Source organism: Anomaloglossus baeobatrachus, chromosome 1 (assembly GCF_048569485.1).
Source record: "Anomaloglossus baeobatrachus isolate aAnoBae1 chromosome 1, aAnoBae1.hap1, whole genome shotgun sequence".
In the NCBI taxonomy this organism is placed as follows: domain Eukaryota; kingdom Metazoa; phylum Chordata; class Amphibia; order Anura; family Aromobatidae; genus Anomaloglossus; species Anomaloglossus baeobatrachus.
Window position 1 is genome coordinate 297,744,592 of NC_134353.1, and position 72,089 is coordinate 297,816,680.

The following is a 72,089-nucleotide window of genomic DNA, read 5'->3' on the forward strand; positions in this document are numbered from 1 at the left end:
TAACATTTTATGACTTCAATTACTAAAAAAAGAGAGCCGACATATATTTTGTATTAAATTCAACAGAATATTAGATATTGATGGAATTATCTCAAGCAATAAAGTTTCCATTGATACCTTTATGCAAGTTGCTAACATCTTTATATTGATACCAGATAGAGAAACTGTAATGTAATATTCTCCTGGTGGCATCCTAAAGTGTAATTCAACCATCCATGTCTGGTCTATTCAGAAGGCTCCAGTATTGTATTCATTATATTTTCTGAATTAGAAGGAAAGGAAATAAAGAGATTTTAGTAAAGATTTTATGTCTATTTTAAAAACATTTAATATAAGAATCAATCATAATACAGATGAAGTGAAGCAAAGGTCAGTCCATTAAATAGCATAGAGGCGTCTAAATAGAACAATAGGAAAAATATGATCTGGGAAGCAGAATAAGATTAAAATTATGCAGTGAACAAATGAATTATCTATTCTTTAGCAGCTATGATTACTTTCAAATTCAGATAAACTAGTCCAAACTTAAATTTTATTACAAAATACACATTTATGTAAGTTATTGCTGATAACAGTGTATCATATTTAACTTACCAATATACACTATATGAATAGATTTTTCTCCATATCAAAAAGTATGAATTCACATCTTAAGTTTGTATATATATATATATATATATATATATATATATATATAATGTTATTGCATATATTAACATTGTTATTAATTTACAGGAATAATGACAGCTTGTTGATATTATTCAAAATATTATTGTTGTCGGTGTCAGCAATTCTTCATGCCAAATGTATTGTATTACAGATGCAAGTGCATCTCAATAAATTGGAATATTCTAAAAAAGTTAATTTATTTTACCAATTTAATACAGAGAGGGAAACGCATATATTCTAAAAAGTCATTACAAACAGACTGATCTATTTCAAGTGTTTATTTCTGTTAATATTGATGATTATTACTTACAGCCAATGAAAACCCAAAAGTCATCATCTCAGAGAATTGTTATCTAATATATAAAGCTCAGTCTATGTGAATGTCCGCTAAAGGAATCCGCACCGTCGCATGTACAATCACGAAATTTTGCACAGACACTCCATGTGACTCAGGGAACCTCATAGACTATGTTTGGGCGGGAAAATTTAACCCCGTGCTTTCCAGTTACTCTACAAAAATCCTGCAGCCATTAAACTGAATGGAACTGGTAGCTATAGGCTATAAATAGCAACTGTCAGTGGTTGCTATAGGAACAAAATAAACTGTTAGTATAAGATAGGATAGACAGAAAGAGAGAGACAGAAAAAGACAGACAGACAGAGAGAGACAGACGGGGAAAGAGACAGCCAGGGAAAGAGACAGTTGGAGAAAGAGACAGCCATAGAAAGAGACAGCCCTGGAAACAGACAGCCCTGGAAAGAGACAGCAAGGCAAAGAGACAGACGCCCAAAGAGACAGACACCCAAAGAGACAGACCTGGAAAGAGATAGACGGGCAAAGAGACAGAGCTGGAAAGAGACAGAGCGAGAAAGAGACAGAGCGGGAAAGAGAAAGAGTGGGAAAGAGACAGACCTGGAGAGAGATAGACCTGGAGAGAGACAGCCCTGGAAAAAGACAGCCCTGGAAAGAGACAGCTGGGCAAAGAGACAGACAGGCAAAGAGACAGACAGGGAAAGAGACAGACCTGGAAAGAGACTGACCTGGAAGGAGACAGACCAGGAAAGAGACAGACCGGGAAAGAGACAGACCGGGAAAGAGACAGACCAGGAAAGAGACAGACCTAGAAACAGACAGCCGGGCAAAGAGACAGATGAGCAACGAGACAGAGAGAGAGAGACAGACAGATACAGAGATTGAGACAGACTGATGCAAATACAGAGAGATAGAAACAGACAGACAAGGAAAGAGACAGACAGCGAGACAGACAGACAGCGACACACAGACAGAGACTGGGAGAGAGACAGAGAGACAGTTACTATCCCGGGCAACGCCTGGGTATTACAGCCAGTATTATATAAGACCAACTTAAAAAATTATTTTAAACTCAGAAATGTTGGCCTACTGAAAATGATGTACAGTAAATGCACGCAATACTTTGTTGGGCTCCTTTTGCATGAATTATTGCATCAATTTTGCAAAACAAGGAGGGGATCAGACTGCGGCACTGCTAAGATGTTATGGAAGCCCAGGTTGTTTTGATAGTAGCCTTCAACTCATCTGCATTGTTGGGTCTGGTATCTTTCATCTTCCTCTTGACAATACCCCAGTGACTCTCTATAGGGCTTAGGTCAGGCGAGTTTGCTGGCCAATCAAGCACAGCGATACTGTGGTTATCAAACCAGGTATTGGTACTTTTAGCAGTGTGGACTGATACCAAGTCCTGCTGGAAAATGTAATTTCCATCTCCAAAAAGCTTGTCGGCAGAGGGAAGCATGAAGTGCTCTAAACTTTCCTGGTAGATGGCTGCACTGAGTTTGGTCTTGCTAAAACACAGTGGACCTAAACTGGCAGATGGCATGGCTCCCTAAACCATCAGTTATTGTGGAAACTTCACACTAGACCTCAAGCAGCTTGGATTGTGGCCTCTCCACTCTTCCTCCAGACTTTGGGATCTTGAGTTTCAAATGAAATGCAAAATTTACTTTTGTCTGAAAACAACATCTTGGACCACTGAGCAACAGTCCAGTTCTTTTTCTCCTTGGCCTAAGTAAGATGCTTTTGACATTGTCTATTGGTCATGAGTAACTTGACACAAGGAATGCAACAATTCTTGGATTCTTGGTCTTGGATACGTCTGTGTATGGTGGCTCTTGAAGCACTGACTCCAGCAGCAGTCCACGCCTTGTGAATCTCACCCAAATTTTTGAATGGCGTTTTCTTATCAATCCTATTAAAGCTGCTGTTATCCCAGTGGCTTTTTTACTTTTTTCTACCACACTTTGTCCTTCCATTCAACTTTCCATTAATATACTTGGATACAGCACTCTGTGAACAGTCAGCTTATTTAGCAGTGACCTTTTGTGGCTTACCCTCCTTGAGGGGTGTGTCAATGACTGCCTACTGGACATCTATCAAGTCAGCAGTCTTCCCCATGATTGTGTAGTCTAGTGAACCAAACTAAGGGACCATTTTAAATGCTTTGGAAGCCTTTGCAGGTGTTTTGTGGTAATTATCCTAATTTTCAGAGACTTTTGGGTTTTCATTGGCGATAAGCCTCATGATGAGTTTTTTTTTTTACTTCTTTTGAAGTTATGCAACCTTACATTGAACAAAGATTTTGTGACATTTTTGTTTTATTCCAAGAAATTGTCTTTAACACTTTGAAGAATCCTTTTTTTTTCTGGTTGGGATTGTGTCAAGTTCGGTTCTAAAATGTATTGATTCCATTTCACCTACTAAGTAAATATTTCAAAATATACTTACTTGACAACTTCTCCTTCATAGCAAAAGCAATGACATTTATTTTTTAACTCTTCTAAACTCAGTGTTTCTCTCCATGCCAGAAAACCATCATGTAGAGTCCAGACAGGTAGAAGGAAAAAATATTACATATATCAATTCTTGAAAAAGGACCTCTCTTGTTGGACTAAAAATCATTTTCTAACAAGTTATAAATCTTAGCTGCATTATGAAGTAATTTTCCTCTTTTCCTTTCTGGAAGTTTGTCAGATGTAAATACATTAAATAATAAAGTAACAAGGATATCTTGTCAGATTGAGGAAGAGAATTCTAGGTGTCTTCCTATTAAACGCTGTTCTACATTTGCACTAAAACAAAGGGTGATTTAAATGGTAATTTTAATATATCAATCTCCCCTGCCCACTAGATTAAATTTTGATATAGCGTGGTCTGCTGGTGAAGACTAGAGATTAGCCACCCCCCTAGTGTTCGAGTTCGGTTCGTCGAACAGAGGACAAGTTTCTCGAAAGGAGGACAAGTTCGTCGAACGTTCGACGAACGTTCGACGAACCAATTCGAACCCCATTGAAAACAATGGGAGGCAAACACAAACACATAAAAACACATTATACATGTAAACATACAGTTAATAAACATTGCCATTACACTTACAGGTCCCCACGACGCGTCCTGCACTCTGTCTCCCGCCACCTTTTCTTCCGATAATCGCTGCGTCTTCCCAGTATCCAGCACTGATGATGAGACCTTCCGTGACGTCGTCATAGCCATGTGATCAGTCACGTGTCTATTATCTCATTGGCTACAGACTGGTCACATGGCTAGACGTCATGCTAGGTCCTGTCAGTTCATCACTCCGGAACGCGGTGCTCATGCCAGCATCTACGTATACCGGTGAGATGCTCTGGCACATGGTCGGCTTCCCCGTTCCTGCATGTGGGCGCTCTTTACAGAGTCAGCCCACATGAAAGGACTGGCTGCCACATCCGGTGAATTGTGGCACCGGGAATCACGTGATCGGAGCACCATTGCTATAGTAATCCGCCTGTCAGTGGTGACGTCACCACTTACAGCCCGCAGCCTCTGCTCACCCTCACTGAGTGATTAGACTGCAGGGGAGCAGCAGCGTCTTCTTCCCATGCAGTGCTGTCTGATGTAGCAGAGCTGCATGGGTTGAAGGAGAAAGAAAACAGAAGACCAGGATCGTGGAGGGCTTACAGGGAGTAATTAACATGGAGTCTCTAATGTGTCTGTGTATTTATTTCTATTAAAGTATTTATTTTCTGTGTGGTGTCATTTTTTTAACCCTTTAATGGAGATTCTTAGTGTCCGGGTCAAACTTGCCTGACATTAAGAATCTCTGGCTTAATGCTAGCTAGTAAAACAAAGCTAGTATTAACTCATTATTACTCAGCAAGCCACCCGGCTTCAGGGCTGCTGGAAGAGTTGGATACAGAGCCAGATGATGGCGCTTCTGTGAAAGCGCCATTTTCTGGGGCGGCTGCGAACTGCAATTCGGAGCAGAGGGACCCAGAAACCTCGGGCCAACCTGTGCTGTGGATTCCAATGCCCAGTTGCCTAGTTATACCTGGCTAGACACAAAAATGGGGCGAAGCCCATGTGTTTTTTTTTTTTAAATTATTTCATGAAATTCATGAAATAATTAACAAAAAGGGCTTCCCTATATTTTTGGTTCCCAGCCGGGTACAAATAGGCAGATGGGGGTTGGGGGCAGCCGTACCTGCCTGCTTTACCTGGCTAGCATACAATAATATAGCGAAGCCCACCTCATTTTTTTTTTAGTTTCTTGGCAAAAAAATAAAAAATGCTTCCCTGGATTTTCCATTGCCAGTGAAGATAACACCAAGCAGTGGGGGTTAGCAGCCAGTAGCTGCTTGGACTACCCTTAGCTAGCAATACAAAAAATGCAGCGGGAGCCCACATTTTTTTTTTAATTATTTATTTAAATAACTAAAAAAAAATGGGCTTCCCTGTATTTTGATTGCCTGACATCACAGTACTGTAAAAATAAATCATTAAAAAAAAATGACGTAGTGCACCGCGGCATTTTTTATTCTCACCGCAGATAAAGCAGACAGCTACGGGTTGCCACCCCCATCTGCCTGGCGTTACCTTAGCTGGCAATCAAAATGCAGGGAAGTCCATTAATTTTTTTTATTTAAAAAAATAGTTAAAAAAAAAAAATGACGTGGGGTCCCCCAAATTTTTGATAGCCAGCTAGGGTAAAGCAGACGGCTGTAGCCTGGAAACCACAGCTGGCAGCTTTACCGTGGTTGGTGATCCAATGTGGAGGTCACCCCAGGCTCTTTTTTTATAATTATTTTACAAATAATAATAATTACAAAAAAAGTAGTGACCCCCCCAAATTGGATCACCAGCCAAGGTAAAGCGGACAGCTGTGGTCTGGTATTCTCAGGGTGGGAAGGTCCATAGTTATTGGCCCTTCACCGCCTAAAAATAGCAGCCAATCCTGACGCTTCACCCCAGCTCATCCCGTGCACTGGTGCGGTGGCAAATGGGGTAATAAATGGGGTTGATACTAGCTGTAAGGTCACCTGACATCAAGCCCAGCAGTTTGTGTTGTCACGGCGTCTACCAGATACCTGACATCACAAACTGTCAGTACTAACAAAAAAAGTAAACAAAAAAAAATATTTGAAAAAACACAAAACATTCCCTCTTTCACCAATTTATTGTAAGGAAAAAAAAATAAGGGGGTCCCACGACGACTCTGCACCGTCTAGACTATGGGGGTACATGCTCAGGGAATGTATACTCCATTATCTAGGAGTGCAAACCCTCCATGTGAGGAGTGTGGGTGCAATGAATCTGCACCCACTCTCCCCGGGTCCACAGCAGCAGAGTCCATGTCGTAACTGTTGCTACCAAAGCTGCAATTCCCTGCTCATGAAGATAGGGCATGCCTAATCAGGAGAACTATACTACATTTCCAAAAAAAGGTATTTACTAATATTATTGCTATTACACCTTCTATATATTGGGGATAAGATCTTGGAGATAGAATACTCCTTTAAGGCCAGTTATCCTGATAAATGAATACTAAACAACAGAGCTCCCTATTTAGACATGTTTTCTTGTGGCGTATAATGGACTGTCATGTTTGGTAGTCATTCAGCAGGACAACTATAAAAGCAAATACCTCCATTTTGAAATGCAGTATAGCTCTCCTGATCAACTATGGTCCTTACCTCATGAGCAGGGCATTGCAGTAGCTTACAGATGCATGGTTACCGCCACTCACTGTGTCTGAAGACAAGAAGCTAAGCTGACAAACGCTCTGTACATGCGGCAGCATCTATTGTGAAGCAGGGGGCCGCGGGGGATGAACGCTGCACAGGTACCGTGGGACACCGGGGAACACCGGTGGGGTTATAGGGGGTCACCTGTCAGGGCCTGGGGAGGAGTTTTCTGTCGCATGTGTCATGGCACATGTGATAGAAATCAGAGGAGTAGGGTGAATGCGGCTGGCGCGCTGCTGTGCGCGCGGCCATCTTGGATTTCTGGGAGGGGGTCAGGAGGGGCACTTTGGCGACACTGGGGGACTGGAGGGGACTGGGGAGGAGATTTATCTCCCATCTGAGATGTTTGTTCATGACAGATGGGAGAGAAATAGTTTTTTCCGGCGCTGTCATTTACTGTAACGTGATCATCAGTATACGGTGTATACCGGTGATCACGTGAGCGGGGACTGGAAAAAACGGCCTGAATCATGATCTCCAGGGTCTCAGCTACCCCCTGAAACCCTGGAGATTTTCTGACACTGGGGGGCGCTATTTACTTATTTCTGCCTGCTGTTTATAAACGGCAGATCAGAATAAGGCTACATTCCGACAACCGATCCCTTTTTGCGGTCCGCAAAAAACGGTCCATTTTTTTCACGGATGCATCCGTGTGGCATCCGTTTCCATTGCGTTCCGTATACCGTCCGTATGTCATCCATTTGTAATCCGTGTGCCATCCTTTTTTTTTGCATACCGCAAAAAAACTGAAGGAGGTAAAATACATAAATTTACCCAGGATCCATAGCTTCAATCTACATGAGCCGGTCACATGTTCACTCCAGTGCCATTTTCTACTGCTTTTCACAGCGTAGAGTGCTCTGGTGATTTTCCTGTGCTTGTACACTTCATATCAGTCTTTTCTGTCATTATGATGGCGGAAAGGCACATACTGTCCCACCCTCCTGAATTTTGTAATTTTGCACCCTTTGGTGCCTTTCATATGGCACTAAGGGGTGCTTAGCCTAGTATTTAGCCAAAAAAATAAATCAATTTAAAAAAAAAATGAAGTGGGATTCCCCCTATTTTTTATAGCCAGCTAGGGTAAAGCAGACGGCTGCAGCCTGCATACCACAGCTGGCAGCTTCACCTTGGCTGGTAATCCAAAACAGAGGGCACCCAACGCTGTTATTTTAAATTAAATAAATAATAAAAAAAAAAACACATGGGGGTCCCCCCAAAATTGGATCACCAGCCAAGGTAAAGCGGACAGCTGGGGTCTGATATTCTCAGACTAGGGAGGTCCATGGTTATTGGACTCTCCCCAGCCTAAAAATAACAGGTCGCAGCCACCCCAGAAGTGGCGCATCCATTAGATGCGCCAATCCTGGTGCTTCGCCCCAGCTAATCCCGTTGCACTGTGCGGTGGCAAACGGGGTGATATATAAGGTTACTACCAGATGTGTAATGTCACCTGGCATCAAACCCTGGGGTTCGTGATGTCAGGCGTCTAGAAGACACCCGACATCACCAACCCAGTCAGTAATAAAAAAAAATAGACGACAAACACATTTTTATTTGAAGAAACACTTCTCAACACAATGCCGCTTTCACCAATTTATTAGAAAGAAAAACAAATCCAGGTCTGGTGTAATTCGAGGGGGTCCCACGACGATCCATACCATAGTCAATGTCCCAGTCAATGAAGAACAGAATGTTCCATATTGGCTGGGAGAGTAGTGCAGTGACCTGAGCTAACATCAATAGGTCAGCCCAGGTCACTGCATGGGATGACGAGCGCTGCTGTCAGGAAGTTAGATGAGATAATTACCTGCTGTGATAATCTCCTGCACTCCTAACGTCAGTGCTATCACTGCAGGTCATGACGAGCGCTGCTGTCAGGAGGTTAGAGAGGTAAATTACCTGCAGTGATCGCGCTGTCACTGAGTTCAATGACCACCACCTTCACAAACCAAGTATCGCGAGCGGTCCGTGACATCACCGCTAGTCACAGTCTCGGGTCGGCAGCAAGACTTGCAGAACTACAAGACTCAGCATACTCCATCCAGGACTGTATGCAGGAGTTTTTTGCCCACCAAAAAAATGACATAAGCTTCGCCATATTTTTGTATGCTAGCCAAAACAAAAAAAAATAGGGAGGCCCTTTTTTTAATTATTTCATGAATTTTATGAAATAATTTAAAAAAAATTGACATGAGCTTCGCCCCATTTTTGTGTCCAGCCAGGTACAACTAGGCAGCTGGGGATAGGATCCGCAGCACAGGTTAGCCCGAACTTTCTGGGCACCTCTGCTGCGAATTGCAATCCGCAGCCGCCCCAGAAAATGGCACTTTCATAGAAGTGCCATCATCTGGCGCTGTATCCATCTCTTCCAACAGCCCTTGACCCGGGTGGCTTGCTGGGTAATTATGAGTTAATACTAGCTTTGTTATACTAGCTAGTATTAAGTCAGAGATTCTTAATGTCAGGCAAGTTTGACCCAGCCATTAAGAATCTCCAATAAAGGGTTAAAAATAGTGATGAGCGAGTATGCTTGTTACTACTCGGTACTCGCACGAGTATCACTGTACTCGGGCTACTCGGCGGGTACCGAGTAATTTTGCGATACTCGTGCTGTACTCGTGGTCTTCATCCCTGCATGTTGGCGCTCTTTTGAGAGCCAGCCCTCATGCAGGGATTAGCTGTCAGACCACTGCAATGCCACAGCCCTGTTAGTTGTGGAATTGCAGTGATTGGCCGGCCCGCACAGCGTGACCGAGCCTTTATACCGGCGGGCGCGCTGTGCTCTGCACACAGCCATCTCATATTCCCTGCTTTCCCCGCCCACAGGCGCCTATGATTGGTTGCAGTGAGACACGCCCCCACGCTGAGTGACAGGTGTCTCACTGCACCCAATCACAGCAGCCGGTGGGCGTTTCTATACTGTGCAGTAAAATAAATAATTAAAAAAAACGGCGTGCGGTCCCCCCAATTTTAATACCAGCCAGATAAAGCCATACAGCTGAAGTCTGGAATTCTCAGGATGGGGAGCCCCACGTTATGGGGAGCCCCCCAGCCTAACAATATCAGTCAGCAGCCGCCCAGAATTGCCGCATACATTAGATGCGACAGTTCTGGGACTGTACCCGGCTCTTCCCGATTTACCCTTGTTTCGTTGGCAAATCGGGGTAATAAGGAGTTAATGGCAGCCCATAGCTGCCACTAAATCCTAGATTAATCATGTCAGGCGTCTCCCCGAGATACCTTCCATGATTAATCTGTAAATTACAGTTAAAAAACACACACACCCGAAAAAACCTTTATTAGAAATAAAAAACAATAACAAAGTCCCTCATCACCAATTTATTAAACCCGACAAAGCCCTCCATGTCCGGCGTAATCCACGGACCTCCAGCGTCGCGTCCAGCTCTGCTGCATGCAGGTGACAGGAGCTGCAGAATACACCGCCGCTCCTGTCAGCTTCACACAGCAACTGAGGAGAGTAGCGCAATCAGCTGCTGTCAGTCAGGTAACTCACGGCCACCGCTGACAATGACAGCTCAGCTGATCGCGATACTCACCTCAGTTGCTGCGTGGAGCTGACTGGTGCGGCGGTGAGTAGCGCGATCAGCTGAGCTGTCACTGAGGTTACCCGCAGCCACCGCTGCATCCACCGCTGGATCCAGGTAACCTCAGTGACAGCTCAGCTGATCGCGCGGCTGTTTTCAGTTGCTGTGTGAAGCTGACAGGAGCGGCGGTGTATTCTGCAGCTCCTGTCACCTTCATGCAGCACAGCTGGATGCGACGCTGGAGGACTGTGGAGTACGCTGGACATGGAGGGTTTGTCGGGGTTAATAAATTGGTGATGAGGGACTTTGTTAGTGTTTTTTATTTCTAATAAAGGATTTTTTGGGTGTGTGTGTTTTTTAACTGTAATTTACAGATTAATCATGGAAGGAATCTCGGGGAGACGCCTGACATTATTAATCTGGGATTTAGTGGCAGCTATGGGCTGCCATTAACTCCTTATTACCCCAATTTGCCAACGCGCTAGGGTAAATCGGGAAGAGCCGGGTACAGTCCCAGAACTGTCGCATATAATGTATGCGGCAACTCTGGGCAGCTGCTGACTGATATTGTTAGGCTGGGGGGCTCCTCATAACGTGGAGCTCCCCATCCTGAGAATACCAGCCTTCAGCCTTATGGCTTTATCTGGCTGGTATTAAAATTGGGGGGACCGCACGCCGTTTTTTTTTAATTATTTAATTATTTATTTCACTGCACAGTATACACACACCCACCGGCTGCTGTGTTTGGGTGCAGTGAGACACCTGTCACTCAGCGTGGGGGCGTGTCTCACTGCAACCAATCATAGGCGCCGAAAAGCAGGAAAGCAGGGAATACGAGATTGATTAAAGAGCAACCGGCTTTTTCAAAAGAGGAAAAGCCGCCGGAGTTTAGTGAACAGCTGTGCAGCGCCGCGGCAGTGATCGGGGAATGGTAAGTATGAGAGGGGGGAAGACTGACCGACAGACTGTGAGAGGGGGACAGACAAGACAGAGAGAGACAGACAGAGCGAGACCGACCGACGGGAGATAGAATGAAAAAAAAAATGACCGACATCGCTAGTAAAAAGCACAAAACGTGCGTTTTGGACATCGGAGTGCCACACAATGTTTTACGTAAAATCTTTAATGTATTAATCTCAAAAAGTAACATACACCAGCTCTATCTCACTATTGGGTATGTGCCCTTAACATTTCCGCCATGAAAATTCATTTTGGTGTCATTTTGGAAGGTTTTCTGGTGAGTCCGTAAAAATTGCGTAAAACTCAGACAAAATTGTTCACAGCTGAGACTTTTGAGTGATAAATGCTTCAAGGGGTCTTCCCTATGCTGTTGCCATGTCATTTGAGCACTCTTCTGAGACTTTTGTGACATTTTTAGGGTTTCTACATGCTGCCGGGGGTCATTTCAGAAAAATACTCGGGTCTCCCATAGGATAACATTGGGCTCGGTGCTCGGGCCGAGTACACGAGTATCTTGGGATGCTCAGCCCGCAGCCTCGAGCACCCGAGCTTTTTGGTACTCGCTCATCACTAGTTAAAAACAAAGACACCACACAGAGAAAAAATACTTTAATAGAAATAAATACACAGACACACTTAGAGACTCCATGTTTATTACTCCCTCTTATCCCTCCATGATCCATGGTCTTCTGTCTTCTTTCTCCTTCAACCCATGCAGCTCTGCTACTTCAGCAGCGCTGCATGGGGGAATACACTGCTGTTTCCCGTGCAGGCTGTTCACTCTGTTAGTGACAAAAAGCTGCTGCCTGTAAGCGGTGACTTCACCGCTGACAGGCGCAGTGCTATAGCAACGGTGATCTCCATTATTGACCGGCTGTGGCAGCCGGTGAATAACGGAACGGGGAAGCAGAACTCGGAGTCGATCGTGTGCCAGAGCATGTTGCCGGTACACGAAAATACACAAACGATCACCGCGTACTGGAGAGATGCACTGACAGGTCCTAGCATGACGTCAAAGCCATGTGACTAGTCTGTAGCCAATGAGATAATAGATATTTGACTGGTCACATGGCTATTTTAACGTCACGATAGGTCCTATGCTGGTGCTGGTTACCGGGAGGACGCAGCAATTATCGGAAGGAAAAACGGCGGGAGACAGAGTGCAGGACGCATCGCGGGAACAAATAAGTGTTATGGCAATGTTTATTAACTAAGTACAAAAGGAGATCAAGATATACAGCCATACAAAACACCCAAGGGGAGCAAGGAACTAGCTTGACCAATGTGTGGTATAAAGGTGGATTGGGCTGAATGGATATAGTGAGACCCACGGCTGAAATATGAGGCACCAAACAAATAGAAATAAATTCTACAAAAAAACGATTAAAGGTCAAACAAAACTTCATTTATTAATTACATAGAGTAGAAATATAAAGCGTAAAGCCACAAGGCAGGAAGACCAAGCAAAAATGGTGTCACATGTAGATATAACCATAATGTGAGGGCAAGGACTCCATGTCAACTATACAGTATTATGTGAGCAGGAAAAGAGGAGAACAACATGGTTCAAACAAGAAGTACAGTGTGGGGAATGAGATGCCAGTGCCCAAGGTAAAGCATCAAGTGGCAGAAGCATATAGGCATCACATCACACCACCCACACTGTAACAAGGTTGTGCATGTAAGGAGAAATGGTTAAATAATTTACCTGATCACTGGAGAGACCTGGCCCATACATTTGACACCAAAAACCCCGACGCGCACGTTTCGGCGTCACCTTCGTCAGGGGGTGTGGCCATCATGGCAAAGACATGGTTTATATAGGGCATAGGATTTAGGAAACTAATTGAGGAAGTTATCCATCTGTGACAGTGTCTGACAACATCCGCCAACCACAAACCTCACGGCGCCAACCAAAGCCGGAAATGACGCCGAAAAGGAGGCGGGTAGCTACAGACGTGTCTAGTCACTGCTGTACAAAGAGCGTATGTATTAGACAGAAAGGGGAGGGGGGAGGAAGTGAATACCTGTAATGGTATAGATGTGTATATATAAATAACATATAACTTATCATCGGCGGATCGGAGCTGGATTCGCCTACCCATTACATGCAAAAACGTCACTTCCGAGGAAGATGACGTGTGCAGCCGAGGGCGAGGGGGGGCCCGGACCGGAATACCGCCAACAGAGGTGCAATGGTAGTGGCTACATCCGCCAACCAACACATCCACCCCACTGCGCCAACCACAAGCGGAAATGACACCGAGGAGGGGGCGGGCGGCCGCGGGTGTGTTTGAGCCACAATAATAAAAAAATATATAAAAAAGGGGAAAAAAACGTGTATTGGAGAAAGAATTATGAAGAACTATAATAAGTGAAATGTGTAAATAAGGTAATAGACCCAAAAAACGGCGTGTCCGGGCCGGATCCCCCCCACCTATCATCCACTGCAACGTCACCTCCAAAGAGGATGGCATATGCAGATGAGGGTGATAGGGCCCGGACCCGAGAAACACCACTCATGACATGTCAATAAGAAGTGTCACTGTTGAGATAGAGATAATGATTGTAAAAAGAAGGGAAAAAAAGGAGGAATAAAAAAGAGGGCAGAAAAAAACCACAAGCAAAAGTGCACCGGCTGGAACTGCTCTCATCATGGCTAATACATATGTAAATAAATAATGTAAATAATAAAGTATATGTTATGATGACAAATGTACAGGACAAATATTGCAATACATTGGGAAGCCATAGTCATCATAGGTATTACGTATATAAATAAATATGTGATATATATAATGTAGTATGTTATGACGACAAATGTGCAAGCCGAATAATATTGCAATACATTGGGAAGCCATCGTCATCTTAGATAATACGTATATAAATAATTATGTAATACATATAATGGAGTATGTCATGATGACAAATGTGCAAGCCGAATAATATAATGGGAAGCCATCGTCATCAGGGGGGCAGTGGGGGAGGGGTGGGGTGCTGGACAAGTGGGGAAGGGGGGAGGGGGGTGGAAAGGGGTGGAGTGTTACACCTCGTGGCTCTCCTGTGGCAAGGAATGAGACAGTCTCCTTGCCTGCCACGAGCGCTCCTGCTCTGCAGCGCCGAAGGTCTGCCAGACTGCGCAGAGTGCAGGAGAAACCTCCTCAGAGAGGCAGCACAAGGGTGACACCTAGTGGTACTCCTGTTGCAAGAAATGAGGCGGTCTCCCATTCCTTGCCTGCCACAGCTCCTCCTGCTCAGCAGCCTCGAAGGTCTGTGAGGTTGCGCAATGTGCAGAGATTTGCTGCTCAGGGAAGCAGTGAGACTCCCGTTATCTCTACACATTGTGAGACCGAGGATCCCGCCTCTATTTCCCAGAGGCAGGAGGGTGAGCATGTGCTATGCTTGGTGGATCCTGATTCGCCCACTGACGTCACACGGCTTGATGACAAGGCTGGTGACGTGGTGAATCCTGACTGGCCAGGCTGGGATGTCGTGGATCCTGATTGGGTCAAGTCCGTCATCTCCGCCTCGCGCCCGCCCTTGGCTGGAGCTACACCTCCTTAAAAGCTCCTCCTGCCATCATGGCGGCGCGCGACCGTCCTTCTATGTTTGGATGTCTGGCAGCGTGCTGCCACGCCACTGCTCAGGCATTATCTTCTTCTGTGGGCTTGGCCCTTGCTGCTTAGGCAGCACCTGGTTTGCAGGCCGTGTCCCTGCCTTGCTGCTCCGGCAGTAGCTCCTTCTACAGGCCGTGTTCCTGTCCCAGGTGAGCTCCTCGAGTCTCCACTGGACTCACCTGGTTATTGAAAGCACACGTGCGTGGGCACCTCTGTGCTACCCTCGTGCCATATTCTCGTGACTTCCACTGGCACACATGCGTGGGCACCTCTGTGCTTCCCCGTGCAACAGGTACACCGAGCCGTGTGATCCCTGCCATACAACCCACACGGGTTAGGGCAGACCGGTGTACATAGATCGTCTGTGACATTCCAGACGATCGCTAGCAGCAACCCGCTCACTCTTCACCCACCATAGCAGCGGTCCCTTACACCGCACAGTGGACCTTGACCGGCGGAAGCTGTCCATTCCCCATCTTGGCACGCTTCCCCGGGTCCCCCTCGTAACATTACGGTCGCGCCAAAGGTCTGGCTATGGCTGAAGAGCAGCAGCAGTTGCTGCATTATGTGCAGCAGTTGGAATCACGTTTGGCAGCAGTGGAGCAGTCTTCCTCCGACAAGACTGCTCTGACGACAGTCGCCACCCAGGCGGCTACCCAGGCTGTGCTATTGGGTGGAAGGTCTCCTCGCCTTGCGCTTCCAGAGCGCTTTAGCGGGGACAGCTCCGAGTGCCGTGGTTTTATAAACCAAGTTACCACCTACTTAGAGCTGTCCGCGACTCTTTACGCTACCGAGAAGGCGAAGGTAGCCTTCGTCCAGTCCCTGCTCACAGGGAGAGCGCTGAAGTGGTCCACGCCGTTGTGGGAGCGCGGAGATCGGGTGGTGAATAACTTAGCATCTTATCTTGGGGCCATGAGAATGGTGTTCCTCGGGCCTCAAGTCACCCACGACTCCGCGCTGCGCCTCCTACGACTTCGGCAAGGGTCCGCTTCAGTCGGGGACTTTGCCGTACACTTTAGGACACTTGCCGCAGAGCTGGACTGGCCCAATAAGGTCCTTGTCCCTGTGTTCTGGGAGGGCCTGGCAGGGTTCGTCAAAGACGCACTGGCCACGCGTGAGGTGCCTGCTACTTTAGAGTCCTTGATTGTGGTTGCCTCTCGCATAGACATCCGCCAGGCGGAGCGGAGGCTCGAGGTCTCTTCAGCACCCACGTCCTCACGGCCTAAAAAGCGTCTGGCTCCCGTATTCCACCAGACAGGTCTCCCAGCCAGGTCTGTAGGCGACTCCGTGGAGTCAATGGAGGTGTCCAAAGCGGTCTCCTCTACCCCAGGTTCTCGGTCTGGTGTCATCTGCTTTTCCTGTGGGCAGAGGGGACACATAGCTACCCGATGTCCCAAACCGTCGGGAAAAGACAGCGTCTAGTTTCCATCAGAGGGGGGTTACTGGACGCTGCTTCTCCCTCTAGGTTGACTATCAGCGCCCAGTTGCAGTTTGGCACTACTCTCTTCTCTGCTCTGGCCTGCCTGGACTCAGGCGCTGATGGCAATTTCATTTCGACCTCCCTGGCAACCCGATACTCAGTTCCCCTGGTTCTCTTACCCAAGCCACTCAGGGTTCGGGTAGTCAACAGGTCCTTACTAGTCGATCCCATCACCCAGATCACCATCCCTCTCAGGATGGAAGTACCACCAGGACACCATGAGCAGGTGTCCTTCCTGGTGCTTTCAGGGGGGACGGATGAGATCCTACTGGGCCTCCCCTGGTTGAGACAGCATGCTCCTATACTCAACTGGGCAACAGGGGAGATCTCATCATGGGCAGGATCCTGTAGGGAGCACCTCGTGACTACCGAACCACCCGCTACCATTAGGTCGGTTGGGCCCTCAGGGAATACAGGGGAGCCAGGTTTACCGACACCTTATGAGGTCTACAGGGACGTCATCTCCAAGAGGGCCGCAGATACCCTTCCTCCCCACCGGCCATACGATTGCCGAATAGACCTGAAGCCAGGCTCCGAGCCCCCTAGGGGCAGAGTGTATCCCCTCTCTGCTCCAGAGACGGAGGCTATGTCCAAATATATTCAGGACAGCCTGGCAAAAGGGTTCATTCGCAAGTCTATTTCACCGGCCGGTGCGGGGTTCTTCTTCGTGCAAAAGAAGGAAGGGGATCTACGCCCCTGTATCGATTACAGGGGATTAAATGCAATCACAATCAAAAACAAATACCCTTTGCCCCTCATTACGGAGTTATTTGATCGATTCCGCGGGGCAAAGATCTTCATGAAGCTGGATCTACGCGGGGCGTATAATCTCGTAATGCCCTTCGGACTCTGCAATGCCCCCGCCGTATTTCAAGACTTTGTGAATGATGTTTTCTGGGATTTGTATCTTTCCGTGGTTGCATACCTGGATGATATCCTTATCTTCTCCCCCGATCTTGCCACCCATCGGAGGGATGTCATCCGAGTACTTAAGAGGCTCCGCACTCATTCGTTATATGCTAAGCTAGAAAAGTGCGTTTTTGAACGTGAATCCTTGAATCCATAGATCGTCTGTGACATTCCAGACGATCGCTAGCAGCAACCCGCTCACTCTTCACCCACCATAGCAGCGGTCCCTTACACCGCACAGTGGACCTTGACCGGCGGAAGCTGTCCATTCCCCATCTTGGCACGCTTCCCCGGGTCCCCCTCGTAACAGTGGAGGGGTGTGGGGAGTGAAGTGATGGGAAAAAGATGGCGATGGGATCCCAAGAGAGAGAGAGATGTCCATTGTACAATTATGTTGTAGAAATGAAAAGGAGGAGATTGTAGATCAGAACAAAGGAAGAAGAAAAATTAAAATAAAAGTGTAAAAGTGTAAAAAATGCAAAAAACGCATTAAATGTATATAATGTATAAGAATATATAAGGAAATATATAAATTGAATGTGAATTATGATGGCAACAATAAGTGTACGTGACAACAATATATGTAAGGAATTCATTATAAATATTATACATGAATAAAAAACATACATAATAAGAGGTCTAAAAAAGACCAGTGTAAATACAATATAATATTGCAACATAGATATTCATCAAGAATAAAAGGAGATAGAACAAAAAAGACGTGAAAAAGAAAAAAAAAAAAAAAAAAAGAGGGTATTACTGGTAAAAACTCGATTGACGACAAAAATGCAAGGAATGGATCAAAAAATACGGCCGGAGGAGTCCAATGGTCCAGAAATTCAATGTCACAGAAGGGGTAAACAATCACATGTCCTTGCCCTATAAGACCCAGCCATTTTCCCCGTCGCCGCCATTATCTCAGTGCTGCAGGTGTGTCAGTAACCACTCTCACTACTGCTGATGTGGGCGCTATACACTTAAAAAGTGCAATCTACACATCGGTTTAGGGATTAGGGACTACTTGTAATTTCAGCCCTTTCCAGGGCTAGATTAGAGCAGTTCATAGCCATTTTTGCTAGGCAGGTCTGTGCCAGCGCTGTGCAAGGGGTTTTCACAGCGTCTTTCTAAATCAGCTCAGGCAATTCTTTGGGGCATAGTATCAGTGTCTGTGATAGTCAGTGACGTACCACTGCTGTCAAGTAAGCTACACCACATCTCCATTTCTACTAGCAAAATTGTAACTGCAGGTAGTCCAGGCAATTCTTTGGTCATAGTATCAGTGTCTGTGATAGTCAGTGACATACCACTGCTGTCAAGTAAGCTACACCACATCTCCATTTCTACTAGCCAAATTGTAACTGCAGGTAGTCCAGGCAATTCTTTGGGCATAGTATCAGTGTCTGTGATAGTCAGTGACGTACCACTGCTGTCAAGAAAGCTACACCACCTCTCCATTTCTGCTATACAATTTTTAACTGCAAAAAGTGCAGGCAATTATTTGGGGCATAGTATCAGTGTCTGTCATAGTCAGTGATCTACCACTGCTGTCAAGAAAGCAACACCACCTCTCCATTTCTACTATCCAATTTTTAACTGCAATAAACAGTGTCCAATTTGTTCACAAGCAAAATGAGTGGCAAAAGGCCAGATGCTGGTGGAAAGGGGAACAGGCGTGTTGGAAAGGGAAAAAAAGTTTCTGTCCGTGGGGTAGGTGGTACAGCAACAGTAACATCTTCTGAAGAAAGACCATCTTCCAGCCAAAGATGTTTACTACATTCCGTGGACAATCTGATATGATCCCTTTGTTACGGAAACGACCATTGCTACCAAAGGTAGATGAGGCACAAAAACAGCAGATGCTTGAATGGATCTCAAGTGCTCCATCAAGTGGCCTCTCCTCCACCTCAACTTCAACCGCACCTGCTTTCTACCAGCTCTCAAGTCTCCACCCGCCCTGCAGAGTATGGGGTAACAGAGATGGTTGAGTCTGCAGAGCTGTTCAGTCACTATAGCCTGGGAATCAGAGGTCTGCTCCAAAGCTGCAGTGAGTCCAGACAAGGAAATGATCTGCACTGATGCCCATAAGCTTTGTGAGTCAGATTCAGGCCCAGATGAAGAAGGTTCTGAGCATAATGTAGACCCTCATTAGCAAAATGTAACTTTTCTTGGTAGAGAAAATGAGGAACATGCTGATGTCGATGAGACTCAGATACCTGATTAGAATGACAACTTAAGTATTTGGTCAGGGCAGGAAAAGGTTGGCTCTGAGGACGAGGAGAGTGCAAACACACAGGGTGATGATGAGGTTGTAGATCCCACTTACTGTCAACCCACAGTCAGGCAGTCGATGAGGTCAGCAGAGGAGGTGGAGGAGGATGCTACTGATGACGAGGTTAGGTTGCGCCTTCCTGGACAGAGACAGAGTACTGGCAGCACGTCAACAACTGCATCCTCAGCTACAACTCTGCCTCTGAGCAGAATTTGGGGTGGCTCTGCAGGTCGCATGGGCTCTAAGCCTTGCTTAGACTGGTACTTTTTTGACATCGCAAAGGATCTCCCAACTCCTGTTATCTGAAAGATTTGTCGCCAATCTCTAAGTAGAGGTCTAACATTCACTAGTTTGAGTACTTCGTCCATGAACCGTCACATGGATATGAAGCATAAGTCGCAGTGGGAAGCTCACTGTGCTAAAATGCGGCCTAGCGGAGTGGGCCAACTACCATCTGCCCCTTCAAGTGCATCCGTGCGATCTTCATCCTTTGTGACTGTGGGGACAGCAGTCACACATAATTTTGGACGCAGACCTTCCACCTCTTTACCCACAACAGGCAGTGTGATTGGCAGGTCGTCAGTTGTTTTTGAATTGGAAACAGCTGCTGGTGTTTTGCTCTCTCAGACATCGAGAGCACCACCTTTGGATGAAGGCAACATTATGTCTCCGCCTGCACTTTCCTCACAGACCAGCAGTTTGCCAGGGACACCCTACTCAACGCCATCTCAGCACAGCAGCCAGCCCTCGGTCTCTCAGATGTGGATAAGTGAAAGAGCATTTCCTCCTAGCTATGACAAAGCTAAGAGGTTGACTTTCAGCATCTGCAACCTGTTGGATACAGAAATGCTGATTTTCTGCCTGGTGAACAGGATTTTCAAGACCTTATGTCCGTCGCAGTGCCCCAGTACCAGATGCCCAGTCGCCACTACTTCTCCAAGAAAGGTGTGCCTGCGCTACACCAGCATGTCGCACACAACATCACTGCTTCCTTGAGAAACTCTATCTGTGAAAGGGTGCATTTCACCACAGATACTTGGACCAGTAAGCAAGGACAAGGGCGTTAAATGTCGCTGACTGGGTACTGGGTAACTATGGTGAGAGATGGAGAAGAATCTGCTGTACAAGTCTTGCCGTCCCCACGAGTTGTGCGTCAATCCTCTGTATGTAGAACTTCCTCCACTGCTTCTGCCTTTTCCACCTCATCTGGGTCCTCCACATCCGCCCAAAGCCTGTCTGGTCAGGCCACCAGCATTGTAACTGCGCACAAGTAATCCCGCACACCTCCTTACTATGCTGGCAGCAGAGCTGAACAGCATCAGGCTGTTTTTATGTTGAATTGTCTGGGAAATATAAGTCACACAGCTGACGAGTTGTGGTCAGCTCTGGACACCGAGTTTCATCAGTTTGTCTCCACTCAACCTGCTACCAGGGAAGGCCGTTGGCGACAATGCTGCAAACCTGTGTGCGGCCCTTTGCCGGGGCAATGTGACACACGTGCCTTGTATGGCTCACGTGTTGAACCTTGTTGTCCAGCAATTTTTAACTCACTATCCCGGCCTACATGAGCTTCTGCACAGGGCACTGTTACTATGTGCTCACTTCCGCCGTTCACACCCCGCAGCTGAACAACTTGCATCGCTCCAGTCTTTCAGCCTGCCGGTTCACCGGCTGAAATGCGATGTGCCGACACGCTGGAATTCGACTCTACACATGTTGCAGCGAATGTGGCGGCACCACCGAGCCCTGGTGCAATACGTTATGACGTATAGCCTGGGCCAACGAGATCCAGAGGTGGGGCAGATCACGCTGCTTGAGTGGTCTCAGATCAAGGACCTATGCACGCTTCTGCTCAGTTTTAACATGGCGACGAAGATGTTTAGCGCTGACGATGCCATTATCAGCATGACAATTCCAGTCATTTACATGCTGTAGCACACGCTAAACAGTATTTGGAGTCAGGTGGTGGGACAAGAGTAAGGGGAGGAAGCACAGGAGGATTCATATTCGGAAGGGATACCAAGATCTACAAGGTCCAGACGGTCAGCAGCACCATGGCAGCAGGCATGGGACGGTGGGGGAGAGGGATTAACAAGGGCGCAAGGTAGCAGCTAAACTGTTGAGGAAGGTGCAGGAGCCCAGTAAGAAATGGAGGATGAACTGGCGATGGGCATGGAAGACTCAGCAGATGAGAGCGACCTTGCTCACATTTCTGTTGTGCGAGGTTGGGGGGAGAGGGTAGAGGAAGGAAGCATGATTCTCACCTCACCGCCACCAACACAGCAAGGACTTGGTCCTCCTGGATGCGCAAAACATGAGCGCCTTCTTGCTGCACTACTTACAACATTACCCTCGGATTGTCAGAATTAGAAGTAATGCTGACTACTGGGTTGCACACTCTTAGTTCCCGGTACAAGTGAAAATTTGGCAAAATAATTCCTGCCATAGAAAGGGACGCACGAATGCAGGAGTACCAGCAGAATCTTTTACACAATATGAGATTGGCTTTTCCACTAAACACCAGTGGTGCACAGAGTGAATCTCACAGTTCTAATTTGCCAACCATGGGACTGTCGAGTCATCATCTCTCAAACAGTACAAGCAACACCGTATTTGGTGCTGGTAACAGCAATTTTAGGTAATCGTTTCATGAATTTTTTAGACCATCCTTTGCAAGGCCACAAGACACAAGAAGTCTGACACATAGTCAACGCCTGGAGAGGATGATACAGGAGTACCTCAAAGTGAATATCGATGCCATGACTCTGCAACTGGAACCATGCTCATTTTGGGCTTCCAATCTGGAAAAATGGCCTGAGCTCGCCACTTACGCCTGTGAGATCTTGTTGTGTCCCGCAGCAATCGTTCTTTCGGAACGTGTCTTCAGTGCTGCTGGGTGTGTGCTGACAGATAAGCGCACGTGTCTGTCCAGTGAAAATGTGGACAGACTAACGTTCATCAAGATGAACAAGTCATGGATCTGCAAGGACTTTTCCACCCCTGTGTCATCCTGGAGAGAGTAAAGGCTTGTGTATTTTTTATTGTGCTTCATGCAAATCAAGATGTTAAGTTTGCAACTGGTATATCGAATAGACCTGGCTCACTAAATATATTAGGGTGCTCTGGAGAAAAAACAAACTGTAATCCAAAATAAATCTCCGGCACTCCAATGGAAGAAAGAAAACAATGTCTGGGTATGTTTGATGTTTTTTATTGTGAATAAAGTCTGTCTCTGTCTCAACGTTTCGGTCACACTTCGACCTTCATCGAGAGTATTTATCAGACTATGAGATAAGGGAATCAATGTATGAATAGCACCAAAAAGGAGCGATGTAGGTCACCACTTAAATGGGGAGAGAACGGTTGGTACGTGTGAGTACTGTGACTATATAGTGGGATATCAGAGTCAGCCAGTCAGTGTTGTAAAGGGATCATATAGTAGTATTTTGCCAGGGTAGGAGGCCACAAGTCACGGCTGCCAAATAGAGGTGAAAAGTTTCAGTGGCTACTGCATAGATAAGGTGCCTATCTCCTCCAGGAGGGGACAGCCTGTCAAGAGCCGTAGAGAGGTATGCAGATGCTATATGTATCAGGATACCGGTAGGATCAGTCTGGGATTGGCATGAATTACCTAGTTTGTAATGCCAGTCTCCTGTACTTGCTGTGAACTTATAGCGCCAGATAGTGAGGGTTAATGCTTATCTGTAAAGAGCAGTGGAGAGAACAACTGATCGTATAGGAGTCCTTGCTAGAGATAGTGTTAGGGTAGCAGGAATTATCTTGATTGGCAGTACCAGTGTCCTGTACCAATTGTGGACTCAGAGAAGAGTGACTTGTGTGAGGACATGCCCTGTGCGGTAGGCTATTCCCAAAGGGTTACTTGGAAATGAATCGGTCAAACGACCCATAGGAAGCATAGGGGACCTGCGTCCGGTAGGAATTGTGGCTGGCTGCTACCTAGCCACAATTCCTACCGGACGCAGGTCCCCTATGCTTCCTATGGGTCGTTTGACCGATTCATTTCCAAGTAACCCTTTGGGAATAGCCTACCGCACAGGGCATGTCCTCACACAAGTCACTCTTCTCTGAGTCCACAATTGGTACAGGACACTGGTACTGCCAATCAAGATAATTCCTGCTACCCTAACACTATCTCTAGCAAGGACTCCTATATGATCAGTTGTTCTCTCCACTGCTCTTTACAGATAAGCATTAACCCTCACTATCTGGCGCTATAAGTTCACAGCAAGTACAGGAGACTGGCATTACCAACTAGGTAATTCATGCCAATCCCAGACTGATCCTACCGGTATCCTGATACATATAGCATCTGCATACCTCTCTACGGCTCTTGACAGGCTGTCCCCTCCTGGAGGAGATAGGCACCTTATCTATGCAGTAGCCACTGAAACTTTTCACCTCTATTTGGCAGCCGTGACTTGTGGCCTCCTACCCTGGCAAAATACTACTATATGATCCCTTTACAACACTGACTGGCTGACTCTGATATCCCACTATATAGTCACAGTACTCACACGTACAAACTGTTCTCTCCCCATTTAAGTGGTGACCTACATCGCTCCTTTTTGGTGCTATTCATACATTGATTCCCTTATCTCATAGTCTGATAAATACTCTCGATGAAGGTCGAAGTGTGACCGAAACGTTGAGACAGAGACAGACTTTTTTCACAATAAAAAACATCAAAGATACCCAGACTTTGTTTTCTTTCTTCCATTGGAGTGCCGGAGATTTATTTTGGATTAAAGTTTGCAACTGGGGCACAAGTGATGCCACTTAAGTGGTGTCTGTGGCCCAATTTTGTTATAAAAGGGAGACTCTTGTTGGAGTCCCCTTGCTGTGTTTTTCATGATTTTAGAAGAGCATGACATGCATATCTGTGTCTTCTCCTCCTTTTACTCGTCCAGCTCTTTTCTTTCAGCATGAATATATGTACTTTTCACTTTTTCATGTGTTTGTGGTGTCTTCTGAGTTGTTTGTCGCCTTTTGGACACCTTAGAAGGTGTTTTCTAGTTGTTTGTATGTGTTTGTGTTTGCCTGCCATTGTTTTCAATGTGGTTCAAAGGTGTTCGTCGAATGTTCGTCGAACGTTCATCGAACGTTCGCCGAACACACCCGCCGTTTGACGAACTGAACCGAACTCAAACACTAGGGTGGTGGCTCATCTCTAGTGGGCACGTGTTCACAGAGCACATTGGGTTTGACACTAGAAGTCACAGAAATGTCGAGCTCCCCCTGAAGTCCCGAAAGAGGGTCAAATGATACTTAGTTAAACTGAATAGAACTAACTAGAAACTAAATGGCTAAACTCAATGGAAAACAACAACCTCCTGTGGTGCGACAGTAATGGCCTTAATTACAGTACAAAAGACAGTGATTATACGATGTTAGCTAAAATCCTTCAGGTCATTTGACCCGTCTTTGGGTTCCAAAGGTAGAAATGTTAAATGACCCCTCTCTGGGACTTCTAGTGTTAAACGGCTGGTTGCTGGCAAGGTGGCTGGTAACCTTGGCAATGAGCTTGGCAGCAAAACAACCTCAAAACATGTTTGAACCTCCACCATATTTGACTGTTGGTACTGTTTCTATACTTTATAGGCCTCATTCAGTTTTTGGTAAACAGTAGAATGATGTGCTTTACCAAAAAGCTCTAGATTGGTCTCAGTGTCCATAAGACGCTTTCCCAGAAGGATTTCGCCTTACTCAAGTACATTTTGTCAAACTTCATTCTCGCTTTATTATGTCTCTTTTTTAGCAGTGGGGTTCTCCTGCGTGTCCTGCCATGGTGTTTCATTTGATTTAAATGTTGACGGTATAGTTTGCTTGACACTGATGAACCTTGAGCCTGCAGGTCAGCTTAAATTGATTTGAAACTTGATTGGGGATGCTTATCCACTATCCAGACTATTCTGCAATCTGCATTACTAGCTTTCATATTTTTTTCTCTACTACAATGAGATTATCTACAGTGCTATGGGATGTAAACTTGATTATGTAGGCAACCTTGGTTATAGGAATATCAAGATTGATGGATATGTATTTATTAACCTTGAGATTTTTGATATTTTTTAACATATTTGGTCCTCAAGTCTTCACAGTGCTCTTCACCTCTTTCAGTTCTCTATGCTTAGTGTGGTACACACAGACACACATGCAAAGATTGAGATGTCTACTATTTTTATCTAGTTTCAAGTGTGATTTTTATATTGCCCAGAGCATTACTTGCCACAAGTGGGTTTGAACATTCATCACATGCTTGAAACAAAGTTGTCTATGAACAATTTTGGACACATGCCAACAATTTTGTCTGGATCAGTTTGGGAGTTTTATGTGAAATTATGTAAAATTTGCCTTTTTTCTGGGTTGTTTTTTTTTCTGGGTTTTTCCAATAGACACAAAGGAAATATGTGCAAATGTAATAATTTTCTGGGAGAAATTCTTAATTTTCTGAACAGTTTCAAGAGTACCAACACTTTCAGCCATCACTGTATATTGAAGATACAGAGGCTGACTAAATAAGTGTAATAAATTAATAACCAAACTAAGGGAATCTTAAAAATTTTAAGAACTTTATTAAAGTTTTCACAGGGCTTTATAGGGAACCTGTCACCTGTAAAAATGCTATCAACCAGCACATATGGGCTTAATCTGCAGGTTAACATAATTTTTAAACTGCCCGGTGCCTGCACATTTGACCCCACTACCGGGAGGAAAATTAACTTTAATCCTTTTTGGCAGTATTTGGGCATAAGTCACCACTCTAGACACAGAGAGCGATGTCTGTTACCACTAGAGATGAGCGAACCGGCCGCGGTTCGGCTCGAGTTCGGTTTGCCGAACGGAGGTCTCATTCGAGTTCGGTTCGGCGAACCGGTTCGGCGAACCACTCGAACCCAATAGGAAACAATGGGAGGCAATCACAAACACATAAAAACACCTAGAAAACACCCTCAAAGGTGTCCAAAAGGTGACAAACAACTCACAACACAACACACACACATGGGAAAGTGACAAGAAAAAATTCTCATGCGAAAACAAAACAGCGTTGCGAGGAAAAAGAGGACGAGACACAAATATATGTGTATATGCAAGGGAACATCGATGCCATTAGTGGGCATCTTGAGCCTTGCTCATTTTAGGCTTCTAATCTGGATAAATTGCCTGAGCTCGCCACGTACGCCTTGGGGATCTTGTCGTTTCCTGCAGCCAGTGTTCTCTCGGAACCTGTCTTCAGTGCTGCTGGGGGTCTGCTGACAGATAAGCACACGCGTCTGTCCACTGACAATGTGGACATGGCTCTCAGAGGACTTTTCTTCCCCTGGGTCATCTAGGGGAGGCGAAAGGCATGCGTATTTTTGAGAGATGCTTCATGCAAAGCATCTTTTTCGTTTTCAAAAGGGGGGTCAACTGATGACAGTCAAGTGGGGTGTGTGTGGCCCAATTAGTGGAAATGAGGGAGACTGTGGTTGGAGTCCCCTTGCTGTGTTTCTAAAAGAACCAAGATGAATAAGTCATGGCTCTCAGAGGACTTTTCTTCCCCTGGGTCATGCAGGGGAGGGGAAAGGCACGCGTATTTTTGAGAGTGCTTCATGCAAAGCATCTTTCTCATTTTCAAAAGGGGGTCAACTGATGCCCGTCAAGTGGGGTGTGTGTGGCCCAATTAGTGGAAACGAGGGAGACTGTGGATGGAGTCCCCTCGCTGTTTTTTACATAATTTTCGAAGTGCATGACATGCCTAAGAGGTTAAGTTTCAGCATCTCAAACTTGTTGGCTACAGAAAGGCTGCCTTTACACCCTTTTGTCCCTGAGGATTTTCGAGACCTTATGCCCATTGCAGTGCCCCAAGAGCCGATGGCCATTTGCCACTCCTTCTCCAAGAAAGGGGTGCCCGTGCTAACACAGCAGGTCGCACACAACATCACCGCTTCCTTGAGAAACTCTGTGTGTGACAGGGTGCATTTCACCACAGATACTTGGAATAGTAAGCATGAACAGGGGCGTTACATGTCGCTGACAGTGCACTGGGTAACTATGGTAATAGATTGAGAAGTGTCTGCTGTACAAGTCTTTCCGTCCCCACGAGTTGTATGTTTCAATCCTTCCTCTGTATGTACAAGTTCCTCCACTGCTTCCTGCACCTCAGCCCAAACCCTGTGTGGTCAGGCCACCCTTCCTTGTAACTGCGCCCAAGGAATCCGACACACCTCCTTACTATGCTGGCTATCATATAAATCAAATAGAAAACCGGTTTTAAATGCCGCGCTAAAAACCACAGATGCTGTAGATAAAGAGATTTCTTTTATTTCACAGTTCTACGCGTTTCAGAGACATCTCCGTCTCCTTCCTCAGGAAAAGAAATCATATTACAAACAACAGGCCCCAGGACCTATATATAGGAATACAAGTATATTTATATTTATTCATTTATATAGTGCTATTAATTCCACAGCACTTTACATACATTGGCAACACTGTCCCCATTGGGGCACACAATCTAAGGTCCCTATCTGTATGTTTTTGGAGTGTGGGAGGAAACTGGAGTACCCGGAGGAAACCCACGCAAATACGGGGAGAACATACAAACTCCTTGCAGATGTTGTTCTTGGTGGGATTTGAACTGAGGACCCCAGCGCTGCAAGGCTGCAGTGCTAACCACTGAGCCACTGTGCTGCCACGTAGCCACATATGCATCTGGGAAGTGAACAGCCCATATGACTCAGAGCTAATGACTCAGCGCCACATGGAGAAGAGAGAAAAAAAAAAAAAGGGAACACAGTGAATCATCAAGAATGAACAGAGAGAAGTTCCTCCATAAAAACATGAATATTATAAGGGGAAAAACAATGAATCAGTGGATAAATAATAAAAAATATGAAATAAAAAATAAAAACTATTTTTTGAGTGTTATTTAATAAAGAAAAAGGGGGAGACAAAAGAAAATGAAAAGCACAAAGCAGATAGTGTGCGAACCCAGAAAGGTGTAAGTGATAACACTGATACCAAAACCTCTACACTAAGCGGGAGTTTGGTTACCGTGAATATGTACTCAGAGAAAGTGAACATAAAGGAATGTGTAAAACAGGTAGTGAAATTAAAATACATCAGGGATGTCTTTTGCTAGAAATAAATATCTTTTATGTGTCCTTGAACATGTAAAAAGGCATATTTTAATGTAAAAGGGCCAGATTAAAAAAAAAAAAAAAAATCCCAAAACAATTTGTTTTGTTTTTTTTGTTTGTTTGTTTTTTTTTTTTTCTTTAAAATAAATGAATAAATATTACTAAATGGTGTCCTTGGTGGTAAAGAATCACTGGATTAATAGTGGACAATTTATTAGCGCAAATGACACACCCTACTATGGAGCGATTCTATTGACAGGGAAAAAATTCGTTAGACGGGTGGGGAGAAGGAGCGATCCACTGGAAAGAGAAAAGGGTACTAGAGTGCGTACGTGATGGGGTGATGTGAGTTCAAGACACTGAGAGGAAGCAGGAGTTCATACCCGTGGGAAATAAACTTAGTGTGCCTGCGTTAAGCAAACGGAGAAATAGAATTACTTTCTTATAGTGACAAGAGCTACAAGAGGTGAAAATAGAGTGCTGTAACGCAAAAAATTAACTGTTATCCGTATTAATGTGAAGGTAGTACGTATGTGTGAACAATAAACGGGAGCTGGAGGAAACCAGGGGATGGATGGAAAAAACGCGATAGAAACATATAGTAGAAACTTATTAAAAACATTAACCCATGAAAATATACAGGGCTACCATAATTTGAAGAACATATAAAATATTAAAAATTGTATAAATGACAAAAAGTGTCAGTATTAATATGAATGTAACAACACATAAAAATATATATAAAAGTATATGCAAACATATTCATAGAAATATTTATATATAAAAACATATTCATAGATGTATAAAACATTTTGCAGTGGTCAAACACCATTTTCCGGAACTAAAAACAATTAGAACTGGTATACTGAGGGCAGCAGGGGATAAAAGCCAAATCAATAAAACAAATCAGCGACCTCATTTAGACCCAGAGGTTTCAACATATCTAATTTGTGGATCCAGAAAGTTTCCTTTCTGCTCAGGGTTTCCATTCTATTAGGGGCATCGGGGGCTACCTGTTCTATAGGTGTAATGTTAAAAACCATTTCTTTATTATGCTTCAAAGCACAATGTTTTGAGAGACCGTGTAGCATATAACCTATTTTTACATTGTGCCTGTGTGAATTCAACCTGTTGTGAAGAGATTGGCTGGTCCTCCCTATATATTGCTTACCACACACACAGTCCACTAAATAAATCACAAAATCTGACTGGCATGTGAGCCGGCTTTTGATGGGGAAATTCTCCAAGCCCCCCTGGGAGCAAAAAGTGGTCCTTTTGTGACAATCCTCTTACAGCACAAACAGTTTTTAGATCCACATTTGTAAGAGCCAGTGGCATTACTTATGTTATTTTTCTTAGCAAGGGGTGCCCTCAATCTACTGGGGGCTACAATATTTTTTATAGTCGGTGCCCTCCTGAAGGTAACCCCAGGGCGACTAGGTAACATACCCTTAAGCACGGGGTCACTTAATAATATCCCCCAATGTCTAGAGAAAATATTCCTGATGGTATTGTTATCACTACTATATGTGGTGATAAAGTTGATAGAAAAGTCGTTTTTCACATCAGTATCCAAAGGGGGTGAAGCTTTTTTAGGCTTCAACAAATCTGTTTGTTTCAATTTAACTGTTTCATGATAGGCTTTCTTCATCAATGACTTAGGATAATCCTTCTCTATGAAACGATCCCTCAGTATCCCAACCTGTTCTCTAAAATCAGTATCCAGGGAGCAGTTCCTCCTAATACGCTTATACTGATTTATGGGGATGTTGTGCAACCACTTAACATAATGTTCACTCTGAATGTAACTATTAGCGTCCACCCTCTTAAAGAAAGTTTTTGTGAGGATTTTATGATCTTGATGGAATATAGTGAGATCTAAAAAATGTATCTCATTCTTATGTACAGTGGGTGCAAATTTTAAACCCCAATCATTGATATTTAGGTTGTCAAGGAAAGATTCTAAATCAGCATGATCATTGTCCCAAATAAGGAACAGATCATTTATGAACCGTTTATAAATTATGATACCACTGTCAAAAGCTCCATTCTCTGTGCAGTAGCTCAAAACCCCCCAAAAACCCCCATAAATAAATTTGCATACGAGCATGCAGCCTTAGAGCCCAGGCACTGATGATACAACTTGCCATCAAATGTATAATAATTATTATTGAGGATAAAACTCATTCCCTCCAGCAAGAATTCTTTCTGAGAATGTGGGATTCTGCTATCACTTTCAAGGAAGTGTGATAAGCAAAACAGCCCTAGGTGATGATGGATGTTTGAATATAAAGATGCTACATCTATAGTGAGGAATATGTAGGAATCTTTCCATGGGATATTTTTTATAAAATCAATGAGATGGGCTGAATCCCTGAGGTGGCTTTTGAGGCCAGAGACATGTGGTTGCATAAGTGCAAGGAATCCCACACACCTCCTTACTATGCTGGCAGCAGAGCTCAAGGCCACCAGGCGGTCAAATGTTTACTTTGAAATGTAGGGTAAATGTGAGACACCACTGAGGAGTTGTGGACAGTTAGCTCTGTAGAGTGAGACCGAGTTTCATCAATGGTTGTCTCCACTCAACCAGCAGCCAGGGAATGCCGGGTGCGACAATGATGCTAAACAGTCTGCGGCCCTTCTTCAGGGCAATGTGACACACGTGCCTTGTAAGGCTCACGTGTTTGATCCGAATCTCCAGCAATTTTTAAAACACTATCCCGGCCTACATGTCCTTCTGTCGAGGGCACGGTGTAACGCCTGCCTGGATCGACACACTCAGACGGGCTGTAAAGGATAGGCTAGAGGGAACCCATTCACCAAGCTGGACCCCCAGAACCCTGAAACCCTTTAACCCCTATACACTGATTTTGAATGACACAGGGCCCAAGTTAATCAATACCTGTGGAAGGCTGCAGTTCCAGAGAATAGTAGTCATGAAGGGTCAAAACATTAATTGAGGAAGAGGAACAGAATGGGAGGGACAGGACTTAATCAGAAAACAAGCAGAGGTGAAATGAAAATCGGCCAACGAGGTACCTAAATAGCAAGCAGGAAAAGTAGTCAGGTAACAAGCACACTAACTCATAAAACTAAACTGGGGGTAACAGTAACCAGAGGTTCATAGCTATGTCTGGCAGTGGTATTCAGACAGGAGGGGCCTAAAAAAGGGTGTTGTGTCTTCCCATTGGTTGTAGCTGAATGATGGTACTTTATCTGTGAGATACCCACCACCTACATTCAGCCATTGGTTCTGCATATGTCAAGGTAACGCAGCCCAGTGGGTGAGCATAACCTGCGTACACCTGCGCCGCTGGCGTTGACTCCTCTCCCATCATCAGCACCATGCACGAAAGGAACACGTTGTCACCTTGCGACAGGAGTACAAATTGACGTAGCGGACTACGGTGGTGACTTAACAGCCGTGTGCGGCAATGATGCAAACATGGCAGCGTGCCTTCGTCAGGCCAATGTGACACACGTGACTTGTATGGCTTACGTGTTTAATCTGATTCTCCAGCAATTTTTAAAACAACATCCCGGCCTACATGGCCTTATACAGCGGGCACGCTCGCTATGTGCTCACTTCCATCGTTCTCACCCAGTAGCTCAACAACTTTCATCACTCCTGAAGTCTTAAGGTCTGGTGGTTAAACGTCTGAAATGCGATGTTCCGACATGCAGGAATTTTAATCTGCACATGTTGCAGCGTCTGTGGCAGCATCGCAGAGCCCAGCTGAAATACGTTATGATGTATACCCTGGGCTAAGTTGATCCAGAGGTGGTACAGATCACGCTGCTGGAGTGGTGTCAGATCAAGGACATATGCACCGTTCTACACAGTTTACAAATGTCGACGCAGATGTTTAACACTGGTGATGACATTGTCATCGTGACAATTATGGTCATCTACATGATGGAGCACACTGTAAGCATTATTCGAAATCAGGTGTTGGTCCAAGAGGAAGGAAGGAAGTACTGGAGCAGTCATATGCGGAAGGGATAACAAGATCTACAAGGTCCAGACGGTCAGCGGCACCTTGGCGGCAGTCTTGGTACGGTGGGGGAGAGGGTTTATAAAGGGCGCATAGTATCAGCAAAACAGTTGAGGAAGGTGCAGGAGCCCAGGAAGAAATGGAGGATGAACTGGCGATGGGCATGTCAGACTCAGCAGATTAGTGAGAGCTTGCTCACATTTCGGTTGTGCGGGGTTGTGGGGAGAGGGCAGAGGAAGGAGGCACGATTCTCACCTCTCCGCCACCAACACACCAAGGACTTGGTCCTCCTGGATGCACAAGACACATGAGCGCCTTCTTGCTCCACTACCTACAACATGACCCTCGGATTGTACGAATTCCAAGTGATGCTGACTACTGGGTTGCCACACTGTTAGATCCCGGTACAACTCAAAATTTTCTGAAATAACTCCTGCCATAGAAAGGGACGCACGTATGCAGGAGTATCAGCAGAAGGTGTTACGCAATCTTACATCTGTTTTTCCACTAAACACCAGTGGTGCACAGAGTGAATCTCAACGCTTTTTCATCGATAGGAGGAAATGATCTTACTTGTCCACATCTGAGGGACCGAGGGCTGGCTGCTGTGCTGAGACGGCATTGAGTACGGTGTCTCTGCAGAGTTGCATTTTTGGTCATATACAAACTGAGTTGAAAAAGGACAGATGCTGGTGGAAAGGGGAAAAGGTGTGTTTGAAAGGGTAAAAAAGTTTGTGTCCGTGGGTTGGGTGGTTAAGCGGACCGCCACTGCAGTGTAAGGGGACACCTGGGGCTGATGTTGTGTGCAGTTAGTTTTAGTGGCCTCCTGAGAGTGAGTCAAGCCCGAGGGCCCTGAGTAAGTGTGCTGAGCCGCAGGTCGCAGAATGACTCAGGCACAGTCCAAACGAGCATGCGCTGTAGCCCAAAATTAAGACTTTGCCTCAGGAATGACACAGTCAGGCAGAGCATACTCAGTTTGCAAAACACTGGAGTTAGGCTGCGGCTGGGGAAAATCGGCACACAGGAAGGAGCAACTGCGGAAACACTTCGTTCAATTGTGAGAGGAGTCATTTTGGAGTTTGGTGAGGAGTACCGTAACGCCAGTGAGCAGCATCCTGTGCCACAGACCAACATTCTTCCGGTGCTCTCTATACTGTTAATGTTAACCATGATAGGAGCGTAAAGTCTGTATTTATGGCAACTGGACATCACAGTACCAGGGTACGGTAGGCTGTGCCCAGACAGTAATGCGTGCACGCAACACTTTGTTTTATTATGAAAACACATAACTGTTCTGGGTAGGATGACTATTTAGACAATCACACTTGCTGCCTCTGCACTGTCAAATTGTCACATACAGTTTAAATCATAGAGGGACAGCGACACATGTTTGCATTGAATGTTGCTTTTCAAGATTTACATGACTGTGTTGAAGAGCTGTGTGGTTTGCATTCACACTGTTATCATCTGCCTTATCTGTGAGGCTTCAGCTAACAAGGGTATTCAGGGTGGGTGATGTGTTTTGTCTATGTTTAGGTAGATAACTGGGAAGCTCTTGTGATGCGCCACTAGTAAGTTGTCTTCACATACACACACACACACACACAATTACTGCTGCTACGCAGAGGGCTTAGCAAGCAATAGGCAACTGAATAGATTGTTCTATTATTTCAATTTAATGCATGGTTCTTATTGTTTGTTTTGGAAAAGTGAAACAATCATTTATGAACCCAACTGCAAACAGTACTTTTCATGTTGCGTGGTTTTGCTGCATTCTGTGGATCCCACCAAATACAAGACTTAAAATGAAGCATAAGTCGCAAAGGGAATTTCACTGTGCTACAATGCGGCCTAGCGGGGCTGTGCAACCACCGCCTGCCTCATCACGTGCATTTGCGTGCTCTTCATCCTCTGTGACTGTGGGGACAGCAGTCACACATGCTTTTTCACACTGAACTTCCACCCCGTTACCCGTAAGCGGGAGTGTGATTGGCAGGTCGTCACTTGTTTTTTAAGTGCAAACAGATGGTATTGTTGAGCTATCAGACATCGAGAGAACCACCATTGGATGAAGGAAACATTATATCCATGCCTGCACCTTTGTGAAAGATTGGCTGGACTACCTGCAGTTAATTATTGCATTTCACAAATGGAAAGGAGTGTAGAATGCACATGTGTTGCACCTTGCTTGGCAGCAAAGGAACAATAACTTAGTATTCCAGACAATTTTAGGATGGCAGAAAAAGTGTCAGCTCTTTGGGCAAATTAAATAGCGTGGCAAAAGTGGGCAGGTGGGTACAGTGGCCGTGTTCTGTGTGTACCAGGACAGTAAAGGAAGCCTCACTTTATATCCCTCCTAATGATGAAATGCAGCAAGGAATTCCCTGAGTTTGCTATAAAAATAGCGTAGCAAAATGTGCATGAGGGTGCAATTCAGAGGTGCCAGAAATAGCTTGGCACCAGTGGGGCACAAATGGAGTACAACAGCTACCTTTTGGATGCCACTAACTGGCAGCATTTTTTGCTATTATTATAGCTTATTAAAAACAGAGCAGGAGGGTGCAATGCAGAGGTGCTAGAAATAGCTTGGCACCATTGGGCAACAAATGGAGTACAACAGCTACTTTTTGGATGCCACTAACTGGCAGCATTTTTTACTATTATTATAGCTTATTAAAAACAGAGCAGGAGGGTGCAATGCAGAGGTGCTAGAAATAGCTTGGCACCAGTGGGGCACAAATGGAGTACAACAGCTACTTTTTGGATGCCACTAACTGGCAGCATTTTTTTCTATTATTATAGCTTATTAAAAACAGAGCAGGAGGGTGCAATGCAGAGGTGCTAGAAATAGCTTGGCACCAGTGGGGAACAAATGGAGTTCAACAGCCACTTTTTGGATGCCACAAACTGGCAGCATTTTTTGCTATTATTATAGCTTATTAAAAACAAAGCAGGAGGGTGAAATGCAGAGGTGCTAGAAATAGCTTGGCACCAGTGGGGCACAAATGGAGTGCAACAGCCACTTTTTGGATGCCACTAACTGGCAGCATTTTTTGCTATTATTATAGCTTATTAAAAACAGAGCAGGAGGGTGCAATGCAGAGGTGCTAGAAATAGCTTGGCACCAGTGGGGCACAAATGGAGTACAACAGCCACTTTTTGGATGCCACTAAGTTTCCTCAGTGTTTGCTAGTATAATGGCTTAGTAACAATGAGCTTGATTGTGCAATGCAGAGATGCTGCAAATAGATTTGCACCAGTGGGACACTAATGGAAGTCCAACTGCCACTTTTAGGATGCCACTAAGTTTCCTCAGTGTTTGCTAGTATAATTGCTTAGTAACAATGAGCTTGAGTGTGCAAAGGGCAGGAGGGTACAGTGGCCGGTTGTGGGTCAGTGGACAGGGAAGGAAGCCTCACTTTCTATCCCTCCTAATGGTGAAATGCAGCAAGGAACTCGCTGACCTTAGGTACACAGACGCTCTTATCTGTAGCTGTTAAAACCTCTTTCCATGGACCTGACTGTCACCTATGGCTCTGAGCCTACTGGAATTAACCCTTACAAGGACTGATAGAAACTTCTATCCCTATTCTATATAGCGCTGTGTGTAGAGCGTACACAGCAGTATCGGAGACAGGAGCTGCGCCAGCGGTGACTGACACCCAGACGCAAAAGGGAGATAATAGCGTCCAGACGGGAAAATGGCCGTTTTTATAATGCAAGGGCATGTTACATGGACAGCCTATGACACATGCCCTTGCTTGTCTGGCAAAAGTCCACTTAGCTGTGTGTGTGTCTAGGATTGGTTGACATGCTGGCCCGCCCTACTACACGCGCGCTTAGGGAGGGAAGGAAGATCAGAAAAAAAAAATGGCGATCGCAGCAGCAGTGATCTGAACGCGCTGTTCCCGCACACTATACGCTGAAATTTCATAATAGTGTGAGTCATAGTGACTTACACTATTACAGCGGAAAACCAGCTAGTAATTATCTTGGCTTTTTGCTGCTAGAACCGTTCTCGAATGTAACTAGAACTATTGAGCTTTAGCAAAAAGCTCGAGTTCTAGTTCGATCTAGAACAGCCCCCAAAATCACTCGAACCGCGAACTGGCAAACCTCGAACCACGAACCGCGCTCAACTCTAGTTACCACATGCCAACACTGACTGACAACCACTCATCATTAGAATGAGCTGTCAGTCAGTGAGGGAGAATGTATACTGTCACAACTGTAGATTCACAGAGCAGTGACTGAACTCGTGCTGGTGCTGCCCCCATGACTGAAACCTGAACACTACCAGGAGGAATAAAGTAAATTTTGTCCTGGCAGCGAAGTTCTATGTGCAGGTGCCGGTAAGGATTCAAAGCTATTAACCTGTAGATTAGCCCAATATCTGAAGGTTAATAGTGTTTTAACAGCTGACAGGTTCGCTTTTAGACTCAAGTACAGAAAATAAAATTACAAGAAACAGATTGATTGGATTACTTTAGTTAGCAAGATAGATCTTAAATAAAACAACTAATGAGTAATCAGTATTTTTTTTTCCAATGCTTGGTTAAAGAAACAAACTACCAGGGTTCTGTCAAGGTAAAAAAAAAATAAATTAAAGGCAAACAGTTTATAAACTGCAAAAAATAATTATTTCAAACCTCCTATTCAAACTTATAGACTCACAAATAAAGCACAGAATGTGAAACTGAATCTAAGCATCACTTTTCTAAACTGATATTATACCCTTGTTAGAAATCATATCCTTCCACCCCTTTTCCCAGTCATACAAATTCATTACTCCAGGTGTCCCCCAAAGCAGTGCATACTTTTGTTTTTTTGTTGGATTTTTCCATATACTGTACATAATTCTTCACAATCATTGATGGAGCACCAGAGTGCATTGCTCCCATTGGGCATTGATAACACCCGAGAAGAGCTCAGTGTAGTAGCACCAGATATCCAACATAAACACATAAAAGAAAACAAACCACAAATTTGCTGATGCTGAAGAAAACTATCATGATTATAGAAATCAATAATATGGGAGGTTATATAATAAAGAACTGTCAAGGCTATTTAAAGAAGTAATTAATATCTTGTCACAATTAATCCATTTCTCGACATATAAAAAAAATCATTGACCAAAATCAATGAGAAAGCAGTTTTATTTTCCATCCTAGCAAAACATGCATAAGGTTTAATTCATAGGTAATCTCTCATGTTCCCTTTTCAAATGTTAAACTAAGATTCATCAATTAAATTTAAATTCTGTCTTGCAGATACAATTTCATTTGTTATACTAACTGTCTGGAACACAGGAATTGGGAACCAAATCAAGGTGATGAGAGATGATGTCATAACAGGAAGAAGATATTGGTATCAATGATGAGACGCGCAATATCCAATCACAAGATTTTACAGATCAGGGCAGCTCAACATCAACTTAAAGCCCTGGTTGTAGTGATTGTCAGTCTTAAGGCCCTGTTACACGAGTCGATTTTTCGTGCGATCGCATGTGCGATCACACCCAACCCCATCATTTGTGCAACACGGGCAATTTGTTGCCCGTGTCGCACAAAGTCGGTAACCCCCATCACACGTGCTTACCTTCCAAATGACCTCGCTGTGGGCAGCAAACATCCTCTTCCTGAAGGGGGAGGGACGTTCGGCGTCACAGCGACGTCACTCAGCGGCCACCCAATAGAAGTGGAGGGGCGGAGATGAGCGGGACGTAACATCCTGCCCACCTCCTTCCTTCCGCATTGCCGGCGGGACGCAGGTAAGCTGTGTTCGTCATTCCCTGGGTGTCACATGTTGCGATGTGTGCTGCCTCAGGAATGACGAACAACCTGCAGTTGTTGGAGTTTGACCGATATTATGAAAATGAAAGATGTGTCAACGAGCAACAATAATGTGAGTATTTTTGCTCGTTCACAGTCGCTCATAGCTGTCACACACTATGATATTTCAAATGATGCCGGATGTGCATCACGTAATCCATGACACCGCCGACATATCGTTAGATATATCGTAGCATGTAACGGGGCCTTTACTGTTTATGTGATTATCTCGAGTTCTTTTCCAGGTTGTTGTTAGACCAATATTTAAGTCTGCAAGCTCTAAACACTGTATCAGCAAAAATTGACTGGGAACTAGTGATAGGCAGACCCGGACTGTAAAAGTCCGGATCTGCACGGTTTCAAAGGAACCCAATTTCCAGGAACAGGCTTGGAATTCCGGGTGTTAATCTGGATCCGGCAACTCAGGAAATAAAAAAATACAAAAAATAAGAATGAAGCAAGCTGGCTGTACTTATCGAGGCACTGGCGTGGCTGTAACTGCTCTCGCGGCCTCTCATTCACTTTCAGGGAAGCTCATTATCATTCATCCATATGCACTGTTTTCACCACCCACAGGGAGTCCTGGCATCTGTAATTGGTTGCAGTTAAACGCGCGCACAGCCTTTGTGACAACATCTGACTCCAACCAATCACAGATGCTCTCAGTAGGTCTATCGTACAACAAAAATTAATTAATTTATTGGCATAGGGTCCCTCATATTATGATATCCAGCACAGATAAAGAATACAGCTACAGGCTGCAGTCTCCAGCCATGCAACTATCTTGGCTGTGTATCAAAATAGGAGAAACTGTATGTGTTTTTTTATTTAAGTAAATAATTTTAAAACAAGTGTGTGGTCCCCCAATTTTGACACTAAGTCATAATAAAGCCTGACAGATGGGGGCTGGTATTATTTAACCATGGAGGCATATTGTGAACATTGCTTTGAAAAACACTTGGGAAAAATCTACTGGCCAAACTCCTAGACTTCCTAGCAACACATCTAAAGCACCTGATAGAATCTTTGTCAATTTCTCATCCTGGTTGAACACGGGTAAATACTTGCACAACAAGGAAATGATGCCCCTATAGTGAGTCGTATATGAAGTTGAGAACATGTTTACCAGAGGAATTTTAAGGCTTTTATGATTAAGACGTTAGTCGAAACGCATAGTCCCATGCTACTGCTATAACAACAACTTTTGTTACATCAATTGCTGTAAACCGGATTTTCACTTTTTAATGGAACACCAATAAACATGGACTTTTAATCCTCTGAAGTCTTCACTATATTTTCTCTTCTCTGCATTGGATTTCAAGGCTGCCTAGCCTTTCCGTGCATGGTACTATTTCAGAGACCGGTGGAACAGCTGATCGGTGAGCTGACAATCTCCTTGCTTTTTTGTGGTTTTATGAAGAATGGACCATGGGATTTTCTTCCTTTTTGTTCATTATTGTGGACACCAGCCACTTAATCCCTGGCGATGGATCCTTATTAGGAGCGGTGAGCTCATTCTCTTTCATTAACTTTGTTTCCCGGTGCAGTATTTATAAGCACTAGTGAGGGATAAACCTGAACTATAAAGTTTGGGGTCCGTGCCGTACACTTAATATCGTTGCACGGATCCCGAACATGGACGTCTTAGCTAAGTCTATATCACTGTTTGGGTTCCTCTACCGGATTAAAAAAAAAAAGTTAAAAGAGAGAAAAATACAGAGCAAAACAGGAGATTTCTACTTACTGAATCTCCCACGTGGCAGTCACAGTACTTCTGATCCACGCATTAGCTCTCATGCATATTCACTGCTTCCCTTGCTCACCCTGTGTCACACTGTCTGTGACTGGTTGTAGTCAGACTGCTGGAGTAATGAAGTTTAAAAATAAATAAATAATAGAATAAAAATGACATAGGGTCCCCCGGATATTTATTCCAAGATCAGATAAGGCAGAGAGCTTCAGGTTGCAGTACCCAGCTGTGTGCAGTATTTTGGCTGTATATCAAAATATGAGGAACCCAATGCACTTTTTTTTAATTACTAGGGTTCTAGTTGTCAGGTACCTCTGATGGTTTATCTGTGGCAGTAGTGTCAGGTTTTTCACCAGCTTTACCTTTTCTTTATCCTTCTTCGGTAATGTCATATATAGATGTTTGACTGTATAAATAGCAGCCACTGGTAGTAGAAGACCTTAAGTAGGCATGCCCAATGACTTCACAGCAAATAAGACCTGCTGACTCATTCTACTCTCTACATGTCAACCAAAAGTCTCATTTACAATGAAAGCCTATGTAGTCTTCTTCTGAAGCTCGATAGACTTACATTGTAACTAGTGATGAGCGAGTATGCTTGTTACTACTCGGTACTCGCACGAGTATCACTGTACTCGGGCTACTCGGCGGGGACAGAGTAATCTCGCGATACTCGTGCTGTACTCGTGGTCTTCATCCCTGCATGTTGGCGCTCATTTGAGAGCCAGCCCTCATGCAGGGATTGGCTGGCAGACCACTGCAATGCCACAGCCCTGTTAGTTGTGGAATTGCAGTGATTGGCCGGCCTGCACAGCGTGACCGAGCCTTTATACCGGCGGGCGCGCTGTGCTCTGCTCACAGCCATCCAGACAGTCAGTGCAGGGAGAGTGTTGCTGCTTCAGGGAAAGGTTTGCGGCCCTTTATAGTTATTTCCGTAGCAGGGCTGCAAACAGTGTGACCAGAAGTCCTTCTCAGGACTATTATAGTTGTATACAGGCAGGCAGGTAATAGCCAGGTCGGAGTACAGTAGCAGAGTCCTTCTCAGGACTATTGTTGCTGTATACAGGCAGGGTATAGCCAGGTCAGAATACAGGCTAGTGACCAGAAGAGTCCTTGTCAGAACTATTGTAGCAGTATACAGGCAGGCAGGCAGGGTATATAGCCATTCCTAGTGGTGACCGTATACCAGCCTTCATGATATCTGGGGCTGGTGTACACAGTCTAAAACAGTCCTGATAGTGTCAGACTTCTCAGTAATTGTCGCTCCTAAAAACCTGTTGGGTTCTTAGTGCGTCCGTGCTTGCATTTAAAAACCGCATGTGTGTGCCTGTCGGTGGCAGCGTACAGGTGCACGTTTTGCACAAACTAGTATATAACGCACAAGTCTAGTGAATAATACACGTCAGTCAGCAGTGTCTGATAGTGTCAGACTTCTCAGTAATTGTCGCTCCTAAAAACCTGTTAGGTTCTTAGTGCGTCCGTGCTTGCATTTAAAAACCGCACGTGTGTGCCTGTCGGTGGCAGCGTACAGGTGCACGTTTTGCACAAACTATTATATAACGCACAAGTCTAGTGAATAATACACGTCAGTCAGCAGTGTCTGATAGTGTCAGACTTCTCAGTAATTGTCGCTCCTAAAAACCTGTTAGGTTCTTAGTGCGTCCGTGCTTGCATTTAAAAACCGCACGTGTGTGCCTGTCGGTGGCAGCGTACAGGTGCACGTTTTGCACAAACTATTATATAATGCACAAGTCTAGTGAATAATACACGTCAGTCAGCAGTGTCTGATAGTGTCAGACTTCTCAGTAATTGTCGCTCCTAAAAACCTGTTAGGTTCTTAGTGTGTCCGTGCTTGCATTTAAAAACCGCACGTGTGTGCCTGTCGGTGGCAGCGTACAGGTAAATGTTTTGCACAAACTATTATATAACGCACAAGTCTAGTGAATAATACACGTCAGTCAGCAGTGTCTGATAGTGTCAGACTTCTCAGTAATTGTTGCTCCTAAAAACCTGTTAGGTTCTTAGTGCGTCCGTGCTTGCATTTAAAAAACGCACGTGTGTGCCTGTCGGTGGCAGCGTACAGGTGCACGTTTTGCACAAACTAGTACATAACGCACAAGTCTAGTGAATAATACACGTCAGTCAGCAGTGTCTAATAGTGTCAGACTTCTCAGTAATTGTCGCTCCTAAAAACCTGTTAGGTTCTTAGTGCGTCCGTGCTTGCATTTAAAAACCGCACGTGTGTGCCTGTCGGTGGCAGCGTACAGGTGCACGTTTTGCACAAACTATTATATAACGCACAAGTCTAGTGTATAATACACGTCAGTCAGCAGTGTCTGATAGTGTCAGACTTCTCAGTAATTGTCGCTCCTAAAAACCTGTTAGGTTCTTAGTGCGTCCGTGCTTGCATTTAAAAACCGCACATGTGTACCTGTCGGTGGCAGCGTACAGGTGCACTTGTGTGCGTTTTGCACAAACTTGGATATAACGCACAAGTCTAGTGAATACACGTCAGCACAGCATTGCAAAATGCGCAAGGGCGTTGGCAACGAACAAGGAAGTGGACGTGATGGTGGTGCAGGCAGAGGCCGAGGTCGTGGGCAAGCTCTAATTTCGCCACAACAAAGGGCCACATCTACTCGCTCGCACGTCCTGTCCCAAATTCTTGGGGACCGCAGCAGTACACTGCTCTTGAACCAAGACCAGTGTCAACAGGTTGTTAGTTGGATAGCGGATAATGCTTCCAGTCAGATTGGCACCACCACAAACACTCTGTCTTCCACACGGTCAAGTGTCAGTAGCCGTGATACTGCACCGCACATTTCAGAACCTGATCCTCCTTCCTACCACCAGGCAGAGTACACGTCCTCGGACATTACTGATCCCACACTTGGACACTCGGAAGAGCTGTTCACATTTCCATTCGCACATTCTGGCCTCTCGCCAGCTCATGTTGAAGTGGGTAATGAAGAGATCGTATGTACAGATGCCCAAATATTTGAGCAGCCACGTTCTCACGAAGTTGGCAACGTGTCTCAACAAGGGGTGGACGATGATGAGACACAATTGTCAGGAAGTCAGGAGGAGGAGCAGGGTGTGGAAGAGGAAGACGACGTGGTGGATGATCCAGTAACTGACCCAACCTGGCAGGAGGATATGCAGAGCGAGTACAGCAGTGCACAGGGGGAGGGAGGCGTAGCATCCCAACAGGCAGTAAGAAGCAGGGTGGTGGCTCCAGGCAGAAGTTAGGCAACCATTCCCCGGAACAACAACACGACACAAGGTGCCTGTACAAATGTTAGGTCTTCCCGAGTCTGGCAGTTTTTTAAGTTGGCTCCAGATGATTCTAAAAAGTCCATATGCAACACCTGCCGTGCCAGCATCAGCAGGGGTACCAAAACTAGCAGCCTTACGACCACCAGCATGATCAGGCACATGTCAGCCAAGCACCCGACTTTGTGGGAAGTACAACAGAGTCGAGGAGCAGGGCTTGCTGATGTCACTGCTACGTCTTCGCTTGTTGTGCATGCGAGCCAATCCCCTGTCCATGCTGCCTGCGAACAAGCCTCCTCCGGTCCTGCACCTGCAGTTGCCTATGCAGAAATAACACCATCATCAAGCACGTCCTTGTCCCAGCACAGCGTTCAGTTATCCGTTCAGCAAACCTTTGAACGCAGGCGCAAATACACTGCCAACGCCCCACATGCCACAGTTCTAAATGCTAACATTTCGCGACTGCTTGCGCTGGAAATGTTGCCTTTTAGGCTGGTGGAGACAGAAGCATTCCGCGACCTGATGGCGGCAGCTGTCCCATGTTACTCGGTCCCCAGCCGCCACTATTTCTCCCGGTGTGCCGTCCCCGCATTGCATAACCACGTGTCACAAAACATCACACGTGCCCTGAACAACGCTGTTTCACCCAAAGTCCACCTAACCACAGACACGTGGACAAGTGCTTGTGGGCAAGGCCGCTACATCTCGTTGACGGCACACTGGGTTAATATTGTGGAAGCTGGGACCCAGTCTGAGCTAGGGACGGAACACGTCCTTCCCACACCAAGGTTTGCAGGCCCTACCTCAGTCAGGGTTTCACCCACACTCTACAGCTCCGGAAGCCTCCTCCTCCTCCTGCGCATCCTCATCCACTTAAACCTCCACACCAGTCCCAAGCTGGAAGCACTGCAGCAGTGCCTCGGCGAAGCGGCAACAGGCTGTGCTGAAGCTAATCTGCATAGGTGACAAACCCCACAATGCAGAAGAGGTGTGGACAGCTCTGAAAAAGCAGGCAGATCACTGGCTCACACCTCTGAACCTAAAGCCAGGAAAGGTCGTGTGTGACAATGGCCGGAACCTGGTGGCGGCTTTGAGACGAGGCCAGCTGACACATGTTCCATGCGTGTCCCATGTGCTCAACCTCGTGGTTCAGCGGTTTCTAAAGTCATACCCAGAGCTGTCTGATCTGCTGGTAAAAGTTTGCCGCCTGTCTGCACATTTTCGAAAGTCACCTACTGCTTCAGCTGGCCTTGCCGGCTTTCAGCGCCGTTTGCATCTTCCGGTTCACAGACTGGTGTGTGATGTCCCCACGCGTTGGAATTCAACTCTGCACATGTTGGTCAGGATATGTGAGCAGAAGAGGGCAGTTGTTGAGTACCTGCATCACCTAAGCCGTCGGGAAATGGGTCAAACTCCACACATAACACCTGAGGAGTGGAGATGGATGTCCGACCTATGTACCATCCTCCAAAACTTTGAGGACTCCACCAAGATGGTGAGTGGTGATGACGCCATTATTGGCGTCACCATACCGCTTCTCTGCCTTCTAAAATGGTCTCTGCTCAAAAACAAACATGATGCATTGTAGGCGGAGCGCGATGAGTTGGAGCAAGAAACAGTAGTGGGTGTGGGTGATAACACACAGCCCAGCCTCGCCTCATCACAACGTGCAGTGGAGGACTATGACGAGGAGGAGGATGAAGACATGGAGCAACTCTCCGGCCAAATTGAGGATATGACATGCACACCAGTCATATCCTTGGTTCAGCGTGGCTGGCCAGAGGACAGGGTAGATGAGGAGGAGGAGGAGGAGGAGGACGAGGACAGCATGTTCAGTCATCGTGTTGGTCAGGATACTGAAGTACTGGCTGTTAAGAGTCTGGCGCACATGGCTGACTTTATGGTAAGCTGCCTGTCTCGTGACCCTCGCGTTAAGAACATCTTGGCCGACAATCATTACTGGTTGGTAACACTGTTAGACCCACGCTACAAGGAGAACTTTATGTCTCTTATTCCCGAGGCAGAGAGGTCAGCCAAAATGCAGCAGTTCCGGAAGGCCATAGTCACGGAAGTAGGCAAAGCATTCCCCTCACAAAACGCTAGCGGCATAGCTCAGGAATCAGTGGACAACCAAGGCGTACAGCCGAGAGGGGCACAAGTCCAATCCGCCAGAGGTAGGGGAACAGTCTTTAAGATGTGGGACAGTTTTCTCAGCCCCTTACGTACCACAGCCCCTGAGGTGTGGGGTAGTGCCACAAGAAATCCTAAGTTTGCCCAGATGCTCAAGGAGTACCTTGCAGATCGAACAACTGTACTCCGACATTCCTCTGTGCCTTACAATTATTGGGTATCCAAGGTGGACACGTGGCATGAATTGGCTCTCTACGCCTTGGAAGTCCTGGCCTGCCCTGCCGCTAGCGTTTTGTCAGAGCGTGTTTTTAATGCTGCAGGTGGAATCATTACAGATAAACGCACCCACCTGTCAACTGAAAATGCTGACAGGCTGACTCTGATCAAGATGAACAAGGGTTGGATTGGGCCAGACTTCACCACACCACCAGCAAATGACAGCGGAATTTAAAGTTTGTAACGGGAATTTGCCATGTACCTCCACTCACCCATGGGTACACACTTCTGGACTTTGGATAATCGCTGGACTGCTCCTCCTTCTCCTCATGCGCCACAATGATGACCGTTACAATAGTTAGGCCTTTGTTTCAGGTATACCCCCAGTGGTAAATTTTTTTGCCCATTCTTTCAGAATGGACATTACAACGACAGGAGACCCGCTCCTTTGCAATAGGAACAATGTTTTGAGGCCCTCATGCACGTCTCTATCCAGGGACAATGTGGAGCCTCCCAATTTTTGGCTACCCTGCCTGAGGGCTATACTACAATAGACCCACTTCCTGACAATGGACACTTCAGGTTTACAGACCCTCATGCACGTCTCTATCCAGGGACAATGTGGAGCCTCCCAATTTTTGGCTGCCCTGCCTAAGGGCTATACTACAATAGACCCACTTCCTGACAATGGACACTTCAGGTTTACAGGCCCTCATGCACGTCTCTATCCAGGGACAATGTGGAGCCTCCCAATTTTTGGCTGCCCTGCCAAAGGGCTATACCACAATAGACCCACTTCCTTACAATGGGCACTTCAGGTTTACAGGCCCTCATGCACGTCTCTATCCAGGGACAACGTGGAGCCTCCCAATTTTTGGCTGCCCTGCCAAAGGGCTATACTACAATAGACCCACTTCCTCAAAATGGGCACATTAGACTCAAGAGGCCTTCATGTACGTCTCTTCTCAGGGACATCGAAGTGCCACACAATGTTTTCACGTAAAATCTTTCATTTAATCTCCAAAAGTAACATACACCAGCTCTATCTCACTATTGGGTATGTGCCCTTAACATTTCCGCCATGAAAATTCATTTTGGTGTCATTTTGGAAGGTTTTCTGGTGAGTCCGTAAAAATGGCGTAAAACGCGGACAAAATTGTTCACAGCAGTGACTTTTGAGTGATAAATGCTTCAAGGGATCTTCCCCATGCTTTTGCCATGTCATTTGAGCACTCTTCTGAGACTTTTGTGACATTTTTAGGGTTTCTACATGCTGCCGGGGGTGATTTCATAAAAATACTCGGATCTCCCATAGGATAACATTGGGCTCGGTGCTCGGGCCGAGTACACGAGTATCTTGGGATGCTCGGCCCGAGCCTCGAGCACCCGAGCTTTTTAGTACTCGCTCATCACTAATTGTAACACACACAGGGGAGTCTGGAGAATGGTGACATCATTCAGAAGAGCGGAAGACCGGCACTGGATAGATGAGTATATTAATAGACACTACATTACATCCACATATACACACATACACACCTGGTCAAAATTGTTGGTACTCCTTATTTAATGAACGAAAAACCCACAATGTTCACAGAAATAACTTGAATCTGACAAAAGTAATAATAAAAAAAATCTATGAAAATGACCAAATGAATGTAAGACATTGCTCTTCAACCATGCTCCCACAGATTTTATATTGCTACCACGTGTGTATAAGCATTAAAAATGTTAATTGGAATGATTCTTTAATAATTCATGTTGATAAAAGGGAGCACTGATTGCTTGTTATTATTACTTAAAGAGCAAACTTTTAGTAATATCAAATATTCTGGAACAGACATTCACACTAATGATACATAATTTTGATTCACTTAGTCAATATCTTTATGATTCGTATTAAATAGATTTATTTCTGATAAATATTAACTTTACTTTGTGCATATATGAAATATATCTCAAGTACATAGTAGCCCCCATTCCTGTCACTGATTGTTCGTATTTGTTGTGTTTTCTTTGTATTGTCATAGATTCTTAAGGGTACTTTACACGTTGCAACATCGCTAGCACTTGCTAGCGATATCGAGCACAATAGCTCCCCCCCCATCGCTCGTGCAACATTTGGTGCTTGCTGCCATAGCAAACATTATCACTACGGCAGCGTCACATGCACATACCTGGTCAGCGACGTCGCTGTGACCGCCGAACGATCCCTCCTTCAAGGGGTAGGTGCGTTCGGCATCATAGCGACATCACTGCGGCGTCACTAAGCGGCCGGCAAATATAAGTAGAGGGGCGGAGATGAGTGGGATGTAACATCCCGCCCACCTCCTTCCTTCCGCATAGCCGGTGGACGCAGGTAAGGAGATGTTCGTCGCTCCCGCGGTGCCACACATAGCGATGTGTGATGCCACAGGAACGACGAACAACATCGTACCGGTGGCTGCAGCGATATTTAGGAAATGAACAACATGTCAACGATCACCGTTTTGGAACAATTTTGCGATCATTGATCGTCGCTCATTAGTGTTACATCCTGCGATGTCGCTACCGGCACCGGATGTTCATCACTAACGACGTGACCCCGACGATATATCGGTAGCGATGTCGTAGCATGTAAAGTACATTTGGGGTATTTTTTTCATAAGGGTTTATACTGAAGCCGTCATTCACGTTACTTTTGACTGAAAAACCCAGAAAAGCGGCAAAACATAATTTTCATAAATAGAGATGAACAGCTCCACATGAACTTTTATTGCAATGACAGTAGTTAATTAATAAATATTGTTTTTGTAATACTAGTAAATTACCAACATAAAAGTAAAACGTTAAACTAATGATATTTTATTAGAAACTAATATTTAACAAAACAAACTATGACTTATTTCCAACCAGTGTAACATAATGCTCTGATTCAAAATGCATGGCAAAAGAATTTGAAATTAAGCCAACTGATATATCATTATAAGCAATGAAGAATCTATGGATGATTTAATCATCTTTACAGTTCAGTTGCTTTATAAACTTTAATATATTTTAATACATAACAGTGAACTCTAGCCATTAACTATAAATTATGACTTGGAAATCAGCAATTAAGCCATTTACGTTTCATGTCTATTATTACACATTTGAGCTATTTAGGCACTGAACCAAAGCAATAAGGGTAAGTATTTAATTAAAGAACTTATGTGGCGAATTATAAACCTCTTGATTCTTTCAACTTCGCCACATATTTTTAGTTTCAGAGATATATGGTAAGAAATTAGCATTCATTAAAGGGGTTGGTCACTAATTTTTATTTACTGCCTATCCTATAGGCCCATTTACACGCAACGACATCGCTAACGAGATGTTGTTGGGGTCACGGAATTCGTGACGCACATCCGGCCTCGTTAGTGACATCGTTGCGTGTGAAACGTGAACGACCGCTAAAGATCAAAAATACTCACTTAATCGTTGACACGTCATTCATTTTCATAATATCGTTGCTCGTGCTGGACTTAGGTTGTTTGTCGTTCCTGAGGCAGCACATATCTCTACGTGTGACACCCCAGGAACGACGAACAACACCCTACCTGCATCCTCCGGCAATGAGGTGGGTGTGTCTTTCCTTCGGCTGCTCTCCGCCCCTCTGCTTCTTTTGGCCGCCTGCTGTGTGACATCGCTGTGATGCCGCATGATCCGCCCCCTTAGAAAAGAGGCAGTTTGCCGGCCACAGCGATGTCACTAGGCAGGTAAGTTTGTGTGACGGGGACTAACGATATAGTGCGCCACAGGCAGCGATTTGCCCTTGACACACAAACGATGGGGGCGGGTGCGATCGGCAGCGACATCACTAGCGATGTCGCTACGTGTAAAGCAACCTCATGGCTAGCTCATCAAAATCTGATTAATGGGAGTGTGACACCTGATACCCCTGCTGATCAGAAGTTATCAGTGCAAGTGGCAACCAGATGTTCTGGATGCTGCCGGAACACAGCCAAAACTATAGTATCTGAAGCAAAAGGTGACTGTAGCACACCCTATTCATTTAATTAAAGGTGAAGCTGAAGTATTTGGCCACATGCACTATAAAAAAACAGAGAACGTTTGTGTTCTGACAGCATGTATCATAGTATCATAGTTTTTAAGGTTGAACGGAGACTCTAAGTCCATCTAGTTCAACCTGTAGCCTAACATGTTGATCCAGGGGAAGGCAAAAGAACCCCCAATGTGGCATACAAGTTCCAATGGGGAAAAAAATTCCTTCCTGACTCCACATCCGGCAATCAGACTATTTCCCTGGATCAATACCCTGTCATAAAATCTAATATACATAGCTGGTAATATTAAATTTTTCAAGAAAGGCGTCCAGGCACTGCTTAAATGTTAGTAGTGAATCACTCATTACAACTAGAGTTGAGCGCGGTTCGTGGTTCGTGGTTCTCCAGTTCGCGGCTCGAGTGATTTTGGGGCATGTTCTAGATCGAACTAGAACTCGAGCTTTTTGCAAAAGCTCGGTAGTTCTAGAAACGTTCGAGAACGGTTCTAGCAGCCAAAAAACAGCTAAATCATAGCTTGGTTTCTGCTGTAATAGTGTAAGTCACTCTGTGAATCAAACTATTATCACATTTCAGTGTATAGTGTGCGTGAACAGCGCCTTCAGATCACTGCTGTTTCTATAATGGCGATCGCCATTTTTTTTTTTTTTTTTTCTTGTCTTCCTTCCCTAAGTGCGCGCGTCTTGTGGGGCGGGCCAGCATGTCAGCCAATCCCAGACACACACACAGCTAAGTGGACTTTGAGCCAGAGAAGCAACGGCATGTGTGATAGGATCTGCATGTCACATGTCCCTGCATTATAAAACCGGACATTTTCTTCACGGACGCCATTATCTGCCTTCTGCGTCTTTGGTGTCAGACATCACTGTCGCAGCTCCGTCTTCCTGAGTCCTATAGCCGATACAGCTGTATGCGCTGCATACACAGCGTTAGACAGCTTAGGGAGAGCACTTTATAGCAGTCCTTTTAAGGGCTCCAACCGGCAGGGTCAGAGAGCCATAGGTGACAGGTCCTGCAAACAGCAACAGCGTCTGTGTAGCCCAGGTCAGGGATTTCCTACCTGCATTTCACCATTAGGAGGGAATAGAAAGGCAGTCTTCCATTCCTCTACCCAGAGCACCACAATCCTGCCACTGTACCCTCTTGTCCTCTGCACACTCCAACTGATAACTAAGCCATTATACTAGCAAACACTCAGTGTACCTAGTGGCATCCTATACGTGGCTATTGGACTTTGCTATAGTCCCACTAGTGCAAAGACATTTGCAGAGCGCGTCTGCCTGCGTTGCACACTACAACTCATTCTAACCAAGCCATTATACTAGCAAACACTCAGTGTACCTAGTGGCATCCTATACGTGGCTATTGGACTTTGCTATAGTCCCACTAGTGCAAAGACATTTGCAGAGCGCGTCTGCCTGCGTTGCACACTACAACTCATTCTAACCAAGCCATTATACTAGCAAACACTCAGTGTACCTAGTGGCATCCTATACGTGGCTATTGGACTTTGCTATAGTCCCACTAGTGCAAAGACATTTGCAGAGCGCGTCTGCCTGCGTTGCACACTACAACTCATTCTAACCAAGCCATTATACTAGCAAACACTCAGTGTACCTAGTGGCATCCTATACGTGGCTATTGGACTTTGCTATAGTCCCACTAGTGCAAAGACATTTGCAGAGCGCGTCTGCCTGCGTTGCACACTACAACTCATTCTAACCAAGCCATTATACTAGCAAACACTCAGTGTACCTAGTGGCATCCTATACGTGGCTATTGGACTTTGCTATAGTCCCACTAGTGCAAAGACATTTGCAGAGCGCGTCTGCCTGCGTTGCACACTACAACTCATTCTAACCAAGCCATTATACTAGCAAACACTCAGTGTACCTAGTGGCATCCTATACGTGGCTATTGGACTTTGCTATAGTCCCACTAGTGCAAAGACATTTGCAGAGCGCGTCTGCCTGCGTTGCACACTACAACTCATTCTAACCAAGCCATTATACTAGCAAACACTCAGTGTACCTAGTGGCATCCTATACGTGGCTATTGGACTTTGCTATAGTCCCACTAGTGCAAAGACATTTGCAGAGCGCGTCTGCCTGCGTTGCACACTACAACTCATTCTAACCAAGCCATTATACTAGCAAACACTCAGTGTACCTAGTGGCATCCTATACGTGGCTATTGGACTTTGCTATAGTCCCACTAGTGCAAAGACATTTGCAGAGCGCGTCTGCCTGCGTTGCACACTACAACTCATTCTAACCAAGCCATTATACTAGCAAACACTCAGTGTACCTAGTGGCATCCTATACGTGGCTATTGGACTTTGCTATAGTCCCACTAGTGCAAAGACATTTGCAGAGCGCGTCTGCCTGCGTTGCACACTACAACTCATTCTAACCAAGCCATTATACTAGCAAACACTCAGTGTACCTAGTGGCATCCTATACGTGGCTATTGGACTTTGCTATAGTCCCACTAGTGCAAAGACATTTGCAGAGCGCGTCTGCCTGCGTTGCACACTACAACTCATTCTAACCAAGCCATTATACTAGCAAACACTCAGTGTACCTAGTGGCATCCTATACGTGGCTATTGGACTTTGCTATAGTCCCACTAGTGCAAAGACATTTGCAGAGCGCGTCTGCCTGCGTTGCACACTACAACTCATTCTAACCAAGCCATTATACTAGCAAACACTCAGTGTACCTAGTGGCATCCTATACGTGGCTATTGGACTTTGCTATAGTCCCACTAGTGCAAAGACATTTGCAGAGCGCGTCTGCCTGCGTTGCACACTACAACTCATTCTAACCAAGCCATTATACTAGCAAACACTCAGTGTACCTAGTGGCATCCTATACGTGGCTATTGGACTTTGCTATAGTCCCACTAGTGCAAAGACATTTGCAGAGCGCGTCTGCCTGCGTTGCACACTACAACTCATTCTAACCAAGCCATTATACTAGCAAACACTCAGTGTACCTAGTGGCATCCTATACGTGGCTATTGGACTTTGCTATAGTCCCACTAGTGCAAAGACATTTGCAGAGCGCGTCTGCCTGCGTTGCACACTACAACTCATTCTAACCAAGCCATTATACTAGCAAACACTCAGTGTACCTAGTGGCATCCTATACGTGGCTATTGGACTTTGCTATAGTCCCACTAGTGCAAAGACATTTGCAGAGCGCGTCTGCCTGCGTTGCACACTACAACTCATTCTAACCAAGCCATTATACTAGCAAACACTCAGTGTACCTAGTGGCATCCTATACGTGGCTATTGGACTTTGCTATAGTCCCACTAGTGCAAAGACATTTGCAGAGCGCGTCTGCCTGCGTTGCACACTACAACTCATTCTAACCAAGCCATTATACTAGCAAACACTCAGTGTACCTAGTGGCATCCTATACGTGGCTATTGGACTTTGCTATAGTCCCACTAGTGCAAAGACATTTGCAGAGCGCGTCTGCCTGCGTTGCACACTACAACTCATTCTAACCAAGCCATTATACTAGCAAACACTCAGTGTACCTAGTGGCATCCTATACGTGGCTATTGGACTTTGCTATAGTCCCACTAGTGCAAAGACATTTGCAGAGCGCGTCTGCCTGCGTTGCACACTACAACTCATTCTAACCAAGCCATTATACTAGCAAACACTCAGTGTACCTAGTGGCATCCTATACGTGGCTATTGGACTTTGCTATAGTCCCACTAGTGCAAAGACATTTGCAGAGCGCGTCTGCCTGCGTTGCACACTACAACTCATTCTAACCAAGCCATTATACTAGCAAACACTCAGTGTACCTAGTGGCATCCTATACGTGGCTATTGGACTTTGCTATAGTCCCACTAGTGCAAAGACATTTGCAGAGCGCGTCTGCCTGCGTTGCACACTACAACTCATTCTAACCAAGCCATTATACTAGCAAACACTCAGTGTACCTAGTGGCATCCTATATGTGGCTATTGGACTTTGCTATAGTCCCACTAGTGCAAAGACATTTGCAGAGCGCGTCTGCCTGCGTTGCACACTACAACTCATTCTAACCAAGCCATTATACTAGCAAACACTCAGTGTACCTAGTGGCATCCTATACGTGGCTATTGGACTTTGCTATAGTCCCACTAGTGCAAAGACATTTGCAGAGCGCGTCTGCCTGCGTTGCACACTACAACTCATTCTAACCAAGCCATTATACTAGCAAACACTCAGTGTACCTAGTGGCATCCTATACGTGGCTATTGGACTTTGCTATAGTCCCACTAGTGCAAAGACATTTGCAGAGCGCGTCTGCCTGCGTTGCACACTACAACTCATTCTAACCAAGCCATTATACTAGCAAACACTCAGTGTACCTAGTGGCATCCTATACGTGGCTATTGGACTTTGCTATAGTCCCACTAGTGCAAAGACATTTGCAGAGCGCGTCTGCCTGCGTTGCACACTACAACTCATTCTAACCAAGCCATTATACTAGCAAACACTCAGTGTACCTAGTGGCATCCTATACGTGGCTATTGGACTTTGCTATAGTCCCACTAGTGCAAAGACATTTGCAGAGCGCGTCTGCCTGCGTTGCACACTACAACTCATTCTAACCAAGCCATTATACTAGCAAACACTCAGTGTACCTAGTGGCATCCTATACGTGGCTATTGGACTTTGCTATAGTCCCACTAGTGCAAAGACATTTGCAGAGCGCGTCTGCCTGCGTTGCACACTACAACTCATTCTAACCAAGCCATTATACTAGCAAACACTCAGTGTACCTAGTGGCATCCTATACGTGGCTATTGGACTTTGCTATAGTCCCACTAGTGCAAAGACATTTGCAGCACGTCTGCCTGCGTTGCACACTCCAACTAATTATAACTAAGTTGCATTGTCAGGGATATTTATTCTTTATTATTCTGCTGTTAATAAAGCTAGACCACCACTGCAATCTTCACCACCTCTCAATTTTTACTACCACATTTTCAGTCCACAATCTTGTCGCAATCAACATGAGTGGCAAAATGACAGATGCTGGTGGAAAGGGGAAGAGGCGTGGTGTAAAAGGCAAAAAAGGTTTTGTCCGTGGGGAAGGTGGCAAAGCTCCATTATCATCTGCTGAAGATAGACCATCTACCAGCAAAAGTAAGATGTCTACTACTTACCGTGGACAATCCGATGTGCTCCCTTTGTTACGGACACGAACAACAGGAACAAAGGTAGATGATGGGCAAAAAAGGAAAATGCTTGAATGGATCTCAAGTGGTCCAACAAGTGCCCTCTCTGCCACTTCAAGTACCGCATCCAAAAAACACCAGTCCTCTGAGTTGTCATCCCAATCAAACTTGCTTTCTCCCAGCTCTGAAGTCTCCATCAGCCCTGCACAGTATGGTGGAACTGAGATGGCTGAGTCTGCAGAGCTGTTCAGTCACACTATAGCCTGGGAATCAGAGGTCTGCTCCCAAGCTACAGTGAGTACAGAACAGGAAATGGTCTGCAGTGATGCCCAGAACCTTTGTGACTCAGATTCAGGCCGTGAGGACCAAGTTTCTGAGCATAATGTTGACCCTTTGTCACAAACTGTAACACCTGTGGTTATAGACAATGAGGAACATACTGATGAAGATGAGACGCAGATACCCGATTGGGATGACAACTTAAATATTCGTTCAGGGCAAGAAGAGGCTCGGTCTGAGGGGGAGGGGAGTGCAAACACAACAATTGATGATGACGTTCTAGATCCCACCTACTGTCAACCCCCAGTCAGGCACTCGAGGAGGTCAACAGAGGCGGTGGAGGAGGATGCAACCGACGACGAAGTTACCTTGCGCCTTCCTGGACAGAGTCGGAGCACTGGTAGCACGTCTACAACTGCATCCTCAGCCACCACTCTGCCTATGAGCATTATTCGTGGTGGATCAACAGGTCGCATGGCCTCTAAGCCTTGCCTAGCCTGGTCCTTTTTTCACATCGAAAAAGATCGCCCAACTCATGTGATATGTAACATTTGTCATGATTCTGTTAGTAGAGGTCAAAACCTCAGCAGTTTGACAACTTCTTCCATGAATCGTCACATGACTAAATATCATAAGTCCCGGTGGGAAGCTCACCGTGCTGCAATGCGGCCTAGTGGAGCGAACCATCCACCGCCCGCCCCTTCCACTGCATCCGCGCGCTCTTCATCTTCTAGGACTGTGGGGACAGCTGCCACACCTGTTTTTCCACGCAAAACTTCCACCACTGTAACCGCAACAGGCAGTTTGCTTGTAAGGTCGTCAGTTGGTTTGGAAGGGGAAACAAGTGAGTGTGTACAGCTCTCTCAGACATCGATAGCACCAACGTTGGATGAAGGCAACATCATGTCTCCGCCTGCACTTTCCTCACAAACCTGCATTTTTCAAGGGACACCCTACTCAACACCGTCTACACACAGCAGCCAGATCTCTGTCCCTCAGATGTGGTCAAATAAAAGGCCACTTCCTCCGACCCATGACAAAGCTAAGAGGTTGACTCTATCCCTCTGTAAGCTGTTGGCTACCGAAATGCTGCCTTTCCGCCTAGTGGACACACAGGATTTTAGAGACCTTATGTCTGTCGCTGTGCCCCAGTACCAGATGCCTAGTCGCCACTACTTCTCTAAGAAAGGTGTGCCCGCGCTACACCAGCATGTCGCACACAACATCACCGCTTCCTTGAGAAACTCTGTGTGTGAACGGGTGCATTTCACCACCGATACTTGGACCAGTAAGCATGGACAGGGACGTTACATGTCGCTGACTGGGCACTGGGTAACTATGGTGATAGATGGTGAAGGGTCTGCTGCACAAGTCTTGCCGTCCCCACGACTTGTGTGTCAATCCTCTGTCTGTCCAAGTTCCGCCACTGCTTCTGCATCCTCCACCTCATCTGGGTCCTCCACCTCCGCCCCAAGCCTGCCTGGTCAGGCCACCAGCGTTCTCACTGCGCAGAAGGAATCACGCACCCCTCATTACTATGCTGGCAGCAGAGCGCAACGGCATCAGGCGGTCTTTAGCTTGACATGTCTTGGTAATAAGAGTCACACAGCTGAGGAGTTGTGGTCAGCTTTGCGGTCCGAGTTTAATAAATGGTTGTCTCCACTCAAACTGCAGCCTGGTAAGGCCGTGTGCGACAATGCTGCAAACCTGGGTGCGGCACTTCGCCTGGGCAAGGTGACACACGTACCTTGTATGGCTCACGTGTTGAACCTTGTCGTGCAGCAATTTTTAACACACTATCCCGGCCTAGATGGCCTTCTGAACAGGGCACGAAAACTGTCAGCTCACTTCCGCCGTTCAAGCGCCGCAGCAGAGCGACTTGCATCGCTCCAGAAGTCTTTCGGCCTGCCGGTTCATCGCCTGAAATGCGATGTGGCGACACGCTGGAATTCAACTCTCCACATGTTACAGCGACTGTGGCAGCACCGCAGAGCCCTGGTGCAATACGTCATGACGTATAGCCTGGGCCAACGAGATGCAGAGGTGGGGCAGATCACCCTGATGGAGTGGTCTCAGATCAAGGACCTATGCACCCTTCTGCACAGTTTCGACATGGCGACGAATATGTTTAGCTCTGACAATGCCATTATCAGCATGACGATTCCAGTCATTTACATGCTGGAGCACACGCTAAACACTATTCGGAGTCAGGGGGTGGGACAACATGAAGGGGAGGAACTACAGGAGGATTCATATGCGCAAGGGACAACAACATCACGAAGGTCCAGACGTTCATCATCACCAACGCAGCAGGCATGGGACCATGGGGGACAGGGATCGACAAGGGCGCATAGTAGCAGGCGAAATGTTGAGCAAGGTGCAGGAGAACATGAAGAAATGGAGGACGAACTGTCCATGGACATGGAAGACTCAGCGGATGAGGGAGACCTTGGTCAAATTTCAGTTGAAAGAGGTTGGGGTCAGATGTCAGAGGAAGAAAGAACGGGTAGCACCTCTATGCCACAAACACAGCATGGACTTGGTCCGCATGGCTGCGCAAGACACATGAGTGCCTTTTTGTTGCACTACCTCCAACATGACAGTCGTATTGTCAAAATTAGAAGTGATGATGACTACTGGATTGCCACACTATTAGATCCCCGGTACAAGTCCAAATTTTGTGACATAATTCCAGCCATAGAAAGGGACGCACGTATGCAGGAGTATCAGCAGAAGCTGTTACTAGATCTTAGCTCGGCTTTTCCACCAAACAACCGTGCAGGTGCAGGGAGTGAATCTCCCAGTTGTAACTTGACAAACATGGGACGGTCTCGTCATCTTCAACAGTCTACCCGTACCAGTAGGACCTTTTCTGGTGCCGGTAACAGCAATTTTATGGAATCTTTTCATAATTTTTTTAGACCCTCTTTTGCAAGGCCACCAGAGACAACAAGTCTGACACATACTCAACGGCTGGAGAGGATGATACAGGAGTATCTCCAAATGAACATCGATGCCATGACTGTGCAACTGGAGCCTTGCTCCTTTTGGGCTTCAAACATAGAAAAATGGCCAGAGCTCTCCAGTTACGCCTTGGAGATTTTGTCGTGTCCAGCTGCCAGCGTTGTCTCTGAACGTGTATTCAGTGCTGCTGGGTGTGTGCTGACAGATAAGCGCACGCGTCTGTCCAGTGACAATGTGGACAGACTGACGTTCATCAAAATGAACAAGTCATGGATCCAGAAGGAATTTACTACCCCTGTGTCATCCTGGGGAGAGTAAATGCTTGTGGATTTGGAATGTGCTTGATGCAAATCAAAACATCCTGTTTGCAACTAGGGCCCAAGTGCTGCCACTGATGTGGTGGGTGTCTGTGTGGCCCAATTTTTGGAAAAAAGGGAGACTCCGCTTGGAGTAACCCTTGCTTGCTGTGTTTTTAAAAGAAGCCAAGATGAACAGAGCTGGGATCAGGAAAGACTTTGCTACCTACCCCGGTGTCATCCTGGGGACGGCTAAGAATAGCGTATTTTTGAATGTGCTTGATGCAAATCAAAACATCCTGTTTGCAACTAGGGCCCAAGTGCTGCCACTGATGGGGTGGGTGTCTGTGTGGCCCAATTTTTGGAAAAAAGGGAGACTCCGCTTGGAGTAACCCTTGCTTGCTGTGTTTTTAAAAGAAGCCAAGATGAACAGAGCTGGGATCAGGAAAGACTTTGCTACCTACCCCGGTGTCATCCTGGGGACGGCTAAGAATAGCGTATTTTTGAATGTGCTTGATGCAAATCAAAACATCCTGTTTGCAACTAGGGCCCAAGTGCTGCCACTGATGTGGTGGGTGTCTGTGTGGCCCAATTTTTGGAAAAAAGGGAGACTCCGCTTGGAGTAACCCTTGCTTGCTGTGTTTTTAAAAGAAGCCAAGATGAACAGAGCTGGGATCAGGAAAGACTTTGCTACCTACCCCGGTGTCATCCTGGGGACGGCTAAGAATAGCGTATTTTTGAATGTGCTTGATGCAAATCAAAACATCCTGTTTGCAACTAGGGCCCAAGTGCTGCCACTGATGGGGTGGGTGTCTGTGTGGCCCAATTTTTGGAAAAAAGGGAGACTCCGCTTGGAGTAACCCTTGCTTGCTGTGTTTTTAAAAGAAGCCAAGATGAACAGAGCTGGGATCAGGAAAGACTTTGCTACCTACCCCGGTGTCATCCTGGGGACGGCTAAGAATAGCGTATTTTTGAATGTGCTTGATGCAAATCAAAACATCCTGTTTGCAACTAGGGCCGAAGTGCTGCCACTGATGGGGTGGGTGTCTGTGTGGCCCAATTTTTGGAAAAAAGGGAGACTCCGCTTGGAGTAACCCTTGCTTGCTGTGTTTTTAAAAGAAGCCAAGATGAACAGAGCTGGGATCAGGAAAGACTTTGCTACCTACCCCGGTGTCATCCTGGGGACGGCTAAGAATAGCGTATTTTTGAATGTGCTTGATGCAAATCAAAACATCCTGTTTGCAACTAGGGCCCAAGTGCTGCCACTGATGTGGTGGGTGTCTGTGTGGCCCAATTTTTGGAAAAAAGGGAGACTCCGCTTGGAGTAACCCTTGCTTGCTGTGTTTTTAAAAGAAGCCAAGATGAACAGAGCTGGGATCAGGAAAGACTTTGCTACCTACCCCGGTGTCATCCTGGGGACGGCTAAGAATAGCGTATTTTTGAATGTGCTTGATGCAAATCAAAACATCCTGTTTGCAACTAGGGCCCAAGTGCTGCCACTGATGGGGTGGGTGTCTGTGTGGCCCAATTTTTGGAAAAAAGGGAGACTCCGCTTGGAGTAACCCTTGCTTGCTGTGTTTTTAAAAGAAGCCAAGATGAACAGAGCTGGGATCAGGAAAGACTTTGCTACCTACCCCGGTGTCATCCTGGGGACGGCTAAGAATAGCGTATTTTTGAATGTGCTTGATGCAAATCAAAACATCCTGTTTGCAACTAGGGCCGAAGTGCTGCCACTGATGGGGTGGGTGTCTGTGTGGCCCAATTTTTGGAAAAAAGGGAGACTCCGCTTGGAGTAACCCTTGCTTGCTGTGTTTTTAAAAGAAGCCAAGATGAACAGAGCTGGGATCAGGAAAGACTTTGCTACCTACCCCGGTGTCATCCTGGGGACGGATAAGAATGGCGTATTTTTGAATGTGCTTGATGCAAATCTAGCTGTGAAGTGTACAACTGGGGCACAACTGCTGCCACTGAATGGGTGGGTGTGTGTGGGGCCCAATTTTTGGAAAAAAGGGGAGACTCCGCTTGGAGTAACCCTTGCTTACATTGTTTTTAAAAGAAGCCAAGATGAACAAGTCATGGGTCAGCAAAGACTTTGCTACCTACCCCAGTGTCATCCTGGGGACGGCTAAGAATAGCGTATTTTTGAATGTGCTTGATGCAAATCAAAACATCCTGTTTGCAACTAGGGCCCAAGTGCTGCCACTGATGGGGTGGGTGTCTGTGTGGCCCAATTTTTGGAAAAAAGGGAGACTCCGCTTGGAGTAACCCTTGCTTGCTGTGTTTTTAAAAGAAGCCAAGATGAACAGAGCTGGGATCAGGAAAGACTTTGCTACCTACCCCGGTGTCATCCTGGGGACGGCTAAGAATAGCGTATTTTTGAATGTGCTTGATGCAAATCAAAACATCCTGTTTGCAACTAGGGCCGAAGTGCTGCCACTGATGGGGTGGGTGTCTGTGTGGCCCAATTTTTGGAAAAAAGGGAGACTCCGCTTGGAGTAACCCTTGCTTGCTGTGTTTTTAAAAGAAGCCAAGATGAACAGAGCTGGGATCAGGAAAGACTTTGCTACCTACCCCGGTGTCATCCTGGGGACGGATAAGAATGGCGTATTTTTGAATGTGCTTGATGCAAATCTAGCTGTGAAGTGTACAACTGGGGCACAACTGCTGCCACTGAATGGGTGGGTGTGTGTGGGGCCCAATTTTTGGAAAAAAGGGGAGACTCCGCTTGGAGTAACCCTTGCTTACATTGTTTTTAAAAGAAGCCAAGATGAACAAGTCATGGGTCAGCAAAGACTTTGCTACCTACCCCAGTGTCATCCTGGGGACGGCTAAGAATAGCGTATTTTTGAATGTGCTTGATGCAAATCAAAACATCCTGTTTGCAACTAGGGCCCAAGTGCTGCCACTGATGGGGTGGGTGTCTGTGTGGCCCAATTTTTGGAAAAAAGGGAGACTCCGCTTGGAGTAACCCTTGCTTGCTGTGTTTTTAAAAGAAGCCAAGATGAACAGAGCTGGGATCAGGAAAGACTTTGCTACCTACCCCGGTGTCATCCTGGGGACGGATAAGAATGGCGTATTTTTGAATGTGCTTGATGCAAATCTAGCTGTGAAGTGTACAACTGGGGCACAACTGCTGCCACTGAATGGGTGGGTGTGTGTGGGGCCCAATTTTTGGAAAAAAGGGGAGACTCCGCTTGGAGTAACCCTTGCTTACATTGTTTTTAAAAGAAGCCAAGATGAACAAGTCATGGGTCAGCAAAGACTTTGCTACCTACCCCAGTGTCATCCTGGGGACGGCTAAGAATAGCGTATTTTTGAATGTGCTTGATGCAAATCAAAACATCCTGTTTGCAACTAGGGCCCAAGTGCTGCCACTGATGGGGTGGGTGTCTGTGTGGCCCAATTTTTGGAAAAAAGGGGAGACTCCGCTTGGAGTAACCCTTGCTTACATTGTTTTTAAAAGAAGCCAAGATGAACAAGTCATGGGTCAGCAAAGACTTTGCTACCTACCCCAGTGTCATCCTGGGGACGGCTAAGAATAGCGTATTTTTGAATGTGCTTGATGCAAATCAAAACATCCTGTTTGCAACTAGGGCCCAAGTGCTGCCACTGATGGGGTGGGTGTCTGTGTGGCCCAATTTTTGGAAAAAAGGGAGACTCCGCTTGGAGTAACCCTTGCTTGCTGTGTTTTTAAAAGAAGCCAAGATGAACAGAGCTGGGATCAGGAAAGACTTTGCTACCTACCCCGGTGTCATCCTGGGGACGGATAAGAATGGCGTATTTTTGAATTTGCTTGATGCAAATCTAGCTGTGAAGTGTACAACTGGGGCACAACTGCTGCCACTGAATGGGTGGGTGTGTGTGGGGCCCAATTTTTGGAAAAAAGGGGAGACTCCGCTTGGAGTAACCCTTGCTTACATTGTTTTTAAAAGAAGCCAAGATGAACAAGTCATGGGTCAGCAAAGACTTTGCTACCTACCCCAGTGTCATCCTGGGGACGGCTAAGAATAGCGTATTTTTGAATGTGCTTGATGCAAATCAAAACATCCTGTTTGCAACTAGGGCCCAAGTGCTGCCACTGATGGGGTGGGTGTCTGTGTGGCCCAATTTTTGGAAAAAAGGGAGACTCCGCTTGGAGTAACCCTTGCTTGCTGTGTTTTTAAAAGAAGCCAAGATGAACAGAGCTGGGATCAGGAAAGACTTTGCTACCTACCCCGGTGTCATCCTGGGGACGGCTAAGAATAGCGTATTTTTGAATGTGCTTGATGCAAATCAAAACATCCTGTTTGCAACTAGGGCCGAAGTGCTGCCACTGATGGGGTGGGTGTCTGTGTGGCCCAATTTTTGGAAAAAAGGGAGACTCCGCTTGGAGTAACCCTTGCTTGCTGTGTTTTTAAAAGAAGCCAAGATGAACAGAGCTGGGATCAGGAAAGACTTTGCTACCTACCCCGGTGTCATCCTGGGGACGGATAAGAATGGCGTATTTTTGAATGTGCTTGATGCAAATCTAGCTGTGAAGTGTACAACTGGGGCACAACTGCTGCCACTGAATGGGTGGGTGTGTGTGGGGCCCAATTTTTGGAAAAAAGGGGAGACTCCGCTTGGAGTAACCCTTGCTTACATTGTTTTTAAAAGAAGCCAAGATGAACAAGTCATGGGTCAGCAAAGACTTTGCTACCTACCCCAGTGTCATCCTGGGGACGGCTAAGAATAGCGTATTTTTGAATGTGCTTGATGCAAATCAAAACATCCTGTTTGCAACTAGGGCCCAAGTGCTGCCACTGATGGGGTGGGTGTCTGTGTGGCCCAATTTTTGGAAAAAAGGGAGACTCCGCTTGGAGTAACCCTTGCTTGCTGTGTTTTTAAAAGAAGCCAAGATGAACAGAGCTGGGATCAGGAAAGACTTTGCTACCTACCCCGGTGTCATCCTGGGGACGGATAAGAATGGCGTATTTTTGAATGTGCTTGATGCAAATCTAGCTGTGAAGTGTACAACTGGGGCACAACTGCTGCCACTGAAGGGGTGGGTGTGTGGGGCCCAATTTTTGGAAAAAAGGGAGACTCCGCTTGGAGTCACCTTGCGGTGTTTTACATGACTTTAGAAGGGCGTGCCATGCCTATATCTGTGTGTCCTCCTCTTTTTCCTTGTCCAGCTGTTTTGTTTTCGCATGAGTACATGTCCTTGTCACTTTCCCATGTGTTTGTGTTGTGTTGTGAGTTGTTTGTCACCTTTTGGACACCTTTGAGGGTGTTTTCTAGGTGTTTTACTGTGTTTGTGATTGCCTGCCATTGTTTCCTATGGGCTCGAGTTCGGTTCGTCGAACGTTCGACGAGCCGAACTCGAGCCAGACCCCCCGTTCGGCGAACCGCCTCGAGCCGAACCGGGACCGGTTCGCTCATCTCTAATTACAACATCATGCGGCAGAGAGTTCCACAGTCTCACTGCTCGCACAGTAAAGAATCCTCATCTGTGATTATGATTAAACCTTCTCTCCTCAAGACGTAGCGGAACTTGTCAGAACATGTCAGAACTTAGAAGCGGCCATTAATATCTCATTTTTGGAAGTGCAACACCTGGTACCCATACTAATTAGCTGATACCAATGCTGCTGGAGAACAAAAGTTGTCTGATGCTGCCGAACACAGCATCCCCGTTATTCTATAGTGGACGCAGCTTGATGCTTGTAGAGACACCCTGTATTTAAATGAATAAATACCGCTTTCACTTTAGTTTTGACGCAGCTACTATGTTCTGGCAGCATCTGAGAATCTAAATCCACCACTAGCGCTTGTAACAGCTAATCAGTAAGGGGGTGGGTGTTTTACTCCCATCAATAAGATATCGATGGCCTACCCTAATGGGACATGTAAAGACAATAAAGAAATTATAGAGTAACACATAATTCACAATAAGAGGAGTGAAAGTGTGGCGGGCGGAAGAGGGGACGCTGCACTCACCCACTGCTCGGGTCCGGCTGCTGCTGCTGCTCGCTCGGTCAGTGGCTCGAGCGGTGGGCCGGATCCCGGGGACTCGAGCGGCGCTCATCGCCTGTGAGTGAAAAGGGGGGGCGGTTTGGTTTAGGGATATTGTCCATGACGCCACCCACGGTTGTGGTGAGGTTGTGACACCACCGCTGCTCTGGACGGGGATCCCGAGAGCGATGACAGGGAGTAGCTTGGATGTTGTTTTCTCCACTCCGTGGGTAGGGGGGTTGGTTGTCCCGGGGCCGGTGAGGGAGGGATGACAGGCGGGTTACGGGAACTGGTGAGGTGCAGAGTCACGGGGCAGCGCTGTGCCGCACGGCACGGTGGTACTCACTCAGCCAATGATGAATGCAAAGTCTCCGGTAAAACAAACGGCTGGATGGACGGGTCCCACAGACGGCTGCGGTAGCTCTCCCGGTAGGTTGGTGGTGACTGCCTTTCCCTGCACCTGTGTTGTGTTCACAGTTCCAATGGCTTCCCACCGGTAACCCGCTCCCCAGCTGAGATGGATGCTGAGGGAGCCCCTTTTGCCCGCAGGCTCTGGCCCTAGGAACTGTAGCCTTGGCGGTGACTGTGTTTCCCTTCACGGTGTGAGCTGTTGCCTTCAATCGGGTCTTGACTGCTGGGAAACCCCAAAGGTTCCCTTCGCTAACGGATTTGACCGGTTTTACGGTGACTCCTAGCCTGGTCGGGGTCTGTAAGTCCTGCTGAATGGTGCTGGCTTCTCTTTGTTCCCCCATCTGGTACCGTCGGGCCACCGCCCATCCACGGTCCTTACGGTTCACTCCAATCAGCCTCTCCTGCAGATGGTCACCACCGTCTGCCAACCTTGCTGTATGTGCCCGGGCCACGCACCCGGACACGGTCAGTCTCCTCTACTGCCACTTCACTTTCCAAAACTCAAAACTAATCTGACTCCTTTTCCCGCCTCCAGGACTGTGAACTCCTCGGTGGGCGGGGCCAACTGCCTGGCCCACCCCCTGGTGTGGACATCAGCCCCTGGAGGGAGGCAACAAGGATTTGTGTTTGACCTAGATGTGCCTAGCCGGGGTGTGGGGTGTGTTGTTGTAGTACCTGTGACGTCCTGGCTTGTCCAGGGTGCCACAAAAGTCCTCCTCACAAGCTTAGAAGCTTAAAATCTGTAATGAAATAAGGAAAGTTATTGTCATGTCATTCCATCCATAATTATAGTGAATAGAGGTTTTCAAATAAAGATGCATGAGTTTTCATCTGCCAGTATATATCTAAGTACAGTTACTAAATGCTAATGAGTGTAGGAAGGATATGGAGACAGACAAATAGGATGGACCAGATTCTGAGAAAAATTTTGGAAGGGGATACAAAGAAAGGTTCGATTAGTTATAGGAGGGATATGGCTGTCTAAAGAGATGTGTTTTTAGAGCACACTTCAAAAATGTGGGGCTAGGTATTTGTCACATTATCTGGGGAAAGGCATTCCTGAGCACTGGGGAACATGAGGGAAGTCTTGGAGATGTAAGTGGTAGGTTCGGATTATGGATTCTGCAAAAATACAGTACTGAGCAAAAGTTATAGTCAGAGTCAGAAAAAATGCTAGTTTATTTTTATTAATTAAAAATGCAAAATGAAGGAACAATACAGAAATCTAAATAAAATCAATATTTGGAGTGACTACACTTTGCTTTAAAAATGTATCAATTCTTCTGAGTACACTTCCATAAAGATTCATGTCACAGGATATACATCATTGTTAGTGTGATCACACAGGTTAGCTTTTCTGAATATGCAAGTTCTCTACCAGGGAAAGATTTCAAAGCAGCCTGGTGTTTTAAGATGTAAAATTCTCATTCCCAGACAGATTTGAAGATTTTTTTATATGATTCAGTTAAATTGCCCAAAAAATAAAAATGGCACCATTTTAAGCATTACTGAAAAGTGCATAAGCCAAATTCAGAAAGGGCTCACATGAGCTCCTGTGTGTATGCTTTGCCGCTAATGCATCAAATGGTATAGTGCAGAAAATAAGAAGTGACTGCCAGAGCCACTATAGTCCCTATTTGTGCTGAGGCAAGGAATGCAGCGGCATTTTAGTATTTTGTAGCTTAGAGAGAGAACCTCAAAATATACTACTCAGCATTAAAGAAAGGAAGAAGAAAGGCTAAAACATTGAACAACTATTGCAGTGTACTATTGCCTCATTAATGGTATGCTCACACGAGCGTATGACTCACATGACTGCAATGCAAGAAAATCTCGCTTGCACTAGGCTAAGACAATTCTGCAGCTCAGATCTGCGAGTTATTCCTCAGCCTTAATCAGGCTGAGGAAAAAAATCGCAGCTTGCAAGAATTGTCTGGGAGTCTCTCATCAATCTTACCCATACAAGTCTCTGGGTGCGAGTGAAACAAAGGACTACACTCAGATGACATCCAAGAATAGTGCGGTATACACACAGGTTGATAATGGAAGAGATGGAGAGATCACTCTCTCTCTCTCCTCCGCAGCTTTGATCCGATCTTAATATTATATCACAGTTGCAAGACACTCGGCTGTTTAGCAAATTGCATTTGATGCTCTTGTATCAGATGCCATATGCTCGTGTGACTCCAGCCTAAAGGGGGCTTTACACGCTGCAACATCGCTAATGCGGAGTCCTTGGGGGTCACGGAATTTGTGACGCACATCCGGCCGCATTAGCGATGCCGTTGCGTGTGACACCAATAAGCGATTTTGCATCGTTGCAAAAACGTGCAAAATCGCTAATCGGAGACATGGGGGTCCATTCTTAAAAATCGTTACTGCAGCAGTAACGATGTTGTTCCTCGTTCCTGCGGCAGCACACATCGCTGCGTGTGACGCCGCAGAAACGAGGAAGCTCCCCTTACCTGCCTCCCGGCTGCTATGCAGAAGGAAGGAGGTGGGCGGGATGTTACGTCCCGCTCATCTCCGCCCCTCCGCTGCTATTGGGCGCAGGTTCAGTGACGCTTCAGTGACGTCGCTGTGACGCCGCACGGACCGCCCCCTTAGAAAGGAGGCGGTTCGCCGGTCACAGCGACGTCGCCGGACAGGTAAGTATGTGTGATGGCTCTGGGCGATGTTGTGCGGCACGGGCAGCGATATGCCCGTGTCGCACAACAGATGGGGGCGGGTAACCACACTAGCGATATCGGGACCGATATCGCAGTGTGTAAAGTAGCCTTTAGGCTAGAAAATGGAACTGATAGACTGAAATTAACGAGAATTTGTTAGCAAGATTTTATAATGTAAAGTAAAGACATGGCTGTAATGACAGTGTTATTTCGGATAAATTGATACTTTTGGTGAAGAAATCCATTTTGTTGTTTTTTCTTAGTCACCATTTTAATTTTTCTTCTAATTAAATTTCAGTGAACAGGGCATGACTGAACCCAGGGTCTTGTTCTCCAAGTTTGTGATTCCCCAGCATCTATGCCACCCTCCAGTCTGTGACTGACAGGTCATTTGCAAGATTTTAAACAGAGAAGGCAGGTTTTTCACAGACCGGAGGCAGGTGGAGTGGCTGGGGACTCACAGACAGAAAGGAGAAGACCCAGTGTACATACGCACCAAAATCTAATTAGCCGAAACTTTGGAAGGTGACTAGAGAAAGGTGAACCTGTTTGATAAAGGATAACCAATTTCAAATTTGGTATGAGCCTTAGCTTGGGCTCGGTAACCTTGACACCTTTCCCCAAAAGTTGGTAATGTTTGTTTTTCTTCAATAAGTGATCATGTTTTTTTTAAAAAATGTTTTTTAACCCCTTCATGACCGGATGATGTTCTGTTTCTCGTTTTTGTTTTTGCTTCCCTTCTTCCGAGAGCCATTACTTTTTTATTGAGGGCTTTTTTTTTGCGGGACGAGATGTAATTTAAAATTAAACCATGAATTTTACCCTATAGTATACTAGAAAACATCAGAAAAAAATCCAAATTGCAAAATAAAAAATGATGGCATGATGGTTTTGGGGGTATTTTATTCACAGTGTTCACTATATGGTAAAAATGATGTGTCGGTGTAATGCCTTAGGTCGGTGCGAGTTCGAAGATACCAAACATATATAAGTTAACTTTTATCTAAGGTGTTAAAAAAAACTTCAGAATTTTGTGCAAAAATGTGGTCCACTTTTTGCCACATTTTCCACAACCTATAGCATTCTCATTTTTTGGTGTATGTGGCTCACTGACAGCTTATTTTTTGTGTCTTTAGCTGATGATTTTAATGGTACCATTTTTGTGCAGATACTATATATTGATTTCCTGTTATTCCATTATGCATTAAATTTGAGATGACGAAAAAACGTAATTTTGGTGTCCCGAATTTTTTATTTTTTTTAGTAATTTTCAATGAGATAAATGGGGGGAAATTTGAACTTTTCGTTCTTTTAGTTTTTGTTCATTTTTAAATTTTTTTTATTTTTACTAGTTTCCCTAGGGGACTATAAGGATCAGTAATCGCTTGTTCATTTCTTGTGATCAGGGTTGTACAGCTCTGATCAGCAAAAAGGCAGCATTAAAGAGCCGCTGCTCTGTTGGCTCTAACAAGAACAACATAGTGATAGCGACAGGAGTCCTCACATGACCCGTTACTACTATGGCAACCATTGGCTCCTCGTGATCGCATCATGGTGCCTCTAATGGGGGTGGGAAAGGCGCTTTCTGAGTCGCGACCATTTACATTTCACTGTCCCATTTTGACAATGCGATTTAAGGACGGAGTTATCAGGTGCAGTTAGATCGTGTATCCGCCTCCGCCTGTTAGCTGCACTTTTCTGCTGTTCAAATCAGCAGACATGCGCAGAGATCACTGCTGGCTTACCACAGCAGTCGGCGTTGATTACCTCAACATGATTTAGGATGTACTAGTACGTCCTAGGTCGTGAAGGGGTTAATAACATGTTATGCTTTGGATAGAATTGTGCTGCTGTATGATTAATGGGGCATGTGTGTAATGAGTGGAGGGGGTGGGGACTCAGTAGAAGCCAAATGCGTGCGGTGCCATTTTTTTTCTTAACTTTACTTGTGGATGTTCCTGCAGCCAATCACGGTGCAGTAAACATCCACAAGGTTCGGATACAAGGATTTGTGTTATTGTCTGCTTATGTCCCATGTCAGTCTACATGTAAAAGGCAAACATCTGGCATCTGCACAATTTTGTGAATGTTAAATGTTAGGAAAATTGCTGCTTCTGCTGGCAGACAGTTAGCTTAGCTAGGGGTTTAATGATAGGTAGTTAAAATAGATAGGAAAGCGATAACGTAAAATAGGGACATGCAGTAAAGGAAAAGCTGTGTGCCACAAATCAGCATTTAATGATAGAAATAGGGATAGGTACTTGTCAGTGCCTGCTAAAGAATTGCCAGTTAACAATCTAAGAAGCTATTGCTTCTTATTACAGCCTGCTCCCAATTACTCAGTCAATCATATTTCTAGGTATTGTTGTTACTGCCTGCTATAAATTTGCTACTGAACTAGATTTAAAGGTCTGGTCAGTTCTCATAGCCTGCTCAAAATTATACATTCAATCACATTTATAGGTATTGTTAGCTAGTACTGCCTGCTTTCAATTTACAAGTGAACAAGTTAAAAGATCTTGTCAGTTTTCATAGCCTGCTCAAAATTATGCAGTCAATCACAATTGTAGTTACTGTTAGTTAGTAATAAAAAAGAAGAAAGTCTTAGCAGCATCCACAAAAAAGTATGTTGAAAAGCAAAGTTTTATTTCAAATTCATAAAAAAGCAAAAACGTTAAAAAAGTAGTGTGTACAGAGTTCTACACGTTTTGAGTAGAAAACTGCTCTTATTCCTGACATACAGTATCTCTACATGTTAGAAGTAGTGAGGAGTGAGTGTATTCGTTACTATACACTATTCGCAGAATAGTACGGTACTCGGGCTATTTTATATATCGTGAATAATTCTGTATTTTTCTTGCTATATTCGGATGTCTCGCCCCGCCTTTTTGGCGGCTCATTTGCCGCCACTAAACATGCTGGGCTTCTAAACCAATCACAGTAATGCCACAGCCATTTGACTATGGCATTACTGTGATTGGCTGACCACTGCCATTTTGTGCACAGTACATTGCCAGCATCTCTCTCTCCGCTTCATACTCACCGATCACGGCGTGGAAAAGCTGTCACACTGCTCCGGCAGCCTCTTATTCTTCTTCCCTACCCGCTCATAAGCCTCATAACTTATACAATGCTTCTCCCTGTAATTGGTTGCAGTCAGACCTGCCCCAAGCTGAGTGACAGCTGTCTGACTGCAACCAATCACAGCCGCTATTGGTGGGTCTATATCGTACAGTAAAATAAACAAATAAATAGTGCCCCCAATTTTTATACCCAGCCAAGATACAGCCTCACAGTTGAGGGTTGGTATTCTCAAGCTGGGGTGACCCATGTTTTTGGGAGTCCCCCAGCCTAAAAATATCAGCAAGCAGCCACCTGGAATTACTGCATCCATTAGATGCGACAATCCCAGAGTTTTACCTCGCTCATCCCAAATGCCCTGGTGCAGTAGCAATCGGGGTAATAAGGAGTTAATGGCAGCCCATAGCAGCTAGTATGTCTAGATTAATCATGGAAAGCGTCTATGATATACCCCCCATGATTAATCTGTAAGTGAAAGAAAATAAAAAATAAATAAACACAAACACCAAAAAATCCTTTATTTGGAATAAAATACAAAAAAGCCCCCTCTTTCACCACTTTAATAACCCCCATACACCCTTCCATGTCCGACGTAATCCATACGAGGTCCCACGATGATCCTGGCTCTGCTATGTCCGAGCCTGGAGAGACTGCAAACATGTCCAATCTCTCCAGGCTATGGGAAATACTGAAAATAAGGACATGGCTGGCAGAAGTGACATCACTCAGTTCATCGGCAGTCATACCTGGGTTCCCACGGTAGGACCTCTGTTGACCTGAAGCACGCAGCCTGCCAGTACTTTAACTGTTATGAACTGGTAACCTTGAACAAGCACAAAAAATACCATTAATCAGGTAAAAACAAAACCACAAGAATAGTTGGAAACTAAGCTGACCGCAATCCCCTATCTATCTGACAACATTAGAAGTAGCAGTGGGATGTTCCTAACACACCTAGACACCTCGTCACTGTCAGAGAAACTTGCTAGACCTCAAAGATAGAAATGAGGAATGCTAACTTGCCTCGGAGGAGTCCCCAAAGAAATAGCAAGCCCCAACATGTAAACGACGGTGATGTAAGAAAACACAATACACAGATAGAAAATATAGATTAGCAAAGGTGAGGTTCGACTTACTAAACACAACAGGACAGGAAAGACAACTGATTGCGGCCAGCAAAAAACCCTGCAAAAAATACCAAAGTCCTGATAGAAAAAAAAAATCTTAAGACCACACAAACTCTCCCCCACTATATCAGGTACTCTTGTGCCAGACACTTTAAACAGAACTGCAGATATAATGAGAAGAAACAAAATCACAGAACAAATAATTTTCTAAAGTGCGAATAATCCAAACG